This window comes from Eumetopias jubatus, unplaced genomic scaffold, assembly GCF_037043125.1.
Source record: "Eumetopias jubatus isolate StellerSeaLion01/CBP00866 unplaced genomic scaffold, mEumJub1_p1.0 scaffold_1, whole genome shotgun sequence".
Classification (NCBI taxonomy): Eukaryota; Metazoa; Chordata; class Mammalia; order Carnivora; family Otariidae; genus Eumetopias; species Eumetopias jubatus.
In genome coordinates this window covers 17,180,174-17,252,262 of record NW_028274807.1, presented here as the reverse complement: position 1 = coordinate 17,252,262, position 72,089 = coordinate 17,180,174, and the positions used below count along the sequence as shown (strand labels likewise).

Genomic DNA, 72,089 nt, shown 5'->3' with positions numbered 1-72,089 from the left:
GTAATCTATGTTGAGTTGTAAAAAGTTGTGCTGTTGTGTTTGAACCCACAAGTGCATTTGAAGTTTTAAAGAGAAATTGTTAATACAAATGTTAAACCAAAATACTCAAGGACTGATTAGGAATATTCCAAGCAGGAGGCACCTGGGTGGCTCAGTTGTTAAGCATCTGACTTTGATTCAGGTCATGATCCCAGGGTCCTGGGATCAAGCCCCATGTCAGGCTCCCTTGCCCCGCTGGGAGACTGCCTCTCCCTCTCCCACTCTCCCTGCTTGTGTTACCTCTCTCCTTGTCTCTCTCTCTCTCTGTGTCAAATAAATAAATAAAATCTTAAAAAAATAAAAGGAATATTCCAAGCAAAGGAATTTTCCCAAAATAATGAGGGGATAGCCTTCTATGCAGAGCACTGCATGGACAACAGCATAAGAGGGGGTCAAAAGTGGTAAAAGTGGGGAGCATTCTGGGACAACTGGACATAAACGTGAAGAGGCAAGGCAAATGAAAATTAGGCTTTGGAAGTGAGAGCCAAATCTTCAAAAATTTTGTACAAAATAAAATAATAATAATAATGGTTGGCATACATGAATTTTTATGCTTTTCAAATAACATAAACAAGGTGCTTTTTCCTAATGTATCAACTTTAGTTCAGGATTTGGGAGTGGGAGTGTAGTGTGAAAAGCATGATATTCATCTGAAAATAAGATGAATGTAGAAGAGAAATGAGTAGAATGAGAAATTCAAAAGCTAGGATGAGGCTTCAGGTATTTATAGCAGGCAGTCTGTTAAGCTTTTCACTCCTATTCTCTGGGAATAACCAACTCTTCTTTGTTTTTATATTGTGATGAAAAACTTGAAGAAACATTCATCCATGCCAAATTCCCTGAATATATTGATATTTGATCTAATTACTACAACAATTATTGAAAATAAGTGAATCATCATCCCTATTTGACAAATAAAAATTAAGGCTTACAAGGTCAAAATAATTTTCCCAGGATTATGCAACCGGCAAGTTACAGAGAAGGGACTGAACTAAACTTAAACATCGCTTTTCCCAAAATGCTTTACTATATTAAGTAAATAAATTTTTAGACAAAAGTGACAGGTCATTTGAACCTTCAAAATAGTGGAGGGCAGCAATCACACACACACACACACACACACCATGGCAGAGGGAGGAGGAACATTAGGGCATTTGAAATTGTCCTGATCAGGGTCTAGACTAGTGTAAAATTAGATCCCCTTACTAAAAAAGGCTATGTTAATCTTAGAAATTTTACTTTCTTTAATAATGAAGTGACTACCTCCATCATTATTAATTAATTGTTTTTAAAGTATACGTAATTAAGTCACATGGTTATTCTCAAAGATAAATCATGACAGTGAAAAGATGTAGGAGACAAATAAGCCAACATTTTTAAGCTTTAATATATTTTTAAATACACAGAGCTTCCAATTTATTTTGATATGATCAGTGGTGAAAGTAATGCCATCAAGCATTAGTGAAGGATTTTAACTAGAATCATGTGCTATGTAAAGCTGTTGGACACAGTTTAAAGGATCAGAATGTTGGAAGATATAAAAAAAGGCAAATGCTTAGTTGCTTTTGTAAGAGATTTTAAATTAAAGCAGCAAACTCTTTAAAGCATCACACAATGGGTAGAATGAAAATGAAAGCTAATTAACCTCATTTCTTTTTTAGTTGCACAGCTTTGTAATAATCTTCCATGGGTTCATGACCAGAGGATTACCAGACCTTGAGAAGTATTTGGAGAAGGGGTCGAGGTGGGAACCAAGGCAGCTATGTGAAACTCAACTGGCCTGCCTGGGCATGCCTGAGCCAGACCCCACTTCTGATCCAGATTTAGAAGTAGGTATAAAATAAGGTGCCTGACCTACGTATCTACTTTACAAAGATGTATTTGTAGGAATGCATGCATATATATGTGTGTGTATGTTTATAAGAATGTGAAATAATATGCATTAATCACAATAGGGGATAGTTTGAGATCACACTTCAGAAGACTTAAAGTATTCACACCTTTTCCCGAGTATTTCCAATCCTACCAATTTATATTAAAGACATTGTCAGAAAGAAATGTATTTATTTATTAATACTATTGATTACAGTATTATTTATGGTAACAAAATATTCCAATAATCTTATTTTCAATAGTAGAAAAAGGGTGAAATAAATAATGGAATATTCATAAAATAGAATATGTGCAGACATAAAAATTCATGTGGTAGAAGAATAATGACACAGGTGTGGAATAATGACAGTATTTACAAATAATCACATGTGCCAATTTATAATATGTAAGTATATTTATATAATTTATATGCATAATATATATGTATTTATGGAAAAACTAGTAAGAAATAAACTAAATCATCTAGGTCATATTATCTAAATGGAGTTATATGCACTTTTCTTGTTTATGCTATTAGAATTTTGCCATTTCTTATTAAATAACATCCTTTATCTATTATACTAAAAATATTGTTTTTAACTATCAACATTTGGGGGAAACAGAATCATGTTAGAAATGAGCTCAAAGAAGTATTATAAACATAATAAATACATTTTTAATACAGCCAAAACTAAGCTCTTAAAGTTCATTAACTGAAGGAAATTAGCAAGCTCATTACGTTACCTTAGGCTGCGAAGTAAATAAGTCTGAGTCTTTTCCTACTGTGTTTTTATTAAAATTTCTTCTTTGATGTTCTTATTTAATATATTAATTTCCCTTTAATAAAGTCATGTATCCACCAACACACTTTCATGCATGGGCACAGGAGATTTCTATCTCTAAAGCTGAAATGAGCACAAACACTGAGACCTGTGCAAGCAGGTAATTTGAGTTCCACATGGTGGCTCCAACTTCCCATTCCTAAGACCCTTTTGGAATCATTGCCATCCACAGCGTACGATTGTGCGCATTTCCCAGATCCTCTCCAACACCAGAAATTATCTTTGGCAATATTTTCTACATCATAAAATTATTGAAGTAATTTTGAAAGATGCAAATGCTTTTTTAAAAGATAAATATCTTACCATCAAGAGATGAATCCTGCTGTTATTTGATGGAAGAAAAACACAATAGAGAAAGAAACCCAAAGTGTTGACAACTTTGGATTAATGCAACAGGGTGGGAGGGAGAAAGGGGAAAGAGAGAAGTAGAGACAGAGACTGAGATACAAAGACAAGCTGAGAGAGATGGAAAGAAGGGAGGAAGGAAGAGAGAGAGAGAAGAAGCAGAGAGGAGAGGAGACAGAGACCTCTTTGACTGGTTGACAATTCACTGCCCAACCTATTCTGGGAGTCCAATATATATACTCAATGGGAGAGGTAACATAACAGACATTACAAAAATTCCAGTGGAACACAATATCCAACACAAACACACTCTGACCCCCTGTTTCTGTCTTGGTCTTATGAGTCCTTAGAGAGAGAAGACGAAGGGAAAGGCATCCCCTCTTCACGACTGCTTTCCAGCGATTTATGAGTGAAGGCAGGGGAGCAGGTGCTGAAGACAAACCGGGTCTTCGTTTTCTGTGCTCTGAGCATTCCTGTGAGAGTCAAATACACTGTAAGGATCAGGGACGTCTTTTAGTTTCAGCTTATTAATGCGAATACATATCAAAATATAAGGTGTTTACTCATGTAGTTAATGGTGTAGTGATGCCAAAATGACCATCAATATTTTATTGTACTAAATCAAGTTTAGGTCAGGACAAAAAATTGAGATAACCAACAAGACCTTATGCTATTAGGAAAAATAATTATAGGTATAGAATATACAAGTAAAGCAATATGTTTATCAATTATCTCAACAATATTGTTTATATTATAAATATAAACATTATAAATACATTATAAATACAGTATAAATACATATAAATACATATAAGCATTATAAATACATTTATGCATGTATCAGTACCTACTAATGATATTTGCATCATGACTATGTATATGAAGGAAAAGTCAAAGTGTTGTTTTAATTAGAATATATGAATTGAAAATTTGACTAAAGGCTAATGGACTTTGAAGTTTGAACCCACCGAACTAAAGCTTCACTAAGGCTTGGTTCAAGATCATATACTGGTCAAAAAACAAAGTTGACATAGTGTTCTGGTCATTTGAACTTGACTCTTAAAGGTAATGTTTTAAGAGATTAACACAAAAGCACAAGTTGAAATGTAAATGACTTTACCATTTTGAGAAAAGAAAATGAACATGCCAAACTTTTCTTGTACTTTATGGAAACCCAAAGTTTAAACTCCTTATTCATCTGTTTAGTTGGAAACATGTTGTCTCAGTAATAAAACAAAAAATTGCAATACTCAAATACTGATATAGTTTATATAAGATTTCTATTTTATTATTTACTTAAAATGAATGCAAAAATAATCTTTGATAAAGCATTGTATCTATTTAACAATTGAAGAAAATACATTTACGTTATTCATAGCATTGTTAAATAAAATGTAAAGTTTTATAGTGGTTGATATAAAATCAGAGGAAGATTATTATAGTTTTTCTGTATCTTTACCTTTTGCTTACTTAATCTACACCATCATCATAAATACTATATGTCTCCTCAACATCTTCTACCAGTTATGCCTCACACAGCAAGCAAATACCATAATGTGAAGTAGGCAAATATATAGATCAAATCAGACAATTTCCAAATGTTGCATTGACAGATGGTATGAATCTTCAGGAATTAAATGAAGATAGTAAAACTAATACTAAAATTTGATCTTTAAAGAAACCTGTGATTATATTAATTCATCTTTAGTGGTGTTTTTAAAAGACTGCTAGAGTGCCTTGTACAGATTTGCACTACTTAAAAAGAATATTCAGATACTTCGTATAGCCTCATTGTATTCCAAATTACTGCTTCAGTAAGGCTTCTAAATATACCATGTTCTGTAGATAAAGAATCTTCAAACAGAGATATGGGTGTGTCTATCCCACTGTCTAAGGGCCACACTGGGTGCATGATGTGAAAAAGTCCAATATCCAGATCTCTGACTTTCACAGGACTTCTTTCCAAAGGGACGCGTTCTGTAAGTGCATGTGCTCCTTTCCCAACTCCTTTTCACAATGATCAATCTCCTATTTATGACAGAAACGCATTCCTCCCACCTATTCTGTTTCTAACTACAGTCCTAGAGTGTACAAACTCCGGGTTGGCCAACTGAAGGGACATTACGCAAGCCTGGCAGAAATGTCGAGAAAGCAAATAGCTGAGATAATCAGGAAACTTCTTCTTTCTTTTTTCGTTCTTTCTTTCTTTCTTTCTTTCTTTCTTTCTTTCTTTCTTTCTTTCTTTCTTTCTTTTTGCCAAGCTCAAGTAGCTCTCAAATCTTTGTGAAAAAGATATCAAAAATATGTATTTTATAGATATATTTAAATAAAAATATTTTTAAAATATTTTAAAAATATGTATTTTATAGATAACTGTGGATTTTGGTAGGCAACTCTTTAAAAGATCAAATAATTATATGGCATTACTATAATATATCCCTTCTATTGCCATTAATTTATTTATATGAATAATATTGTTTACAACTCTAAAAATTAAAAAAAGGAATAGAATTGATGCTGATCCTATTTCTCAATCTAGCAATAAGTAATATTTATCCATGAATGAATAAACTTGAAAAGCATAGCACCATTAACCTTATTAAAAGATATTTTTTCACAATTCTTACCCTTGTATTAAGTTTGTTTATAATGGATTTTAATTTCCTAAGAGTAATAGATTTAGGCTTTTTGGATTTGCTACACCCCACTAAATATTCCAATGATAATGAAATCCAGAAGAAATTTGTTTTAGAGAATAAATAATTAACATTTACTTATATTCGTATATTTGTCGCAGAAGGTAATAAGGTATTTAATAAAATAATTCCAATCATTAGGATATGTTCCTTATGGAAGTGAAATGGAATTAGGTGCTCGAAGAGAAAAAAGGAAAAATAAAGGCTTTCTAGCTGCTAGGGAAAGAAATATTCATGAATATCTTTATATGAATGATGGTGAGGATCAAAGTGCCATGATATTTTTTATCCCTTACAATACCTACAATATCACTTTAAAACCAATATGATAATTGTATTTTAAAATGTCTATATTTACAATATGCCCAATGTTACACACCATTTATAACTATTATGATAAAAAGATTAGGTATCAAGCTAAAAATTTTATAAGTGAGTTCTTAGTTTTTCAAAATTCTTTTAAAGGCAATTAAGGAAAAAATGTACAGTACTGTCTTGGAACACTTGTATATCACTGTAACCACCAGCCAACAGGTTGGTGAGTCCATACAAAGGGCTTTTGCACAATCAGATTTGTAGCCCCATGTGTTGGCTGAGTGGTAAGAATGGTGTTATTACTTAATTCTTGAGTGTTGGATGAACATAATGTCAGACTTAAGTATTGAGAATGAGGATGAATTTGTCCTCAGATGCTTTAGACATCACAGCATCTACAGCAAGCTTTAGGTAGTCCTCTTTACTTCTTCGTGTCTTTGATCTTCATTTGTAAAATGGGATGCACCAGGAATGCCTACCTCAGAGTAGCTGGACGCTCGGCAGCAGCCCAAGAGTGTGGGGCCTAATGGACCATGTTAAGGATTTCGGGTTTTATTCTAAAGAATGTTTTAACCTAAATAGAACACAATCATATTTACAGTCTTTAAAGCATCAGCCTACATGATTGAAGTTTGAAGGGCTTGGCAGAAGAAGAAATATTGGTGGGGAGGCCAATTAAGAGTCTGTCACATCAGTACAGGTGAGGGAATTACTATTGCTCACACTAGGATGAGGGCAAAAGACAGAAAGAGATAAATAAATAGATTTAAGAGGATTGACAGGTAAAAATGTGATATATGGACACCCAGATTTCTGACCCCACAGTTGGATGGGTGGTTGTGCTATATAACAGGAGAGGGAATGCTCAGAGAGAGTCGAGCTTAACAGTGAAGATAATGATTGTTACTTTGGATATGTTGATTCAAACCAGGCTTTGGAACATGGAAATGTATATGAGATAGCAACTGGCTAAGTCCAGAGTTCAGACAAGATGTCCTGATGCTGTATATGCAAAGGGGAAAGTCATTTTTTTATAGGATACTCTGATGGTTTCCACTTTCTCTGAGGTAAGAATCAAAGCCATCTGCATGGTGGAGGGTGTAGGGAGAGAGGCCTGAGGTGGGGAGTCTGAGGAGAGTAGATAAGTTAAGAAATGGTTATTGTGTCATGCAGGCATTACTTAAGGTAACTGTGCTAAGAGTAATTGGCAACCTTCAACTTCCATTCAGAGGAAGGCTATAAACCAAAATATTTTTAATGGAGGTTGGCATCCATTCCTAGGGAATGTGGAGAGCTCAACATTAATAACTCGTGTGGCAGTTTTGAGATTTTAAGAAGCCTCCTTGTCTGAGCAGTTAGAGCAAAGAAAAATCTCCTCATTATTTAGTTGAAGCTTTCTCATACAAGATAGAGCTTTATACCTGAATATTCTCAATCTGGGTTTATACCTGAATTGTGTTCCCCTCAAAAAATATATATATAAGAAATTTTGTGTTTGTAAGTGAAAGTGAAGCTTGAATTCCTGGAATTAAAATGAACAAACAAAGAATATAATACCATCTGGGAAACCGAGACTATCATAAGCTGACATATATGTGTGGGCTGTGATAGGAGTCTGAAGTGGGAGAGCGGGTGTCAGCGCTCTGGATAAAGGAGTTTGCTTTCAATCATAGCTGTTGGAAGAAAGATGGGACAGGAGCTATTCCTGTCTCCTGATGTTGTCTTCAGAGGATGATCATCCTCCCACATTACGGAAATCTCAACAAGAGACCAGACTGCCAAATGTTGCTGAGGGAAATCAGGACAGCATAAGGACATTAATGCAAGGAGTTGACGATATTAAACCATAGTAGACTGTTGTCTTCCCTTTTGTGACCTTTCTTCTCTAGTCCCCCACTCTGTGCATCTTGAGGATAATGGGGAAAAAAAGCAAAGGAGACTTCCTTCTCTCTCAAGGCAGTCCCAAGAAACTGACTGAAGACTGAACTCTGGAAGTGGGGAGTACTCTTTGGAGCATTACCTAGAAAAGAGCAAGGGAATCAGAATTAGGTAGAGAAATAAAATGGACTGTACTGCAGCTGCTACAGCAATGTCAGCCAGTCCCACAGGGAATTCTCCAGCTGGGGTGGCCCTTCAGAGATACCTCTACTTGAGACCAGGGAGCCAGGCCTTTGAGCACCACACAGTCATCAGATGCTAATCACTGGGGACAGGGGAAGAGGGAGGGCAGCTCCCTTGGCATGAGAGCAGCTTCTGGAGAGGGATACAGGCAGCACTCTTAGTAGCTGGGATAATCAGCGCAGTGAAACTGAGGGGAACATGAGCAGCATCCCATAATAGCCACTACACTTCCTGCCAAGTCACTCTTTTCAAAGAAATTTGAAGTAAATATATTTGGTCAGACTAGCTGCCTGGTGATGAGGCAACAGAAGAGTTGTTCTCAGTGTGGGACTCTCCACTCTAGGACTACCTTTAGTTTTCTCTCTCTCTCTCTCTTTCTCGCTCCCCCCCTTTTTTTCCCTCCCTTTCTCTCTCTCTCAATTCATCCTTAGGGATATCAATTAGGGTTAGGCTTCCTATCTTCTCCAATACACGTTAACAGACCAAGTAGCTAATATCCCCAAGAGATATGAGCTAAAATGAACTAGACTGATGGTCAACAAATTCTTTCTGTAAAAGAGCAGATAGTGAATATTTTAGACCTTGCAGACCTAATAGTCTGTGTCCCAACCACTCAACTCTGCTGTGTTTATGAAATCAGCCACAGACAACACATAAAAAAATAGGAGTTGTGTTCCAATAAAGCTTTATCTATAAATATAGGTGGTAGCTTAGTTTTGGTCTGTGAACTATATTTTGCCAACTCCTTAATGAAAAACCTGAAACAGATAATTACTATAAAAGAAAGAAAAGAAAACCATACACAGCATGCCATCTAAATCAGAACTATTAGAGCAGATGCTCCAGAATTTTTCTATAAGATATAAATTATTCTCAAGAGGTAACGAAAAACATTGGCAAAATGAATTAAGAACAAGAATGTAGAAAACATGAAAGTTCACATACTAGATATGAGTTAAATATGAGTTTAAATAAAGACTCAATAGATGGAATAAGTAGGAGGATGAATACAACCTAAGAATAAATGAGTACATTGGAATATCAGTGAAAGTCTCCCCAAAGGATAGAGTATAAAGAGAAAGGAATTATGCAAAGAAAACATAACAGAAGTTGCACACAGTAGGTGTGCCAATAACTTGGTAACAGAATACTAGAAGGCTGGCGGTGGGGCTCAGGGATCACTGGAAAGAAGACAAAGTTTTTGGAAATAATACCACATTTCTTGGAATTAAAGGAAGAAAACTTCTGGTTGAAAGTCGTCATAGATTGACAAGGAGGCAGGTAGGAAAAGCCCATACTTAAACACATAAAAAAATTAAGAGCATAAATTAAAAGGGGGAAAATGTACAGCTTTCAAAAATAACAAAACACAAATAAAGTACAAGAATCAGGTAGACAATGGAATTCTTAAAAGAAACCAAAATGGATAAAGTCAATAATGTAATATTTTTCACATGTTGAAGGAAAAGAATGTCAAATATAAATTTTATGTGCAGCCAAATTGTCATTTAAATGTCAACGTAATTAAAATAATCTAAACCCTTAAAGAGAAAAAAAAAAAAAAAAGACTTAAAATCCAGCGAAGAAAGGCAAGAGTTTTTAAAAGCAGGAAGGAAAATCATGAGAAAGGATAGAAATTGTGAATGCAAAAACAACTGACAAAAGTGAGAAACCAAAATATTTTTTTAATTAATAAGATAGATTCTAGGAACATGACTAAGGGAGAATAGAAGCAAAGATGCAAATAAAAATACAGAATGAGGGGCCCCTAGGCGGCTCAGTCAGTTAAGCGCCCAACTCTTGATTTCGACTCAGGTCATGATCTCAGGATCGTGAGATGGAGCCCAGCGTTGGGCGTGAAGCCTGCTTAGGATTCTCTCTCAGAGAAAGAAAAACACCATATGATTTCACTCATATGTCGAATTTAAGAAACAAAACAGATGAACATAGGGGAAGGGAAAGAAAAAGAAAATATGGTAAAAACAGAGAGGGAAGGAAACCATAAGAGACTCTTTTTAACTATAGGGAACAAACTGAGGGTTGTTGGAGGGGAGATGGGTGGGGGGATGGGGTATTTAGGTGAAGGGCATTAAGAAGGTCATTTGATTTAATGAGCACTGGGTGTTATATGAAACTGATGAATCACTAAATTCTACCCCCAAAACTAATAATATACTATATGTTAACTAACTTGAATTTAAATAAAATCTTGAAAACCAAACAAAAGTTTCTCTCTCTCCCTCTCCCTCTGCCCCTCCTCTCTCTCTCTGCCCCTTCTCTCTCTCTGTATATATATATATTTGACGGTTTTACTCTTGAGTTCCACGAAAGTTCAAACAATAATGAACACTTATACAAATCATAAATTGCGTCTAGCTTTTTACTTTCACTGATGATAGTGTAACTGTTTCCACAACTGAAAAATGAAATATAAGATAAAATTCATTTAGAATGTTAAAAAAAAGTAAATGCAAAAATTCCAAATGGAACATTAATTAAATAATTGAATCTGATGGCCTATGTTTAAAAAAATCAAGCAAAAGTAGAATGTATCCCAATAATACCACAATTTATCAATACTATAAAATTCTACAAATGCAATATACCAATCTACAGCCAGCATTCTATATAATAGAAAAAAAATTAGGAATATGAAAAACAAACAATCATTCCCAAATCACTGGTTACTCTTTAACATAAAATGTAATAAGGTCAATGCAATAAAGAAAGCAAAGGGGGAAATAAAAGGAGTGTAAAGCTCATAAAAATTGTTGCTTTGGCAGAAGATATTTTCATCTACATACAGAGCCAACAGAATCTATAGACAGACCATTTAAAACAAACAAGAGATTTCAACAAAGTGGTTTAATTCAAGATAAATTCACAAAAATAAAAGTATCATTTTTACACTAAGAACATCTGCAAAATATCAAACATGAGTGAATTTTATTATTGTTGTTCATGTCAAGCATCTTGGAGAAGGTAATGTTTCCTGGGTTCCATGGTTTTCAAATTAACAAATTTTCTGATTAAAAGGTCAATGTGTTTTTGCCATTTACAAAGAATCCTATTACAGCTTATGGAAATGCATATTGTTTTAACATTTATCCAAACTGTCATTTTCAAACTTTTGAAATTACCAAGAAACATGCACCAGCTAAAAGTCAAAGGGATTACTCTTAGATTTATCTTCATTATTTTTACCTAAGTATACATGATGAAGTTGTTGCAAAACGAAGAAAAGGATAATGTCAACCAGGGCAAAGACAGAGCAAGCAGATATAGAACATGTTAAAACTCTCTTCAGTCTACTCTGTGCTTCTTTATTTATAATAAAACTACTCTGTGCTTCCATATTTATAATAAAAGTAGTTGCTTTTTCCTGATAGAGTCTCTCTCCAATTTAATCCTAACTGTACTATGTACCTCTTTTGTGTTTTTAGCCTTATCACTCAAACAGTGTAAACTAATAAGCCCAAAGCCTTATTTATAACAAGTTTACTGCCATCCTTCACGAGGAAATGTGAACGATCTTCTGGAGGATCTTGAATCCAGTAAGCACAAATCTGCATAATGGGGGCAGTTGGTGCATTTAAAATTATAAGTTGGCTCATTGATTTCCTTTGACAGAAAACTAAGAGAAAGGAAAATATGAGATTTTTAAAAAATTGAATTATATCAAAATTCATATTTGAAAGTTATGCTCCATTGCTGTTGTAGGGCAATACCAATACAAGGACTTGTCAGTAGTTGACTGACAACAGACACGAAGAAGAGAAGGGACTTATTCAGCTTCAAGTTTTTCTATTTTTTCTCTTTGGACAATCATATTGTACTCACCCCTCCCAAAGGATTTCCCATTTTAAGACCCAATATTCCATACAAGAAGTACACAGATGTAAGAGCATGTAAAGTTAAAAATAAGAAGTACAGAATCTGGTACAGCTGGGGATAATTAGTAAAAAAACAAGTTTTTGCCAAAAATAAAAGGAAGTTGGGTAGACAGATTTTTCTTTAGCCAGGCTTTGGGAGATCCATGGAAAGAGAACATATTTACAACCCCCACCCCTTCTCTTCCATCCTGTGGAATCTAGCAAAAGAAACTCCATCTTAAAAATCACCAAAGATACTTTTAATTCAACTGAGATTCTCCTCTTGAAACAGGTTGAATTCTAATAACATTAGAGAAATCAGTAATTTCCAAGGCTCTATTTATCTTTTCAAGCCAATTCTGAAGCTTAAACATGACATTTGAAATTCCAGAGCAGTCATTCCAAATGACTGTATCTTTTTAAAAATCTTTTATTTTCTGTACCTGAGTGCTAGTGTTGATAGTGTAAGATTACCATTCTTTAAGTACTAACTGCTTTGGTTAGTTTCCTATAGAAGCAAATATTCTCCTGAGTTAAGAATTCAGTGAGGGAGTGATGCTTTCATAAGACTGAAATTACTAAGATTTTATCTAATTCAATAGATAGTGATCAACATCTGTTCTGAATTAAGCAGATAGTTATCAAGGGATGTAGATCTTGCTTACAATGAATTTCTAGTCTCAAGGCCCTTGCAGTTTAGCTAACAAGACATAGACTGTACTTTTTCCTAATGATTAAAATGTTCCATGGGTTAGGAATGCTGTGCATTAGATGTCTGGGCTTTATATTTATCTTCCAATGGGATATTTTGCCATTTGGTGGATGGAAAATATTCCTAATTGTATATTTCCCTTCTGTTGCCATTGAAGCAGCATGCAAATCTTGAGCAAATTAATAATAATGAGGATAACTGGTTGAACATAATTATTTACATATAAATCAGAATATTTTTAAAGAATTGGGTAAATAAAAAGAAGTCACACCCAATCTTTTCATGAGCTAGAAGAAACTGAATTTGTTCTTATGAAGCCAACATAGATTTATACAGGCTTGAATGTATTTTTCATTTAATCCGTTTGCTACTCATTAAACTACGGTTGTATATTCACCCCAAAGTTTGAAATTACATTAATTTAGATATTTGGGTAAAAAGGTTGGTCCTTGCTTTTCCTTTAAAGCTGGAACTGTACACTAGATATTTAAACTTTAAAATTCACCAGAAGATATTCTCACAGGTTCACCAAAAGTTAATGAATAAGTCTGCACCTAAGTGTAAAGTAAGGAAGTGCAAGTTTTTTGTAATGTTTCCATTTTGAATTTTATACCCTTTCTTTCTTGACATCTTTCCCTTTCTGTCTACTTTATCTCTCTTACTTCTAAACACTTCCTCTTTCTTTTGGAAGCATTATTCCTGCTAAGTTTTAATGTTGACATTAAGCCTAGACATAAGGCTTATTTTTTGCTTGATCTTCAAGAATCTTCAAGAAAGATTTACATAATTTTGACTTAGTGAACTACTTAGATATGGCTTCAAGGTTGTTCAACTTTGTACCCATCTCAATAATTTAACAGAAAAGCTGAAACAATTCTCTAATTCTGTATCTACCATAGTCTTGAATATTTGAAGAAAGTGTTTTAATATCCAACATAATTTTTACAAATTTCTAAAGCACATTTTGTTTAGAACATCTTTGGTTAAATTTCAAGAAAAAAATTGTCAGAGGAAATATAATTATTTCTTACCCCAAAAGTAATATTGAACAGACTCCACTAATTCCATTTTCTTGAAAATATTAAAAAAAAATATATACACTTCAATACTCTCTTTGAGTAAAATTACAGAGGTCTTCAAAGTTATACAAAGATTAGAGCAATTGCAATTCTCTGCAACAAATATTTAGAAAGTGTCCACTTTGTGCAAGTAAACTTGGAAGTTTCCAAACCAAGGTGTAAAATCTACATATGCTTTTTTAAATTAAAATTATGATTTAAGACTATTTAATCCTTGGTATGTTCCAAATATATTCTATAATTAAAACTCTAGAACAAAAATCAAGTGTCTCTCATTCAAATTTCCAACAGGATCACAACTGACAATTGACATTTATTCTATTTAAAGGTTGCTCATAGAACATTCCAACATTGAATACTGCTTGCTATTGGAAAAATTCCTTCCCTTCTAATGCAGCAAGAGTTCGGCCCTGACACATGCATGGCAAAGACATCCAGGTTGCATAATGATCCAAACCCTTGCCAATTCCTTGGCACAGGACTCCTGAAACTTTACGTGCTCCCATGGAACTTGGCCTCTGCCATGCTGTTTAAAACCACATAGCCCTGACTAACTGCATTCCATCACTAAAGAACAACTCTGACTCCAGGTAATCACTCATCACTCAGGTCTTTCCCTTATCATCACCATTTTTCCAAAATAGAGACCCTCTGGCTTTTTGGTTCCTCATTCTGTCAGGGGCACGTTCCAGATTGACACTACTCTTTAGAGTCTTGGATCTTTAGTCTTTTTGCATGTTTCTCTTCCCATTCTGGATGCCTATCATTATTAGTCAGGTTAAAGTGACTAAGAAGATGTTTAAATTTCTTTCAGTGTAAATGACAGTTTGCCTATAGCAATTATTAATAGTTAAACATATTTCCTCATATGCTCTCATTTTTAAAGGGAAGGAGTTGGTCATTGTTTAAAAAGAAATCTGGGCTGTTCCCTTAGTAAAATCAACCCAGGTCAATTTCTGGCCCATCACTTATAACATATAAATGACATTATAGTTGTGTTATGATGGACCTTATTATCTTCTGAAGTTGGCAATAATAAGCAATTTAAGGGAAAGGTAAAAAATATAAACTTATCTTTTAATATTGTTTATAAAAATATAAACATAATGCCCTACCCTAGTGAAATGTTGACCAGAAATGTTTCTCTACCCTTTATCTTGAGAAGTGGAATCTAATTCCTTTCCCCTTGAATCTGGGGTGCCCTAATGACTTATTTGATCAACAGAATGCACCAGAAGCGACATTCTTAGATCTCTGAGGCTAGCTCAAAAGAAGCCTCAAAATGGAGTGTCTGGGTGGCTCAGGCAGTTAAGCAGCTGATTCCTGGTTTCAGCTCAGACCCTGATCTCAGGATCCAGGATTGAGCCCTAGATAGGGCTCTACACTCAGCATGGAGTCTTCTCAAAGATCCTCTCTCCCTTTGCCCCATCCCACCACTCACTCTCTCTCTCTCTCTCTCTTTCTCAAATAAACAAAAATCTTAAAAAAAAAAAAAAGTCTCAAAGCTTCCCCTAGACTTCTTAGAATAACAGTTCTTAGATTTTTGAGATGCCATGTAAGAAGCTGGACTATTCTAACATTTGCTGCTAAAGAAACCACATGGAGAATGTTAAAAATCACCTGAAGAGAGAAAGATCCAAACAGCTTCAGCTGTTCCAGCCCTTAGGGATTTGAGTCACCTGAGCTGAGGCTCCAAACATCGGGAATCAGATATGAGTCGTCTTTACTTAATCCTGCACAAACTGCAGATTTATAAGCAAAATCTGTAATTGTTGTTACTTTGAGCCATTAAAGTTTTATTTGTGAGGGACGGAATGTTATGCAGTAACAGATAACTGAAACATCTTCTGTTATCAACTATTGGTTATATGAGTTTGAAATTGTGACAGCTGGAAAGTTTCTGTATCTTCCTCATGTAATGATATAATTGGAGCCATTATGAAGCCAAATTGCAAAACAGGTAAAACTTGACTCTGTCAAGTCTTCTTTCTCAAATATATATGTCCTCCACCTATGACCTTTCCTACCTGCTCTTCAGTTTCATAGGGACCTAATGTTCTCCCATGGACCACTTCTTCCTGACTTTTCCAGATAGATCCTGCACTCAGAGAATGAAATCTTAAATTTATCCTTTTTTGTTCATTTGTAGTCATGACTGGTAACTCCTACTTGTTTATTTCTTGTAGTTCTTTGTCATTTTCTTTTCTTACCACATTTGTATCAGTCCTAAACTACATTAGTCATCCTCTACACTGCATCCAGGAGTCTTTCCGAAATGTAGATCCCATCACCAGCTTCCTTCCCAGTCCTCCATCTTTTATGTATCATACGCCCGCCACTGTGTAAGTACACACACACACACTCTTCTTCAAAAAATGACTTAAACTCTGTAAAATATTCTATGTAGTACTTAAAGAATGTGTCCCTAATTTCCTTTCCAAGTCTTACTCTCACCATTACCCTTAACTCAGCTGGTGTCCTAACTCTGTGAAATACTCATAGCTCCTCAAACTTAATGTATACACTCTCTTCTCTAGGTCTCTGCAAAAATTTCTTTCTCGAGTTCCCATACTCTATAGAACTCACTGCATCTCTTTGCCTTTCCTCACACTTTTTTACTTCTAATTTTCCCCCATCCCTCAGTAAAAACAACTATTGAAATAAAGGTGTGCTGGATTCCTCTCTCTTGATATTGATTATGTGATATTTGTATTTAGTTTCATAGAAACTGTAATCATCTCTACAAAAATGGCCAATATTACTATTTAATTGTTGGTATATCCTAAATATCAAAGTCCTGGTACAGAGATTTCTTCACCGTCCTTTGTAACTCCAGTGCCCTCTGGACAGAGTGGGCAACAAAAAGTCCGTTGGATAGATAAATTTGTGAGTGAATGATTATTTTTGTGCACCCATGTTGAACCATGTATCAACACAAAAGAAATACAGTTTAATACCAAAATAATATTTATCTTATTATATCAATAATATTATTACTATAGCTAGTTTTTACCTTAAATTTTACCTTAAAGATTTCAAAATGGATTTTTGTAGGATTGTATGAACTTGCAAATTCTGTCCTGCCACATAAAGCATGCAAAAATTTTCCAGTTTTATCACTGTTCACATTTTTTTTAATTCCATAATTTATTCCCTCTAGCTAGACTATGGTTATTCAGTGATATAGTAGCATTCTTTTAAAGAAAATATAAGAATCATATATAGCTGATAAGAAATTGATTTTTGGTGTTCCTAGCATTGACAGGGCCCTCAATGATATTTGCTGAGTTCCTTCCAATAGTAATACAAAAATATACCTCAGCAAACTGACTCTTGTCAATGGCAGTAAAAATTATGGTTGTTACCAAATTCTTCTCATTTCATTTAATTACTTTACCATCAGAAACAACTTGTTAAAACAAAGAAATACCTGCTGACACAACACTTTTTTATATAGATTCATAAGCTATATATGCTTGTGCATCTGTTTTTAGATTAATACAAAATAATTAATGTCTAATGGCAATAATGTTTATTGTTTTTAAAAACAATAGTATTTATTACTTCTAAAAAATAATGTTTATTATCTCTAAAATAATCTATTCAGCATATTTTATGCTTAAAATATTAGATTTCTGAAAAGATATTAAACTAAGTGGAAGCACTGATTAGCAGGAGATGGAGAATAAGCATGGAAAGGCAGGTAGATGTACTAAGGTAGATCAAAAAAGGCTGCAAATGACATGAGAATTGAAGGTGCTCCTCAGAAATCTTATAGGGCATTCAAAGGCCTGTGGGCGTAAAGGGAAAGCATTTAAAACCAAAAGTTTCTGGCATGCCTGTCAAAAAAGACTTGAGCAAGATAAGTCTATCCCAGAACAAGATGGCATTGACCTTCATGGCTGACCAAAACGAAGAACATGGGTATAGACATTAGCTTAGAAAATATGTGTCACAACAAAGCTAAAGTTCACCAAAGTTGATGTCTCCCTTTAAATTTGGCTCTTGACAAATGAAAGAGAATATTCAGTATATAAACAAATAAAATGGGTCTGAACTGATACAACTTTTCTCTAAGAGCTGGTCCATACCTACAGAGAAGACCAACGATCAGATCCATCAGAAATTGACATTTCTCTAAAGCCCAAAGAAGTGAAGCTAAAATCACTCTTGAACTATAAGCAAGAAAGACACGATCCCAGGCATCCAGCAGCCAAAATTAGAATGAGAGACATGAAAAAAGAGAGAGTGCTTGTAACTCCTCATCTCTCAATATAATTAAATTTTGATTAAACTATAATAAGGAAACTATACTGCATTAATTTGGATTCCCTTTCCTTTCTTTTATATCCTTAGTGGGAACTTATTTTGAAATGTTATTCATAACTTGCTCATAACTGTTAGAGAGTCGCTGTGGCCAAAAGTTACAGGGGTCAAAGCAATTCTCCTTTTTGATGCCAGAAAACTTGTAAGCTGAGCAAGGTAAGTACAAATGCAGTACATAAGAAACAAGCCTAGGAGTGGATGGTGGTCCTTTACTACTTGTTCTTCACCTATTATAGTATACATCAATTAAGGATAGGCTAGTACAAGTCATCCAAACCTATTATCCCTCAAGCTACAATGAATGGCACTCTGATTACATGTTTGATTGCTCTTCTAATTTTGTCTTTATATCATTTTCTACAAATGGAACTACAAAATCAGAGCATATGAACATTTGTATTGTCCTTGAGATACACCCTGCACCAGCCATGGTTTTGGTCACATAGTAATATTCAACAAAAATTTGTGGAATGAATAACTGCATAGTACAAATTAGTTGCAATTTTGTGCTGATTACACACCAACAGCTTACTCACTTTTATTAGTATAGGTAGCCTAATCATAGGCATTTCAAATTCCCCATGTCCAAAACTGAGTCGAGCTTTTTTTAATTATAATATTATCCTGCAGCCCATTCCATCTCAATCACTGACAACTTTATCCTTCCAATTCCTCTACCTTAAAAATACATATTTCTGGATCCAATCTTTTTTCACCACCTCTACACTTACAGCTGTGGTCCCAGGCTCCATCATCTCTCACTTAGATTATTGCCATGGCTTCTTGGTTAGCTTTTGTTTCCACCCTATGCCACCTACTCCTGGCATAGCCATCCAGAGAGATTGTCAAGAAAAGCAAGTCAGATCATGGCTTTCCTCCCTTCTAGGCATTCACTGGCTGCCTTACAGTGGCCTTCAATGCCTAAATGATTTACCCTTGAGCTAGCTGACTGAATGACATTATCAAATAGCTATCCAACTAAATTAAATGAGAGAAGTAAAAAGGGGTCGGATGCTAGGTAACTCAACTGCTCTCAAAATAATTAGATTTTGGTTAAAATACAAGAAAACTGTACTCTGTTAACTTGGATTTCCTTTCTTTTTCTGCCCTCTCTCCTGCTATTCCCACCTCTGCTCACTCCTCTAAAAACATGCTGACTGGTGCACCATGCCTTAACCATGCTATTTTATCACCAACCCAGGTCCTTGATCTTTCTGTTCCCCTTTACCCAGAAAGGGCCTCCTCATAATTGTCCACATGGCTCATTCCCTCATTTCTTTCAGGAATTGACTGAAGTGTTACTTTTTTTGAGAAAGCCTCTCCAACTTAACTATTTAAGTTTGTACCCTTTTCAGTATTTCTTATTCCCTTTTATTAACGCTTTATTTTTTTCTATCATATTTATCACCATCTATTGTATTATATATTTTAATGTGGTTTTTTTTTGCTTTAGGCAAATTTCATTTTTTTCATGTGTATTTTAAAATGTGTCTCATCCCAATAGAAAATAAACTATATAAGGTTAAGGATGTTTGTTGATTTTATTAACTACTATAGCCCCAGAACCTAGTATTAACTACTAATCCCAGAACCTAGTGCTAATTACTAGTCTCAGAACCTAGGGTTAACTGCTAGTCTCAGAACCCAGTGCTAACTACTAGCCCCACAACCTGACAAGTAAGAGGTGCTCAGTGAATATTTGTTAGACGAATGAATGAACATCAGGACAGTCTAATTCAGATCATTGCTACATATAAGGCAATAATAATTCCTTTGTTTGACTCAAAAACCTTCAGCAAGACTGACCCCTCTTCCCAAGGAAGCACTCTCAAGGGCTCCAGACTAACTAACAAAATCCTTTCCTTAGCGCCCCTTTCTGCCTCGTCACTCTTTCTCTCTTTCCACCCTCCTTCCTATCTTTGCTCCTAATGAAATGAACTGCTTAAATTCTATCCAGTACAAGGCCCACAAAAATAAGTCAAAGATTGTCCACGTAGTTAGAGTCTTCTTCTATTTTGGAACTTTACTTGTACTGCCACGCATTTCTTTCATACCAAATTTTAATGAAATATTTACCTGCATATCCAAAATCAGCTTCTGTATGAACATTTTCTGCTTTGAAGTGCATATGAATGGCTAGCCTCAATGGCTATTAAAAAAGTGCATATGAATGGCTAGCCTCCATGGCCATTAAAAAAGTGCATATGAATGGCTAGCCTCCATGGCTATTAAAAAAGTGCATATGAATGGCTAGCCTCCATGGCCATTAAAAAAGTGCATATGAATGGCTAGCCTCCATGGCCATTAAAAAAGAAAAATAAAAGAAGATAAAAGAAGAAACAAACACTTTGGACAATCAGAAAAGCTTATTTGTTCACTGAGTAATTTCTACTGCACAGTCTCCATACTTTGTTTTATTATTTTTTTTTTTTTTAAAGAGTAACATAGTAAAAGCCTATTTTGGTGTTTCATTATATCATGGATTTAGTTATACTACCTACCATCATATTCCTGCTGTACTATATATCTGAGTGTATAATACAATTCTTAATGGTAAAATTATATTCCCAATCTAGACTTATTATATGTTGGGTATGCCACTGAGACGTTCCCCATTGGTTCTTTTCAGCACTAGAGAGACAGTGACACTGAGGATTTATTAGTATTACTATAATTTTCTCTCATCATATACTCCCTAGAAAAGAGAGATGATAAGGGATGCTCTCAGCTCATATGTACCATAAGAGGAGGGTGGTATATGGGGGTGCATATACTCAAGAACTGTGAATTATCTAGAGAGAGTTCATTATATAGAAGGCAAATTTTAAGTTTTTTACAATTTCAACCATCATAAAAAAAGACCCCAAATAATAATAATGATAAATAATAGCAATAATAATGATAGCACATAGTGATAGATGCCATTCAATGAGCCCTGTTATGTGCCACTCATCTAAGTATTTTATTTGCAAAAACTGAATAGAGGAAATTCTCTGGAGAAGTTAAATTCTGAGGGGAAAGTATCAAATTAGAAAGTTTTTAAAGATCCATTATGGTCATTATAAGTAAGACAACATCCATGGTTTTTTTTCTTCACTTTTACCTATGAAATTTAGGGAAGGTAATAAATCAGGCTGAGAAAGGATTTATTGAATTGTTTTGCTGAGACATAAATTGAGGACTGAAAATATAAGTCAGGAAGAAAATGAGGAAGAGAAAGAATACATATCTCATGGATATGGATATCCAATGGAATAGCTAATGAGTCTTAAGTCACTTACTCCTATATATCAGGCACTGTATTAAGAACTTTATAGGCAGGGCGCCTGGCTGGCTGGTTGGGTGTCTGACTCTTGATCTCAGGGTCCAGGGTTGTGAGATTGAGTGCTGCATGAGATGGAGCCCCATATTGGGCTCCACACTCAGTGCAGAGTCTGCTTGTTCCTCTCCCTCTGCTCCTTCCCCGGTTCTCTCTCTTCTCTCTCACACAAATAAAATCTTAAAAACAAAAGGAATTTTATAGTCACGATTTCATTTAATCTATACAAAGCCATGTGAGGTGGTCACATGATTACCTTCTTTATAATAAAGAGAATGGGGAACCCTTAAATATCTTGATGACCATCACAAAGCTAGTTAATAAGAAGTAGAACTGTTAGCCTAACCTTGGCAATCTGGCTCTAGGATTCTGCTCTTAGAATACACACTATGAGTATTTTTAACTTTTTTCTTTGAAAAAAATGCAAAAAAAAAAACACTTTTTTTCTTTGAAAAATGTTTCTTTACGTTTCTCGCCATGGTGCTAAGCAGTACAATTTTACAATGCAAAGAGTCTACATGGTTTTCCCTAAGGGCCACCAAGAAGTAGGGAGTAGGGAGTAACTTCTTCCATATTCTGATTGTGGAGAGGGGCCACAGAGGAAAGACCAGTGAGCTGATGACTGTACAAAAGAGGAAAAGGTGAGTGACACTTAATTTTAAGGGAAAAGAGAGAAAAAAAGCAAGGAAAAAAAAAGAGAAAGTTTGCCTAGACCTAAAGATTTTCTGCACTACATAGTAATAATAATAGTCCTTTTTCTCCCTTTTTTTGGAATACCAAGATGTATTATATTTCCTGTATCAGTTCTTACTTGCAGTTGAAAATATTACTGAGTTTATCTGGTGGGGGGATTATAGCCAGAGCATGAATTCAATCTCTTACTTGTAGCCATGTGGGAACTTGTATGTTCCAATTTATTTTGTTGTCACCAACTTAAAATACTGATATACACATTCACATACTTCCTGAAATTTAATGAAGAGGAAAGAAAGATAAGAATGGACTGCAGTTCAAACATTTACAATTTTCTCATGACCTTAAATAATTTGTGAGCCCAAATTCTACCAGTTTGTGGTTACACTCCAGTAAATATTATTTGGAAAATAATGTATGTGAATATTTATTTATGAATATTTTGGAATAATCATATTAGACTGAGGATTATTGGGTATGTTGTAGACTCAATTATTTTCTATTAAACTACAGGTAAGATGTTTTGCCCTGGAGACCAGCTATTATATTGTGTTTGAATTCAAATGTTGGGACCTGTTCAATGTAAATTATCTTATAAGTGAGTCACTTAGCACCTGAGTAAATGACAACCTGTCTTATATTCTCCTTAGTGACAAACTGCTAAATTGAGGCTACCACATATAAATAAAAGCATGTGAGTCCATTTTTCCCAATGAAAACCAATGACAATCTATGTGGACATAATTGTGGTTTTCTATTTATGAATCACAACATGAAGGAATGAATTTTCAGACTTCCTATTACACCTTTGCCTTTTTTCCAATCCAGAATTATAGAGGAGTTGTAAGACAATTAAGAGTGCTATATGGAGCATTCAGGTATGGTGCTGGAATTTTAAAACAGTTTAAGGCATTTTTTGAATAGTAATGTACTGTAATACATCTTTTAAACTCCATATGGACTTTAAAATCTTTCACGGAAAATTCCCGGGTTACCACAATAAGGTAAAGCTTTGCTTTCTTTGGAGAATATTTTTGGGAAAAACAACTTAGTTTGATTTTCATGGAAATAAATATCTAATGGTAGTATTGCTGTTTAAACTTTGTCACATTTCTTTTTTGTAGGGGTTTTGAAGTAAATGAATGGGTTATATAAACATTATGATTTGACTTCTCCTAAATGTTAGAAAGAAGCAGTGTGTGAGCAGTGACGTACATGGGCTTTACGTAAAGAGATTTTTACAATTTTTCAAGCCAGATATAGCTTTTTATCAACAAATGGAACACAAATATCCTGTCTTAGCCTTGGAGAGAAAAATCCTGTCAATACTTAAATTAATTATTTGTATTTTACATTTGTTGATCAGAGGATTGTATGTATTTGATGCTGCCAAAGTATTAATTTTATTATGTATTAGAGTTAATTAAATAAGTACCAGTTATCTATAGTAATCGTGGAAGACAAAGTTGGGTACCATTAGGGAGCTGGTGAAGCAGATGTTTGTGACTGGGAGAGTGGAGGTATATATCTGAGGATGGCCATTCTGCTTTCCTGTGAAATAGTGCTTACGTTGCATGTGTACACTAAGTAAGCCAAGATCTAAGAATGATTTACATTTAGAACCATGAATACTATTATATCTAGACAGCAGCTAAATCACAAAAAATTTTTAATGGAGCTTCTTATGTTGAAGTTCGAAATCGCTTTCATCAAAGATGGGATTTAATTTTCCAGTAGGCTTCCACTCAAAGATACTAATCTCTTCTCAACTTTTGGTATAATTCTTTATTCTTTCAGTACCATATCTTGGTCTTGTTAGTGTTCCATTTCTATCTGTTCACTAAGACACCTTCAGTTACCTTCCAGGCATACCAGGAAATATACTCTTGATATACACACTCTTGAAATATTCTCCTAATGCTTTCACAGCTGTTTTTCTGGAGTTGATCATGTAAAGAGGGATCACTGTCAGTAGTCGAGCTCATTCCAAGGGTGAGCTTCTAATATGAGTCTGTTTGAGAGTCTCTTTTTGTGTGTCCATGCTCAATGAACAATGATGTCAGCATTACCCTAGAAACAAAAGGAGAAAAGAGCATTCAGGAAACCCAGGTAGGGTTTATTCCATGAGATATTGAGACATTCCTAAAGCAAGGTCATTTTGTTTGGAGAAGCCAACAGAGTAGAACTCCAAATTCCATCTCAAAGCATTCCAACTAGGGGGTCTTTGGGCCAGGCATTACTTACAATGAGATGAAATTCCCCAAATCCTGTAAAACAACCATGAAAAGAAAATCTACCTCACCAGAAAAGAAAAAAAGTTTTAATGGCTCTTTACAAGATAGACTGGATGTCTGGTTCTGCATGTCCTTCTCCCTTTTCTATCTCTAGGGTAATGCTGAAGTCATTGCTCAAAAGTTTTGAGTGTGAATGAGAATGACCATTTCACACCAAAGATTCCCAACCAGTCTGTCACCTGGCAAACAGCTGGGAATGCTTTCTTGACGTCTTGCTTTGCAGGACAGCAATAATCTCTCATCACCTGTCAGTCCCAAAATGTCTCGTCACCTGCCACTGGTGATTCTGGCAATCAACAGCCAGTACCTCTGTGGTATCACTTCTGCCTGCTTAGAGCGCAACACTTCAAGCTGTCCTGTTACTCAGATAGGGGACAGATTGACTAAAATGAAATTTTAGAGGTACTGTCCACACATTGTCAGGAGAGATAAGAATCCGAACTACACAGACCAAAAATAAAGGGGCGAAGAGGAATAATAGGGATCATCTTTATGTCCGGACTTACATACACGCTCCACTGGCGTATGTCCCTCTGCAAGAGAAGAAAACACTTAACTTGTAAAAAATATTAATGACATCATTGGGTTAGATAAAGAGCAGCAAAGAAAACTGAAAATTGTTCAAGTAATGCATTTTTAGCAAATGCATTTAGCAAAGTCTGTTTCATTACTAGAGAATAGTTAACCAAATACAGGTGACAAGTTATTATTCAACGGTGTTTTTCCTAGGAAGGAATGAGAATAAATAATTGAGTTTTGAATATAATGACACATCATTTAAAGAGAAAAAAATGTAAGTTTTGACGGCAGGCAGTAGTCTTGCCATACATTTTATTCCCTGGTGGTGCCTTTGAAGGTTCATTGGTACCCCCTTCTTCCCCCACCCATGCTGCCATCCTGCATCTCTGAGACAAGGACCACACTCAGAAGCCACTTCTTCCCATTCACCTTCTACTCTGTGGGTATGCTGCTGTGCGTACCTCACCTGAATTGCTTGGTTCTGCCCAGCAGCCTCCTTGACTTGGGGTTATTAGTAAAAACTCTCTCCTCACCACTTCTACACACTCCATAGCCTGTAATTTGCCTGAACTGAAAGTCTTATACAGATGGCACCTGAATAAGGCAGGTACTCATCTCTATTGCCTAGACCACCAGGGACCCATGGTTCAATCTCCAAGGCATCCTCTCACAATGGTTTTCAAAGCACTCTCATATCATCATCTTTTTTTTTTAGATTTTTATTTATTTATTTGAGAGAGAGAGAGAGGGCAGGGGGAGGGACAGAGAGAGAGAGAGAATCTGAAGCAGACTTCATGTTAAGCACAGAGCCTGACATGGGGCTCGATCTCACCACCTTGAGATCAGGACCTGAGTGGGAATCAAGAGTCTGACATTTATCCGACTGAGCCACCCAGGTGCCCCTCTTACATCATCTTCTTACCAGACTTAGATTAGAAAGTAAGAAGCTCCCCATCTCTTTGCCACTTTCTTTTAGGCAATTATCCTCAGAGAAAGCTGTACTTACTCTTGGTGAATCCAACATAGATTATTCTAGTATGTTTTTATAGAATATATGCACACTTAGCAGCAATATCAACAAAGTTTTGGTTGGCCTGAAAGTGGAGATAATGGGTGAAGTCCATTTTACTTGCCCATTAGATAGAAAGATAGATGGAACAGCAATTCACACACACACTCACGCATGTACCACATACACATTATGTTCAAACACTACATCGAACGAAAGACTTTTGTACTAATGACTTGATGCATATTGTACGTTCTTTATGTCATGTAACAAATTTTTATTTCAAAACCCAGGTATATTTAATTTTCTTTCCATTTTTATGTACCTCTTCATAAGAAAAAGAATAAATGGAAAATGGGCTGGAACTTTAAAATTGCAGTCTCGTTTTTTTTCCTTCTTGCCCTTACCAGCCCCAACTATACACATCAATAAAGAAAAGAGAAAGAGAGAAATGAATTAGAAATAATCAGCAAGTGGAAAAGAGACAGGTTCTTCCTGGCCAAACCTGAAGTCATTTTGAGTTAATTAAACACAGCTCTTATTGAAGCAAAGAGGACATGTGTAAAGTATCAATTCTGACTTTTTCTACCCCCCCCCCGTTACTTATTTCCCCATTAGTGGCTAAAATAGTTAGGCCCTATCAAGATATAGAGACACTTGGAAAAAGGACCCCGGGACAATTGCTCTTGAGAATCTTCCACCTTCCCTGGAAGTTTCCAGTGATCTGAGGATGAAGGACACACAGACCCACTGTATCATTTCTTCTGTTTGTCTTTCCATCCTCATTTTCCAGCCTGTTTCATACAGCAACTATTCAAACGTTTTTTGGATGCTTTCATTACCTATAGCTTCCAAAAGTTTGGTTAAAATAGTAAGAGAGGTGAGGAAGCAAGATGGGGCCCTTTTCATTTTACTGGGCACACCAGGCATTTGTGCCCCATCCCCCACTTGATCCTCTTAGCACCAGGATGGATCTTTCCCTGAATGGGGACGCAGTTGCCTGGCCAGAGGCATTTCATGCATGCCATATATCTGTGGTCTTGGAATCTGAAGCCTTGCCGACATTTCAGGGCATCAGAGGTATTTCTGCCCAAACTCCAGGAACTGTTTCTCTCCCTTCTGCTCTTTTTTTTCCTCCTTTTTTCTGTTTTCAATTCCTGAGAGCAATCTGAGCTACACATTTACCTGCCACTACTAGAAAATACCTCAACAAGAGCAGATTTGGAGGGTTTTAATTCATCTCCTAGCTCCACTACTGACTGACTATGATTTTGGAGAAGTCATTTAAATTCTCCCAGCTTCTATAACCTTATATACAAAATGGGCCATATTACTGACTGAGCAAGGAACACATAACTGGTGTGTGTATTAGAATTACAGTTGGGGGGGCGCCTGGGTGGCTCAGTCATTAAGCATCTGCCTTCGGCTCAGGTCATGATCTCAGGGTCCTGGGATCGAGCCTCGCATCGGGCTCCCTGCTCGGCGGGAAGCCTGCTTTTCCCTCTCCCACTCCCCCTGCTTGTGTTCCCTCTCTCGCTGTGTCTCTCTCTGTCAAATAAATAAAATCTTAAAAAAAAAAAAAAAAGAATTACAGTTGGGAAATGTAGTAATCCGAAGGGGTACCTGCACCCCAATGTTTATTGCAGCAATGTCCACAATAGCCAAACTATAAAAAGAGCCACGATGTCCATCAACAGATGAATGGATAAAGATGTGGTATATATATACAATGGAATATTATGCAGCCATCAGAAAAATGTATTGAATGGAGCACTGGGTGTTATATGCAAACAATGAATCATGGAACACTACATCAAAAACTAATGATGTAATGTATGATGTTTAACATAACATAATAAAATAAAATTTAAAAAAAAACAAAATCTTGCCATTTACAACGACATGGATGGAATAAAGGGTATTACACTAAGCGAAATAAGTCAATCAAAGACATGTATCCTATGATCTCACTGATATGAGGAGTTCTTAATCTCAGGAAACAAACTAAGCGTTGCTGGAGTGGTGGGGGGTAAGAGGAATGGGGTGGCTGGGTGATAGACTTTGGGGAGGGTATGTGTTATGAATTGTGTAAGACTGATGAATCACAGACCTGTACCTCTGAAACAAATAATACATTATATGTTAATAAAAAAAAAAAGAAGAAGATAGTAGGAAGGAAAAAATGAAGTAGGGAATCGGACAGGGAGACGAACCATGAAAGACTGTGAACTCAGAGAAACAAACTGAGGATTCTAGAGGGGAGGGAAGTAGGGGGACCGGCTAGCCTGGTGATGGGTGTTAAGGATGGCATGTATTGAATGGAGCACTGGGTGTTATGTGCAATGAATCATGGAACACTACATCAAAAAATAAATAAATTAAAAAAAAAGAATTATGGTTGGGTCAGGGGGCCCCTCATCTATGGCTACCCAACATGCAGAGACCATGAGCTGAAGGGATGCTTTTAAGCTACACTGTTCTCTCCTCTTCTTAAAGCATCAGTTGTTGTCATTATATGGGCTTTTTAAAGGATTTGAACAACAGTGACACCTTTTTAAGACTCCATGTCCATTAAAGCAACCACAATAAAATGATGATATCCATAATAGTGTTGAGTTAATATATAAATCTATAAATCAACATTTTAGAACTCCAGAACTCTTTACTCTCCAACAGCTAGAGATTATAGATGTGTATCCTTACAAGCTTAGAGTTTAGTAGCTTCCAATCTCTCCTCACAACCTGGAAAATGTTATCATATTTAAGGCCCACAAGGAAAGGTACTTTAGGTCATACCTGTGACAGTTTGTACACACAAGTCAGTCCCTTTTCAAATGTCATTCCCATTAGTATCTTATGTCAGAATTACAAGTGAAATGAACACACTGTAACCTAGTATTTTAAAAGGTTATGTTGAAGGAGTAGAGAAGCTTAAATTAATTTTCCCTGTTCTTATCCAGTAGATCTTTACCTCAATAGGATTTCCTATAATTCTATCTTAATCCTTGTCTCTGCGGAGGAACCAAACAGACCACAACATGAAAGAGCCTGCCAGCAGCACTTTCTACCCTTTAAGAGAGACTTCAGCTTAATGATTGTACAGCAATCCAAATCAATCAAGAAAGCAAAGAGCAGATGCATATTTTATTATGCTCTGCTAAGTTCTATTTGTTTAATCATGTGCAAACATTGCCCTAAAATGGTTGAAGGTTAGAACATTAATCATTTACTAGATCTATTCAATTCTTAAAATTAATGTTAAGAATAAATCATTTGAAGGAATTTTTCTATATAGGTAATATTAATTTGGGATATTTGGAAGAAATTGCACTGCTGATTTTGTGGCTTGAGACTTGGTATAGACAGAGAAGTAGAAAATTATTTAGCAGGTCTACTGGAATCTGTCATTATATTTTTGAGACTATGAATTAGCCAAAGACTGTAAAAGTATTTTCTAGCAATACCAGTTAAATGAAATATAAAAGTTAAATGAAGGCTAAAAACCCACACAATGCTGCCTTGCCCTAAGCATTGCTCTCAATTATTGGAAGCATAATATACAGGTTCAATAAGTATTTCCTAATGAACTGTTTCATTTGAATTATTCTTGTCATAATCCTCCCTTTCTCTACATTTTGGTTACTGTTAAGGGGCTGGAAAAGAACATATTATTTATTTGGGGGCCAATTTACGATCATACTGGGTGAAAAGTATTAGATGTTCATTAATTGAACATTTATCACAGTCAATATTATTCATAGTCAATCTCACTTCAGGAAGTTTGAACCTAACTCTCAACTTGATGGAATTCAACATTACTGAACTTAATTTTTTTTCACCAGAAAATGATTGTGACTATAAATATCATGGCTAAAAACACCCAGCTGAGACTGGATTTTTATCAACAAATGAACGAAAGGGTTTAAAAAAAAGTTGTCTTTTTTAGCAGTTCACACAGTTCTTAGAAAATGCAAAAATTTTATTTAAATGAAGATTGCTATCCATTCTAAGTCTCTACATAGACCTTTGTCAGGGTTTGAATGGATAAAACTAATGAAAAAGGTTTACTTCCACTTGTATTTTTATTTTTTTATTTTATTTTTTTTAAGATTTTATTTATTTATTCATGAAAGACAGATTGAGAGAGAGAAAGGCAGAGGGGGAAGCAGACTCCCAAGGAGCAGGGAGCCCGACACGGGATTCGATCCCAGGACCCTGGGATCATGACCTGAGCCGAAGGCAGACGCTTAGCCACCCAGGCGCCCTCTACTTGTATTTTCAACATTTTCAACACAGGACTTAGAAAATGCAAAAAAATTGGCTTAATAATGGAGATGTGAAAATTGAAAAAAAAGTTGTGAATTTACAATATTTCCAAAAATCGAAATGAAGGGATTACATGACAGAACAGATCTACAAAATGAAAGAGAATAAAAGATTAAGGGTGGCTTTAACTTATCCAGCCTGGGAAACTGGTTAAAGAATATCACAGTGGTAAATCTGAGAGACAAGAGAGCTAATGGGCTGGGGTATGTAAACCATATGCCATCACAGTAACTGGATTCAATGATGGATGGAGTGTGGACTGAAAAGAGGCAGAATGGAAAAGTCATATGAGGAGAAACAAAGGACCCACAGGAGAAGCTGGTAGAGCCATAAGTGGATGTCAACTACTTTTTAAGGAAAGCTGAGAAAGTAATGTTTTCAGAAGGAGTATGGAATCAATAATAAAGAAACCAGATTGAAAGAGTGATCAAAAATAGTGAACAGCTTAATATTAGCAAGATGGTGATCATTGCCAAGCTCATGAAGGGCTACTTCAGTTGAATGGTAACATTGTTGTCTCCTGTTAATAAAAAATAATGACATATCTTCCATTGTCCTCTTGTTACATATGACTTTTCACATAAAATAGTCTTCTCTAGAGGACCAATCAATAAAACAAAGTAGTCTTCTATATACAACTGGGTTATATATGACAATATGTAAAGCAAACTTATTTTATCTGATAAAATTCAATATATTTTAGTCCTCCATTCATGCTCTGAAAAAATTAATATATCAAGCAATCTGGGCCCTGCTTTTAATCTCATCTCTGAATTCTTTTTGACTTAGAGTATCATTACATGTAATAATCAGGTGTTCTATATAGCCACTAGGATTTAAAGAAACTCACTGGGAGGAAAAAAAGTATGTAGTAAACCAGGAAAATTCACTATCATTAGCTATCACTTTTGATAATTGACTTTTTTAAGAAAAATCTGACTGGGACTAGTCATATTCTCCCGCTGAATTCTACAACTGTGGAGCTGGACAGATTTTCACACATGGCAGAAACCACTGTCCTTTCAGGGCTGATCTGTATCAGTCAGGGCTGACTCTGCTGTGGGAACAATAACCCCATTTGAATTCCAGCCAATAGGAATGGGAATAAGAACATAAGGAAGGCACAAAACCCAATGATTCATACTACTCATTCAGGTTCATCTTTCTTTGGGCATTTTCTCTAGGCCATGTAGTGGACAAGACACTTTAGAGCTCAGTGAATCACAAAGACAAATCCCTTCATCAACTATATCAGAATCACCTAAAGACATTTTTTCAGGGATAGGTTTGGAGTTTCACACTTCAGGGATTTTAATTTAGTATATCTGGAGTAAAGTCCAAGAGACTACACTTTTAAAGATCTCTACAGTCTTTTTAAAGTCTACTGCACAGCCAAGTTCAGTAACTGATGAGTATTTTACATGCCAAATTTCCTTAAAATTTCAGGACCTTAATATTAGCATGAAACAAATAAGAAAACTGAAATTCTGAAAAAGTAACTAACGTGCCTAAGTTTACTGAATCAGAACCCATGTCTAGACCTTGGGATTGATAGTATTTTTCATTTTACTGCAATTACCTTCCATGGAAATAGTTCTCTGATTTTATCTTTATCACTTTCTCAATAGAAGTTGCCCTGGACTATGGATTACTACACAAAACTTATCCAACTTTCCCATGTTCTTCCAAAATTTTAGTCAAGATCTTACTTGCTTGTTGTTATTTTGTTTTGTTTTTGTTTTTGTTTTTGTTTGAGAGTTGCTGTTGCTATTGTTGTTTTGGTTAATTCCCCAGTAAGCCTCCCTTGAGCACAACAGGACATCTCTCTGGTGTCCTTTTCATCCTCAGTCTATTACCTGGGTACCACACTCACAAGAGGTACTCTTCCTCCTACTTTGTATATCCAAATTTTTCTAGCCATTCAGTGGTAATTGAACCAACCCTTCTGCTCTACTTTTCTTGAGCCAAGTGAAATGACAAACTGATTCACACCAAGTTGATAATGAGTACAAAGGAATTAGAACATCACTCTCCAATAAAAAAAAAAAATTGAGTGTACCTCTAAGAGACTGGGAGAAATTATACCCACTGAGTGGTGATAATTTTGGCTAGAAGAACCATTTAGAACCATTTACATTTATAAAACAACTAAAATGTTTGCCTGAGTTCTCCAGAAAAGCAGAACATATATATGAAAGAGAAAGAGAGAAATTTATTTTAAGGAATTGGCTCACACAATTGCAGAGGCTTGCAAGTCCAAAACCTGCAGGGCAGACTGGCAGGTGTGAGATCCAGGGAAGAGTTGATGCTTCAAAGTGAGTTTGAAAGCAACTTCAGCAGAATTTTCTCTCCTTTGGAGGAGGACAGTCTTTTTTTATTAAGGCTGTCAGCTGATTGGATGGGGTCTACTCACATTACAAACTGTAATCTGCTTTACTCAAAGTCTCCTGATTTAAATGTTAATCATATCTAAAAATACCATCAAGAAACATCTAGAATAAAGTTTGACCAAGTATCTGGGTACCACAGCCTAGTCAAGTTGATACCTAAAAATAACCATCACACCTGGTAATAGATAAGGGCAATCCATTTTGTAAATCAAAAGGATCCGAGATTATTATCAAGGCCCTATATCCTTGAGTGTCATTGTATCTTATGATCCAGTTCAACATGGAGAAGGACTCTAGTAAGACACAACTGAAGAGGACACCGTACATAGCACCTAGAATTATGCTTATTTTGGAAGGAGGGAGCATTGTTTCTATCATGATACAACTTCACAATCAAGAAGCCCAGGGCCCTGCTGGATGAGTAACTCAAGCACATAATGATGGGTTCTTTTCTTTTTCTTTTTTTCTTTTCTTCTTCTTCTTCTTCTTCTTTTGTGAGATTTGGAAGGCAACATTATAATTTATTCCTGGTGAATCATAAATCTGAATTTCAGAGGCAAATTTCTAGCATCATAGACTCAGGCATTTGAATGCATTGTAGGGAAGAGAGCAGAATTGGGAGAAGATGTCAATGCTACCTAGAGCAATCTACACATTCAATGCAATCCCCATCAAAATACCATCCACTTTTTTCAAAGAAATGGAACAAATAATCCTAAAATTTGTATGGAACCAGAAAAGACCCCGAATAGCCAGAGGAATATTGAAAAAGAAAAGCAAAGTTGGCGGCATCACAATTACGGACTTCCAGGTCTATTACAAAGCTGTCATCATCAAGACAGTATGGTACTGGCACAAAAACAGACACATAGATCAATGGAACAGAATAGAGAGCTCGGAAATGGACCCTCAACTCTATGGTCAACTTATCTTCGACAAAGCAGGAAAGAATGTCCAATGGAAAAAAGACAGTCTATTCAACAAATGGTGTTGGGACAATTGGACAGCCACATGCAGAAGAATGAAACTGGACCATTTCCTTACACCACACACAAAAATAGACTCCAAATGGTTGAAAGACCTAAATGTGAGACAGGAGTCCATCAAAATCCTAAAGGAGAACACAGGCAGCAACCTCTTCGACCTCAGCCGCAGCAACTTCTTCCTAGAAACATCGCCAAAGGCAAGGGAAGCAAGGGCAAAAATGAACTATTGGGATTTCATCAAGATAAAAAGCTTTTGCACAGCAAAAGCAACAGTCCACAAAACCAAAAGACAACTGAGAGAATGGGAGAAAATATTTGCAAATGACATATCAGATAAAGGGCTAGTATCCAAAATCTATAAAGAACTTATCAAACTCAACACCCAAAGAACAAATAATCCAATCCAGAAATGGGCAGAAGACATGAACAGACATTTTTCCAAAGAAGACATGCAAATGGCCAACAGACACATGAAAAAGTGCTCAACATCGCTTGGCATCAGGGAAATCCAAATCAAAACCTCGATGAGATACCACCTCCCACCAGTCAGAATGGCTAAAACTAACAAGTCAGGAAACAACAGATGTTGGCGGGGATGCGGAGAAAGGGGAAGCCTCCTACACTGTTGGTGGGAATGCAAGCTGGTGCAACACTTCTGGAAAACAGTATGGCAGTTCCTCAAACAGTTGAAAATAGAGCTACCATACGATCCAGCAATTGCACTACTGGGTATTTACCCCAAAGATACAAATGTAGGGATCCGAAGGGGTACGTGCACCCCGATGTTTATAGCAGCAATGTCCACAATAGCCAAACTGTGGAAAGAGCCAAGATGTCCGTCGACAGATGAATGGATAAAGAAGTGGTATATATACACAATGGAATTTTATGCAGCCATCAAAAGGAATGAGATTTTGCCATTTGCAATGACGTAGATGGAACTGGAGGGTGTTATGCTGAGTGAAATAAGTCAATCAGAGAAAGACATGTATCATATGACCTCACTGATATGAGGAATTCTTAATCTCAGGAAACAAACTGAGGGTTGCTGGAGTGGTGGGGGGTGGGAGGGATGGGGCGGCTGGGCGATAGACATTGGGGAGGGTATGTGCTATGGTGAGCGCTGTGAATTGTGCAAGACTGTTGAATCACAAATCTGTACTTCTGAAACAAATAATGCAACATATGTTAAGAAAAAAGAAAAAGAAGAAGATAGCAGGAGGGGAAGAATGAAGGGGAGTAAGTCAGAGGGGGAGACGAACCATGAGAGACGATGGACTCTGTAAAACAAACTGAGGTTTCTAGAGGGGAGGAGGGTAGGGGGATGGGTTAGCCTGGTGATAGGTATTAAAGAGGGCACGTTCTGCATGGAACACTGGGTGTTATGTACAAACAATGAATCATGGAACACTACATCAAAAACTAATGATGTAATGTATGGTGATTAACATAACAATAAAAAATTAAAATAAAAAAAGAGAGAGCAGAATAAAATGTGAGGAAAATTCCAAACAGTACCTGATCTCTAGTTCTTTGACTGATGCCATAATACCCAGATACTCTCTTGTCCCCATATATATGATACTTAAGCAAATATTAGAGTGTTTTTCCTTCAGTGAGCTCACAAAATGATTGGTCTCCCTCACACAACTTTGTTCTTATTCTGTTTATTTTTATTTTTTACAAAAGAAAAAGTGTTTCTGAAAACATTTTGTTACTGTATAGGGACCCTGATACCTTACTTAAGTAAAACCTCTGATAGACTTAATTGATATTGAGAAGATTGAAATCTGAGATAGGGTGTGAGGAGTTTCCAGATAACATTTTTGGCTTGATTTTTTAATTTATAAATCAATTAAAACTACCTAATTTCTCTTAAGAGTGATAGCATGGAATAGGGGCTCAGAAAATTCTCCAGAGAATATCTATCTTCTAACAAAGTTAACATTCATTCCCTTATAAGATCTGTAGGAAATCAGTCCTGGCAAGACTGGTCCCCTGGCTCCCTGGACATAATAGATGAAGCTCCTGATTATAGTGGCTTACTCCATTCTTCATATGTTCTCTTCCTTCATATTTTTTGGTAGGTTGAATAGGGGTAAGTGGAGCCTAGCAGTTAATGAGTTTGAAACATTAATATTTGAATCTTTGTCTTGGTAGTGATTTGGGAAAATGCCAGGTAGTATATATATATATATATATACACATACATACACAAGTATATTCTCTTGAAGCAACACAACAAAAAGCAAAAGTGGTACTGAATTTGGATTTGAGGCAGAATAGGGTTCTTTATTGCCATTATGCCCACATGACTCCAATACTGAGGAAAGAGAGCTGATCACCTTAAGTCAGCGGCTCCCAGAAATTAACAAGAGGCTTTCTTTCACTAACTGTAGTCTCTGCCCAAGCTAAGGCCTACCAAGACAGTGGTGGGCCAGGGGTCTCCATGGTACTCAAGCTGTGTGTTTGTTTATTGTCACATACTGATTCATCTCAGGGACATCTTAAGATTTGATGTTGGGTAGAAAAGTGGTAATCCCCTGCTGTACTTGGTAGGAATAAAGGTTGTTGGTTTACAATGCAATGCAGATAATAAAAGTCTCCAAGAGAACTAACATCCAAAAGTCCAGGGAGAATAAGTATGTTCCCAACAGCTATGCAGAAAATTAGAGGAATAGAGGTAATGGTACTGGTCACAAACCAAACAAGTAACAAAAATGGAGTCCTGAGTTCCAGGAGCAGAGTTCTAGCCAATACCACAGCTGGGGGATAGGAGCCTAGCCTCTGGTAGGGGAACTGATCAGAGGAAGATGAGTCAGAATACCAAGGCAGGAATGCAGGCACCAAGGAAACCAGGTGGAAGTGGAGATTCTTCTTGGAAATAAGCCGTAGAAGTAAAACTGGTTTCATGCAGGGCAGAAGTCAAATTTGTAAGATCGAGGCATAAGGCCAAATATATACTATTAGTAGGTTTGAATTAATGATCATTGTATGACTCCTGAAAAAAAGATATATCCCTGGAAGATGGTAGCTAAACCTGGAAATCTGAGTAATATGACTCAGCACCTGGGAGCTAGGAAACAATGTGGTAGGAAATGAAGAGGCCAAAACTTGAGTTAGATTTGGAGTATATAAGATTCAGTGAAGTAGGTCAGTGATTGCACAGGTCACTATGTAGAATATTCTGGCTTCAACATGTAATTTAAAATTCATTTGAAAAATGTTTTTAACTATAAAATAACACTATCCTAAGTTTCTTTTAAGGACAGAAATTGGTTATCTTCCCCAGATATATTTGCCTTTCATTTGTTTCTGGGTCTGTTAAAAGTTATAATCCTTTAAGAGATTTTGTTACCCTAGGCAAGAGTATCATCAGTGCAACATATTTTGTGGAAACCAGAAAATACTGACAGCTTCTTCATTCCTAAGAACGAAAAGATGAAACATAGAAAGCTTGATAGGAACTTCTGTATCTACCACATTGAAATCTACTCAATGACAGCATAATTTGACACTATGGATGCTCTATATTATATACAGTAATAAGCACACTCCCACACACATTGTTTTCTAGTTACATAGTTCTGCACTTGCTATCCCGTTACAAACAAACAAACCTTTTTAATATATACCCTTGCTGCCACAACTTTTACATCATTTCAAATTCTATTAAAGATTAAATATATCAGTGGCACCTGGGTGGCCCAGTGGGTTAAGAGTCTGACTCTAGATTTTGGCTCAGGTCATGATATCAGGGTTGGGAGATCAAGCCCCAGGTTGGGCTCTGTGCTCAGCAGGGGGTCTGTTTGAGATTCTCCCTCTCTGTCTCCTTCTGCCTCTCCCCCAGATTGCACTCTCTCTCTCTCTCTCTCTCTCTCAAATAAATATATAAATAAGTCTTTAAAAAAAGATTAAATATATCACAATGTATAAAATTACCCAGAATATCAAAACCTAGAATAGTAGGCTTTGGACATTTAGAAGAGATCTAGAGAACGTTATAAAATCTCAAATTCACAGAGCATATAATTTTCTCCATAAAACATGGACAAGACATAGAGTACCACAAAATCAAACCAAGACGTAGAAGCTTGGCAGTTCCTATGCATACATCTTGAACTAATTCCTCTAACTTCCTACAAGAATATCATGGTTTCTCATTCAAATTTGTGTTTTTGCAAAATTCAAATAAAACTCTAGGATCTTTGATCACTAATTGAATGGCAAACAAGGAATTATATAAACCAGCTCTACAGATATTTTTTAATAAGGTAGCTTTTTTTTAAGATTTTATTTTAGAGAGAGAGAGAGAGAGAGAGCATGAGTGGAGGGAGGGACAGGGGGAGAGAGAGAGAGAGAATCTCAAGTAGACTTCGTGCTGAGCACTGAGCCCAACACGGGGCTTGATCCCACAATACTGAGATCATGACCTGAGCCAAAATCAAGACACTTAACTGACTAAGCCACCCAGGTGCCCCCACTTTACAGATTTTTAATGGCAGCTTGAATTTCTTGGCAATTCATTCCTTATTGATGCTACCATTCTTTTAAAGCAACGCCTGTTATCTTCATTGAAAAAGTCCTTTTTCCAATATATAAAAATATATATTTGATGCCTAGTTTAATAATACTAGCACAAAATAAAGAGAACTTTTTTTGAACATTAGCATCACCATAAGTTTTATTGCTGATAAATTGACTTTTTACCATTTTTTGAAAGGACAATTCATATCAGAAGAAATTAAGATGATATAAAATCAAAGGAAGATAATAAATGATGTTAATTTTTATTAAAATTCCAAAAGAGCATAAAAATATCCTAGTAGTATGTGTTTTTCCATCATTAGGTTGGATTGTAGAAGTAAAAAATATCAGATACCATACCAATATGAGTTTAATATTTGTTCTTAGCTGTCAGTAGATATATTAGCTACTATCTCCTTTTCCTGTTTCATTATGTTCCAGATTGATCAAAAGCTCAAAAATTCCTTCATAACAAATGAGTTTTTAACAAACTAATCATTAAATTCCTCCTAATTGGTATAACTTAACCTGTTTGTATTTCTCAACTTTCTAAAAATTATTTAAGTAATATTCAATAAAATACTAGCAGTTTTCTACTTACATTGAAGTTGTAATATTAAATGCATGTAGTTTCCCGATTTCAAATTTCTCTCTAGGTTAGAGAGACCATCTTCATTTGATATATTGTACTTTTTCGAAGAAGATAGAAATAGAAATTAATGTCACCAGTATATAATTAAGGGTATATATGAGCAATTTGAAGGTGGTCTTAATTTGAAACTTAATTTGTGTCTTCAGAAGATCTGTCTGTGTGATTTATGTTTATGTTATTTAACTCCTGTGCAGAACCTGATTTTCTCATTTAAAAAGAAAGAGTAAATATTTTTGTATAAAAAAACATGCTATTTATCAATAAAAATATATGTTCTGTGATACATACCAAGAATAAGAGCACATTTATTTTGCATTGGATAAATTTACAACCTAAATACAAGAGGCAAAGAAAATTTCCAAAAGAATTACAATACCATTATATACATAACATGATGTAGATTGTACAGGTAAATTATTTGTTTACTTAAAATATCGAATTGGGTTAAATTAAAAACCCCATTATCATTATGATTCCAATTATAATAACAATCATTAAACAGGTATCAATAAGTATTCATAATAAAAATTCTAATGTACTAAGTTGCTTATATGATTCGTTATATTTTACTTTTAACAGTAACCATGTCAGATCACTAACCTACTTAGATTATTGAATATCAGTGACCTTAAAATATTGTTAGTATAAAAGTTGTCCTAATAAATCACTGACATTTGTTTTCTTTGCATAATCAGAATTATCATATATAACACTCACACAGAGGCTGCTAATAAGTCACCCAAATCCACATTTCTTCTTCTTGGGCACATGACTTAATCATATTTCTCAGGCTCTTACAGTTAGGTACATCTATGGGATTGACTTCTAGCTAATGGACTGTTATGCAAAAGTGGTATTAAACATTTCTGAACTTGACCCATAAAAAACATCCCACAAGTGTTCCTTAATGCTCTTTCTCCTTCTAGCTTGATGGATCCAAGATAACAAACAGAATGACCTAGGAAGCCACGTGTTAAAGATGGCAGAGTCTCAGTCAGACTGAAAAACTGTGTAAAAGAAGATTATCCAGCTACTCTGACATGATTTCTTTCCCCGTGCTATTATTACAGGAGCAAGAGATATCTTTCTCTTCATTAAGCCTCTCTCTCTCTCTTTCGTGTGTGTGTTTGTGAATATATCTATGTATGCTTATTGGAGATATTTAAATTAAATATTTAAATGTGAGTGAGGTACTTAGCATTTTTGAGGGGTTTTTTTCTTCAAAAATAAAATTGCAATATACAACTACACGGAATCACTGCTATAACTTAAGAAAAATGCTTAGCATAGTGTCCAGCACATAGTGAGCACTCTGCACATTCGGTCATTGCTACATAGAGGGGGGATATGTATTACTTTCATTTTAATTCCTTGGCTTAAAAAAAAACTCTTGGCATCTTACACACACACGCACACGCACGCACACACACACTCATACCTGGCCTTAGCTTTCTTTCCCACTCTCTCTCTTTTTTTAATATGGTAAGTCAATTTCTGTTTTTTTTAATTATGTTATGTTAGCATACAGTACATCATTAGTATTTACTATCTTTAGGACCTGCAAAAATTCGCAGATCAATCCAATAATCACTCCATATTCATATGACCAGGTAGAATTATGCACATAGGAGGGACCATTGGAGACCTTCAAGATTAACTTCTCACATAAAACATAAGGAAATAAAACCCCAAATGTGTTAGCTGCCGAATTACAATAAAGACCCAAGTCCCATGTCTTATAATTCAGTGCTCTTTCCAAGTCACTGTAAAATTTTTATATATTCCTGGCCTTAGAACCTAAGTATTTTTTGCTTATCTGTTCAACTGAGTTCAGTAATTAGCTAACCTGAATAAAGATCAAGAGACTATTGAAGACTATTGGATATGGCTAGGAAATAGGGAGAGCAAGGTGACCCACTTTAACTTAGAGATTCAACATTTAAACCTAACTCAGTTGCAATCAAGAACCTGATATTAAATATAAACATACCAAAAAAAAAGAGATCAACTACACAGGAAAAAAAAATGATCCCTACCTTAAAACAGTAAATATAGAGCAAATTTCACCATGGTTCTTATTGATTTATAACTTCAATATACATATACAAGTCAAGAAAAAAACACATGTATGAAAAGATGAGATCTCTATTTTATCCAAATCTTTCTGACAAGAAGTTCTTGCTTTGAATAATCACACTATCTGAAACCAAAGATGTAGACAGGAACTTCCTCTCTTTTTTGTTTCTTTACAGAACTATTCACTAATCTTTTAATTAAAAGTGAATGCTGGAGAGATGGCAAGTGAGCAGGAGAAACTGAAGAACACAGCCTCCTTATGTATTTGTACAACTCTAATCAGTCTTCATATCTCTCAGGGAGATCTGTATTAGTTACATGAAATCTAATCCACTCTACTAAAGCTTATGCCCTCAACCACCATGGTTGGCTCTAGTTCGTAATGCTTGTAGACACAGGTTGATAAAATACATAACCTAGGAAAGAAACGTTTAGAAAGGTTTTACATATTCTATATTCTAACATTTTAGAGGATCATTTTATGCCAATTTGGGTTTTAAATAATAAAAGAACTCTGATTTTCCTGGAAGCCTCTAAACTTAAGTCCCTGTATTTAATTAAATTTTTTCCTCTCAATCTAATAAGTTGTCTTTTATTTTAATCATAAAAGTACTATTTTGGCAATAATGTATAGGAATATCCAGGCATATATGGTGGCAACAAGTGTTTTTTTTAAAGCCAAGGAATTAAAATGAAAATAATACATATCCCCCCTCTATATAACAATGACAGAGAATATGCAGAGAGTGTTCACTATGTACTGGGCACTGTGCTAAGCATTTTTTCTTAATTTATTGCAGTGATTCCATGTAACTCTATATTGCAATTTTATTTTTGAGGGAAATAAAACCCTCAAAAATGTTAAGTAGCTCACCTACATCTAAATACTTAAGTATCCCTTAAGTCTCTGACACTTAGAATCCATTAATCTTACCATTATTCACTCCCTCTCTCTATCTTCTCCTATTCTCATATGCATCCAAGCCCAACTTGTATTTCAAGACATTAGATTTTGTTCATTTGTTCAACAAATATTTATCTCATGCTTATACATGCTTGGTCCTCTTCTAGGTGCCTGAGTCATGTCAGTGAGCAACATAAACAAGGGCTTTATCCTCATCAAGCCTACACACAGTTCCTTACATCTAAGCTCTATTCCCTCACCTTGCTCTCCTTTTATCACACAAATCACAGGGAAGAGAAAGCAACATGATTGTGGAGGAAGAGACTATAATAATGCAACACAAGCCAAGAAATTCCAGTTGCCACCAGAAGCTAGAAAAAGTAAGGAACAAATTCTCCTCTTGAACCTCCAAAGGGACCTCTAACTTCTGGAACTGTGAGAGAGTGAATTTCTGTTGTTCAAGCCACCAAAGTCAGGGAAATTTGTTATAGAAGCAATAGGAAACTAATACACAGAGGAAAGTAAATTAGTCATAATTCTAAGATTATGCTCAAAATGATTACACAAAAACTGCCTCTTTTTAATTTTAATTTCAGTATAGTTAACATACAATGTTATATTAGTTTTAGGTGCACAATATAGTGATTCAACAATTCCATACATCACCCAGTGCTTATCACAAGTGCACTCCTTAATCCCCATCACCTATTTTACCCATCTCTCCACCCACCTCCCCTCTGGTAATCATCAGTTTGTTCCCTATAGTTAAGAGTCTATTTCTTGGCTTGGCTCGTCTCTCTCTCTTTTTTTTTCCTTTGCTCATTTGTTTTGTTTCTTAAATTCCACATATGAGTAAAATCATATGGAATTTATCTTTCTCTGACTGACTTATTTCACTTAACATTATGATCTCTAGTTCCATCCACATCATTGCAAATGGCAAGATTTCATTCTCTTTTTTATGGCTGAATAATATGTCATTGTGTATATATGTGTATGTGTGTGTGCACACACATATATACACCATATCTTTATTCATTCATCTATTGATGGACACTTGGGCTACTTAAAAACTGCCTCTTGCATCAATATTAATTCTACATAAATGCTCCTCAAATTAGCAGTATAACTACACTCAGGGAAAGTATGCCAAAAAGTATGTTGGCATTCTTTCACTAACCATCAATTCTTAGCAAGCATCTTATATATTTTGGGAAACTATCTTTATCTTACCACTTCATAAATTACTTGCTAAAACAGTCTGTTGTGAGACATTAGATATGAGATCCAGGAATAAATGATATTTTTTAACATATTTTAGTAATTTCCTGAACTGCATTGTTTTGTGATCATAAATTACTGTCAAGTAAGCAAAATTATTTGCTCTTGAAAAATAAGAAATGTGAATCTCTTCAGAGTGAGGGCTGAGTATGTGGAAAAGCTTTCTTCTTTAATAAAAGCAAACTCAGAGGAGGAAATTCTCTCCTCTTTCAGAGGATGTGGTCATGATCATTTTTCAGCAATGCCGGGAATTGCTGAAGCTATGTTGGAAGTATGGATGATTTGTTGGGTGCGGCAGAATACAGAGAGAAAGCACCAAGCACATGGATCATACCACTGAGCTGCTGAACCAATTATGGCACCACCCTGCCGGCAAGTATACTTTGTGTTCTCTGATGTAATTAAGTTCCACTTTCAGTTGTATAGTATTCAATTATTTGAAGCTGAATATTTCCCAATTTAGATAGTGATCTTACAACAGGGCCATTTATGTTCATTGTTTCTGAGTAATTATTCATTCAATGACAAAATGATACAGTAGAACGCTTAGTCATATTGAACAATTAACCAGGACTTGATTAAGTGTATTTTAGTTTCCAAAGAAATAACATGGAAACTGAGATATTTAATTGTCCATTAGCAGTTTGAGGAATTTTCTTTGCGCATAAGGAATCAGTTGTGTTGCCATGATGATTTCAGTTGATGACCTTATTGAGTCCTGGTAGTGCTTGCTAGGTGGTACACTGAAATGGATAAATGGGCAGCGGATTCTTTGCAAGGGGCAAATGTATCCTGGGTTGACTTGGTCACTTTCATGCTGATAGAGGAATATACTGTATTTCCTTTTTTGTAAGACTGCTCTGCAAATGGAAGACATCTTAAAATTTTGGCATACATTAAGTGAAGTGGTGAACTCTATGACCCCGCCCAGACCTACTGCCACATTGGCTCCACATCTACCAATCCAACAAAGATCTTGTCTGGAAGTTTGCATAAGCTCATATCTAAATATAAGGACAGTTAATATTTCAATTCTTTAAATAAAACTAAAATTAAATCTTTTGCACAGTGTTCTTATAATACATGAATTCACAAAAGAAAACTGACGATTCAACAGAAGATGATTTATTAAGAAGTTGATGATCTATCTTAAAAAATATGGATTGTAATTGTTTTGTAACACGTAATAAAACCTTCAGAGAAACCAGCCATTGTTTCTTTTCTCTTATGTTGTTTCCAGAACTCCTTCTGTGAAGGAATCATTTAACCTTCTATTTGAGCACAATATGATGTATCACATTATGCAATGAAATGTTCTGAGATTTACAGTCAGAAATTCAAAATTTCGTCTCAACACAACTTATTAATTAGTCACTTAACCACCTCATTTCCACTTTTGCGTATGGTTGGAATAATCAGAATAATGATATCTTACCTGAAAGAGTTGTTTTGAGGATCCAGTGATGAAATAGGTGTAAAGTCTTTGTAATTGTTGAAGTTCTATAAACATTTTTTGAGTTTTTTTAGTTTTTATGACTGTTGCGATAATCATAACAATAAAATAAATGTTATGAGAGTTGATGTCTTATTTATAGTGAGAAATTGAGTGATCAAACTGTGTCTTATAATAACATAACAAATACCAACTGGGAAAATGAAATATTTATAAGTACCCTTAAGATATTTATAAAATAAACAGTTTTCTTTTTCTAGTAAGAGTGAAATAAATCAGGGGCACCTGGGGTGGTTCAGTTGGTTAAGTGTCCAACTCTTGACTTCAGCTCAGGTTATGATCTCAGGGTCATGAGATCAAGCCCTGTGAAGGGCTTCCCACTGAGTATGGAACCTGCTTAAGATTTTCTCTCTCCCTCTCTCTCTGTCCCTCCCCCCCTGCTCCAGCTCTCTCTCTCTCTAAAAAAAAAAAAAAAAAGGAATCAATAAATGTATATTATCAAGCTGAAGTTCCAAATTACTTGTTTCAAATCCTTGAGGAGAAAACATTATAACAGACAGAAAGATAAACATTAAGCTATAAGTGGCACAGAAGAAATAAGAAAATGACTATGAGAATATAGAGAAAGAAGGCCTCATCAGAGAGATGGAAGGTTCAGGTACAAGTTCGTGAATTTAGGTTTCCATAGATCTTCATGCCTTGTGCAAAATGAAAGTCTTACTCGCAAGTTTTATGTGTAGGCAGCTTGAATCTGGTGCCATGGTATAAATACATGTGCAAGGATTATTTTGTACAAAATTTTCCAAAAATAAGAGCAAGTCAAAATCTATACCTCCTTTTTTTTACTATCAGCATTTATATATTCTCACATAGCTTCTCAAAATTGTCCTTACTTCATTAGAATTATGTTTCTAAGTAATAATGCACAAATATCTTATTATATATATTATTAAAATACCTAATTAATTTATTCACTCAATACTTATTGAGCAAATACTATATACCAGTCATTGCCCAAAGAGATGAAGATAATGATGATAAACAAGATACATAATCTTTTCTCTCAAAGAGCTGTCATCTAGTAAAGTAGCACTTCTAAAATTTTAATGTTCACTCAATTTGTAGGGGGAAATTTTATAAAATGCAGATTTTAATTGAGTTGGTCAGACTGGGCTCTAAGAGTCAATTTTCTAATAAGTCCCCAGGAGATGCTGATACTACTGGTCCAGGAATCTCACTATGAGTAGGAAGGTATTTAAGCATACAAACAAGGAAACCAGTAATTATAGCCCAGTGCATGGTGGAGAAGTAGAGAGAAGATACAACACAAAGGCATCAATGAGATAGTTGGAAAGAAAGTATGTATTGGAAATAGATCTTCCCATGTAAAAATTTATGATAAATAATAAAGATAGTCCTTTCTGGCTTTCTCCCACTGTGCAAGGGCGCTGAGTGAACCAAGATGGTGGCTCCCATGGATCTGAAGTTGAAGGCCTTCACAAAACTTCAAGACAAAGTTATTGACACTCCACAGAAGGTGAAACTGAAAGACCTACAGATAGAACAGCTAAACAGAACAAAAAAGCATGCACATCTTACAGATGCAGAGATTATGACTTTGGTGGATGAGACTAACAAGTATGAAGGTGTAGGATGAATGTTTAGTCTTCAGTCCAAGGAGGTAATTCATAATCAGCTGTTAGAGAAACAGAAAATAGCAGAAGAAAAAAATTAAAGAATTGGAACAGAAAAAATTCTACCTGCAGTGGAGTGTGAAGGAAGCTGAGGACAACATCCATGAGATGGTAATGGTATGAAAGGCACAGTAGGAAACATTTAGTGGAAGCTTCCTGCCCCTTCCTATTCCTGGCAAGGGCAGAGGGGACTGTGTGGTGAAACGTCCTCTCTTTTGTCCTGATGGACACTTTATTTGGATGATCTTGAACCCTGTGTTTTCTATGTCAACCTGATACCTTTTGATTCCAACTCTATTTTTCTCTATGATTCCATTTCTATGTCACCCTGATACCTTTTGATTCCAACTCTATTTTTCTGTCCTGGCTCTGCTTGCCACCCCTGCATCCTGAGCAGAGCTAGGGGTGAGTCACGAACTCCCAGGAGAGGGAAGTTCGGGGTGTGTCACGAACTCCCAGGAGAGGGAAGATGCGATCCAGGACAGATAAGGGAGTTCTGCCGGAGCCTACTACTAGGTTTGCTGGTTAGACCAATAAAAGGCATCTTTTCCCCAACCCATTTTCCTCTCTCCAGCTGAAGGATAAGAACAGAGGGCCAGAGACGCAGAGGCTTTCAACCTCAGCTCCCCCCTGTCCTGTCCAGAGCTTTGGCTCTGTTCCTTTCGCACTGAAGCCTTTCTTGCTTCTTTTCTCCTTTGAGTCAGTCTTTCAACTTCTGAGCCTCCATGCAGATAAGGAAGAGAGAAGACCAGGAAGTGAACCTTGATGGCAGTCTGCCTAAAGACTCCTTCCCTGCTTCCTCCCAAACATTCCAAAAGAAAATGCAGTAATAAACCAGCAGCACCTCCAGGGCTATCTCCCTTTGGCCAGTGGCATAAGGTGGACACTACAATCCTAACGCTCCTACTGGCTTAGGGGCAATGCGTATGTTGGAGCTGGCTTATACTGGCTCAGCAGAGCCAATTATTAAAAAATTGATGGAATTTTATTTCAAGCCAGTTGTGAAACACAGCCATTATTAAAAATCAAGGTATGTAAGTATATAATTAAATTATATTTAAAACAAGGATAATATTCAGAACTTACCCCTTCCTAAAAAATAATAATAACGATAAAGTATATGTGGAAAAATAGGCATATTCACTAAGTATGTTACAAAAGCCATATAAATATATCCTTGTTTAAAAACACTTAGCAAAATTAAAAAATAAAATAAAATAAAAAATAAAAACATTTAATAAAATATATTCCTGATGGATTAGAGAACTAAGCACAATTAGATATTATCAGGAACATAGAAAATGTGTAAATGAATACTCAACTAACCTAGAGATGGAAAAGAACTTTTGAGTTATAAAAGGAATGGGAAAAATCTGAAAAGTATTCAATAATATGACAATAAAATTTAAACATTATTGTGCTTCATAAAGAAAATGAAAAGGTAAGTCTGTTTCTTTTTAGGAAACCCAGTGAATGGTGGAAAACAACTCTCTCTTCATGGACATAGTTATATCTGGACTCTGAATTAATTAATAAAGGCATTTATTTATGAACTTCACCCACAGCCAGTAGATCAATCTTCACAAAACCATTATCTTCCTTTGATCCTATACACACACTTAAAATCTGTAGTGACTATGCTCCAGTACTAAAAAAATCGAAACCACATATAGGCACTGAACACCCTTGACAATTGGACCCAATTCCACCTACTTTTCCACTCTTACATTCTACTGCTTCTTTCATGAACTCCTCACTGTAGCACTTTAACTAGCATACTTTTTTCTTCCATTGTGCCTTTACTATACCGTTTTCCAAATTTATAATACTTTCACCCTCACCTCTGCTTCTTCAAACCCGACAACACATCCAAGTACAACTCACATTCTACCTTTTTTGCTATTTGGCCAAAACACTACACCAAAAAGGTATTTAGACTTCATGGGAATTTCACAGTACATGATACCTGTGAGAACTTTAAGGAACTGAACAGAATGCCCTGGTTTGAAACCATATAGGTGAAAGTCCTGTAGTACAACGTGAATTTCATGTTTTGGAAAACAGAGAACGTCAAAAGGCTTAGCGTAGGACCTTGCATCTTTGTGCTCCAAATAAATAACCACCGAATTAATGCCTTGGCCTGTGGGTAAAATGCTAACCACACAGTTTTAAGTATTCTTTTTTTCTCATTAAACTTTTGTGTCTCAAAATTCTGTGACAGATTTTTGGTCAAGTTGTTTCCAGTAAAAAGTACTGATTTTAAAAATTAATAACTTAAAACTGCCACACACACACACACACACACACAACAAATGGTCCACAAAACATTCTCCTTTCCTTCTGAAGGTTTTACAATGCATTGTTATCTTTAACCAGTCTTTTACTATTAAACTTAAATGGCCAATTGACACAAACAGTTCTGAGACCGTAAGAGCTTTACTACTGTTTTTTTCTAAACCATCTAAGAACCTTAGAATCTTTATACCAGATTTTTCCTAAAACCCAAGTGTGCCAATGAATTCCACTGATGTTCTATATTTCATAAAATTAGGTACTTTCTATTGCTAAATTTTCCTTCCTTCAGATTATAAAGAATTACTGCATTTTTAACAAAAATTTTAAATTCCTAACAGAATTTTTTAACCCTGCTATGTTCCATAATATGCACTAGGGAAACTTAAAAACTGTATTAGGGAATATTACTCTAAAAATAACTTTTATTCTTTTTAATATATTACCATTTTATTGATGGATTGATTCATTTACCTTCTAAAAAAGATTTCTCTCTATTTTATGTATAAATAAATATACATTATTTATGTATAATGTATATACTTACTCTATTTTTTGTATACATGGATTCAAGATTCACAGTTCAGTTCTCTATAATAGTTTCTTCATTAGTCTCTTATGTAGTTTCATTCTAAGATGGGATCAGGGCTAATATATTCTCTGAGTTTTTTCATGATTAAGTATGCCAAAATTGCCATTTTGTACTTGCATAATAACTTGCCTGGTTATAATATTGTTAAGACATGCTTTTCGCTTAAAATTTTGTAAATATTGTTCTATTATCTTCTGGCACTACATTTTTCCATGGAGGTATTTGAGGCCAACCAAATTTATTCCCTTTGTAATTTCTTGAATACCTAATGAATTCTTTCTTTATCCTTGAAATTCAATCACTTTACCAGAATGCCATGAAACAGGTTCCTCTAATGAATTTCTTGAAAACAGTGTGCTTTTGATTTGTGGGTACTATTTTTAATTTCAGAAATATTTTTTACTATTATATAATTACGTTTTAGTTCCATTTGTTGGGTTTTCACTTCAGTGAAACATTTATCTTTATTTTGGATCAACATTTCCTATATGCCATGAACTTTAATGTCTTTGATTTCCTTGCGTCTACCCTGTCATTTCACTGAGACTACTTCATGGCTTTCTTCTATCACTAATTTTATTTTCCACACTATCTAAACTGTTCCTATGACTTCTATTTGGTCATCTCTGTAATGGTGTCACTTTGGTCCTCTGCTTACTTAATTCTACAATCTCTCCTTTCAGCTCATTCACACTTAATCATGTCATATTGAAGTGTTCCCTCATTAAAATTACATTGTCTTTAGCATGAAACATATGTGGGAAACTTTCTTCTGTTTTTCTCTTTGAGTTATATTTTCTTCTAGAACGAATTTTTCCATCCTTTCTGTTTTATGCCTGTCTTTATTTCTGCTCTAGTGTTTTTGCATACTTTCCATGTTTGTTTCATGTGTGTGGTTTTTTTTTTAAGGTATTTTACTTGTCCTGGCATAGGGTAGGCACATTTTTGTTGATACTTCTTCAAACTTACCTGAGGCCTGTTAGACTTGTCCTTAAGACTTCATTTGAGGAGTGACGGTGGGTATCCTAGCCACATGCTTGTAGCCTAAAAGCCTGTAACATAGGGGAAATTCTCAACTGAAGTATCAGTGTCTTGGTTTGAGAATTTGATCTCTGGACCATGGATAAGGTGAAGACAAATTCTGAATATCTAGACGTCAGTGTTATAACAACTCACATAGAAATAACTTTAATTATTAACTTCCTTATAAGAGTTTTTTTCCCCTGCTAAATTTTCTCTCTCCACTGCCCTCAGGAATATTTATCAAAATATATAATTAAAAATGCATTAAAAACTCTAAAACTCCTAACAGCATAGAGCTGCCTGATAAATGAAGTTAGGTCAAAAGTCTGCCAGAGAATTATTCATTGTGTACTAGAGAAAAATATAAACAACAAAAGTCCCCTTTTAAAGTTCATTTTTAAATTACTTAAGTCACTGCAGCCTATATACTAATTGTTTGCTACATTTATGCCCAATATATTCTATCAATGCCAGTTTGGTCTATATTCTGAGACATTTAATTTTTTTTCTCACTTCCACCATTATAACAATAAAAAAAAGCTAAAAAAAACAAAAATAAATGACTTTTCTGGGACTCATCAGAAAATTGAGGTCACAGGACAAGCTGTCACCCTGACATTTGAGGAGACAGACAAATGCAGGGAATCAACAGCAGGAATCTGCTTACTTGGAGCAGAAGTAACAAAAGACATAAACTAGTAGGAACATCTAAATAATCATTTTGATGAATGGCTGAAGTTTGGGCACTGGTTGAGTGAGAAACTACTGAAAGTCACAGTCTCAGGGAGATGGGTTTCATGGGTTTTACCTCCAGGAACCCCACTGTGTTCTCACACTGAAGAGTCAGGAAAGGTTCCTTCATAGCTCTAGCTGAAAGAAGGGTAAAAATGACCATTTTGAAAAATGCCGAGAGCATTTACCATAGAAAAAGCCTACTTTCCAGGGAAAAAGACTTTACCCAAAGAGTTATTCCATCTAGGAAAATGACATTTGTCCATCTCCAACCCCCATTTACCCATCCTGTCTCACCAAAGAGGGAGAAACAAGTATGAAGCTATAATAAAGGTCACAGCCCAGGAACACAAACTTGACTCACTGGAACAAATAAGATGCATCATAAGATTATGAAGAGCTTCCTCTCTCCTATAATTGACGTCCAGAAAAACAAGTTCCCAGTAAAACTACAGAGAATTACAGTTGAAAGAGCTGAAAGACACAGACTCTGTATGAATTTCTTAGTGGAAACTTCAAGCAACAAATAAGACATACATGATAAAGTCACTAGAGGAATTGGAAGCCTTTATACCTATAGATAGAGAAAGCATTAAACAAAGACTAAATCCTAATCAGATAAAACTTCACACTAACTGCCTTTTATTTCAGCTCCCATTATGCAATACATCATCCTGGCTTAAAAAAAATTACAAGGAATTGTAAAGGTAAGAAGAATTCCAGTCCAAGGAGACAAAACAAGAATCAGGAGCATAATCAAATATTATATAGATTTTGGAATTATTATACAGGAAATTTTAAATAACTATGATTAATATGTGAAGAGTTAATGGACAAAGTAAACAACATGCAGAAAAGATGGGTAATGTAAGCAGAATGTTGGAAACTATAAGAAAGGACTAAAGGAAAAGAAGAAAAATAAAAAACTATACACCAGAACTAAAGAGTACCATTAGCAAACTCTAGACTGAACACGGTGGAGAAAATAATCAGTAGATTTGAAGATACGTCAATAGAGACTTTAAAAACTGAAACTCAGAGAGAAAGTAATGAAAAAGAAAACAAAGCATATAAGAACTATGAGGTAGTTTTGAAAAAATGTAGCATACACATACATGGAATACCAGAGGGGGAAGAAAGAATGGAGCAGAAGAAATATTTAAAGTAATGGTAGCCAAGAATTTTCCAAAATTAGTGACAGACACCAAACCATAGAACCAAGAGGCACAGAGAACAAAAGAAAAATAAATATTTTTAAAAGTACATAGAAAAATCATATTCTGACATCAGAAAAGCAAAAGATAAAAAGAAAAACTTGAAAGAAAGAGAAAAAAAAAAAACCCTGAACTATAGAGAAACAAGAATAAGAATGATAGCAGACTTATCATCAGAAACCATGTAAGCAAGAAGAAAGTAGAGTAAAATACTTAAAGTATTGAAGAAAAAAACTCTCAACTTTAAATTGTATATCCAATGAAATTATTTTTCAAAAGTAAAGGGGAAATAAGACTTTTTCAGACAAATAAAAACTGAGGAAAGCCACCATCAGCAGACCTGTCCTGCAAGGTAAGTTAAAACAAACATACAAAAACAGTTCTTCAGGAGCGTCTGCGGGGCTCAGGCAGTTAAGTGACTGCCTTTGGCTCAGATCATGATCCCAGGGTCTTGGGATCAAGCCCCATGTCTGCCTCCCTGCTCAGTGGGGAGCCTGCTCTCCCTCTTCCACTCCCCCTGCTTGTGTTCCCTTTCTCTCTGTGTCTCTTTCTGTCAAATAAATAAATAAAATCTTTAAGAAAAAAAAGAAGTTCAGGGAGAAGGAAACTGAATAGGTTGGTGTGCCAAGCAAAACAATGGCCCTCTAAAAAGGTCCACATCCTAATCTCCCAAGTCAATAAATATGTCATCTTACATACAAAAGGGACTTTTCACATGTGATTAAAATAAGAATTTTGGGATGGAGATATTTTTTCCTAGATTATCTGGGTGGGCCTAATGTAATCACAAAGGCCAATATCAGAAAAAGAAGGAAATGGAGGAATTTGAGAAGAAGATGTAACAAAAGGGACAGAAGTCATAGTGATACGGCCATGAACCAAGGAATGAGGACAAGCTCCAAAAGCTGGGAGAAAGAGGGAATAAGTCCTCACCTAGAGATTTTGGAAGGAATACATCTCTGCGGGAACATTGATTTTGCCCCATAAGATACACTTGAAATTTCTATTATCCAAAGCAGTAAGAGAAATGAGACATGTAATATTACCTTACTATATATAGCTTTCCATTTTAAGTAAAAATAACAAAAAGGAAGACAATAAATACTTACTAGCCACTAAGTTTCTGATAATTTGTTACAGCAGCAATAGGAATCTAATACAGATTTTTGGTACCTGGAAAGGAGTGCTGCTATAATAAATACTTACACAGAAGAAACAATCTGAGGGTTGCTGGAGTGGTGGGGGGTGGGAGGGACGGGGCGGCTGGGTGATGGACATGGGGGAGGGTATGTGCTATGGTGAGCGCTGTGAATGGTGCAAGACTGTTGAATCACAGATCTGTACTTCTGAAACAATACATTATATGTTAAAAAAAAAAAGAAGATAGTAAGAAGGGAAAAATGAAGGGGGGGAAATCGGAGGGGGAGACAAACCATGAGAGACGATGGACTCTGAGAAACAAACTGAGGGTTCTAGAGGGGAGGGGGTTGGGGGGCTGGGTTAGCCTGGTGATGGGTATTAAAGAGGGCACGTTCTGCATGGAGCACTGGGTGTTATATACAAACAATGAATCATGGAACACTACACCAAAAACTAATGATGTAACATAACATAATAAAATTATATTAAAAAAAAGAAGTGGCTTGGAATTGAGCAATGGGAAAAGGCAAGAAGAATTTTAAGAAACATAATTTGAAAAGCCTAGAAGCTTTAGACAGACTGTTAGTATAAATATGAATGCTGATGACTCGGCTAGTGAACACTTAGTAGAAAATGAAAAGCATGGTAAAGAAAACCTGTATTTTCTAAGAGAATACTTACATCATCATAAACAAACTGTTGGTAGAAATATGGATATTATGAGCCACTGGTGAGGGCTCAGGAGGAAAGAAGAAACATTTTATTAGAAGCTGGAAGAGAGGGGATCTTTGTTATATAGTGGCAGAAAACTTGAATGAATTGTATCCTAAAGCTGTGTAGAAAGAAAAATTCGTAAGTGATAAAATTAGATATTTGGCTGAGGATACTTCCCAGAAAGTGTTAAGAGTCTGGTCTGATTTCTCCTTACAACTTATCAAGTTAAATGCCAAAAGACCCAAATTGGGGAAAGAATTGATAAACGAAAAGAGTAATTTGAGAAGTTATGAGCATACTAGACAGGAAAAGAAGTCAAAATTAAGAATATCCCTGTCAAGAAATCATGACCAAGAGAAAAAGCTGAAAATGTAGCTGGACAACATTTTTCTAACACCTCAAAAAGGTCAAAAGTTCAGAGCACCTGCCTGAAACACGAAGGTACTTTGAGAAGATTTAGCATGTAACCCATAGCTATAGTCAGCCATCTCAGCAGAACCTAACAGCCCCTTCTCCAGTAAATCCTCATTACATATAAAAGAGATTCACAAGGTTCTTGATAATTTTGTATCAACAGAAACACTAGCACCTTAACCTGAAAGACACAGAAAGAATATGAAGTGGGAGAAAGCTTTTGGATTCTCAAAATTCTACAGGCAGAAAACAGGTTGATAAAATGACTCAGTGGCAAACATGTTTTATTCTTCAGGAAAAAAAAGATAAACAAGAAAAACAAAACAAACAAACAAAACAAGGTTGATTTTGAGGGTGAAAATCTGAGCCCAGAGGGTAGGGCTTTGAGCAGAGAGGATGGAACCATGATCCCAGCAGATAGAGCCACGATCCTAGAGACGTTTATTCCCAGGCCTTGAAACCTAATGTTTTCCCACCTAGATTCTGAAATGTCTTAAGACCAGTGACTTCATTTTCCTTCCATTTTCTCCCTTTTTCAAAGGAGATGTCTGTAACAGGTATATTATGCCTACCCAATTACAGTATTTTGATAGTAGATAACACATCTTCTGTTTTTACAGATTTACAAATGGAGCAGATTTTGGCCTCAAGATGGATCATATCCATAGTCTAATTCATACATGACTTAAATCATTTAGATGACATGATATCAGACTTTGAGCTGACGAGACTTAGGTGAAATTTTGAGCCTTAAGTTAATGCTGTATTTTGTTGAAACTCTTGGGGATGTTTGAATGGAGTGAATGCATTTTGCATGTATAATGGATGTGAATCTATGGGGGCCAGGAGACAGTGATAGAAAGAACAACGGTTCTTCAAAGATGTCTAGTCTTAATCACTGATGAATATGTTTCCTTTCGTACAAAAGAGATTTTGCACATTGGATTAGGAATTTCTAAGTGAGATGATTATTCTGGACTAACTCTGTGGAATAAATCTAATCACATGGGCCCTTATAAGGAAAAAAGGGAGTCAAGAGTCAGAAAAGAAGATGTGATGAAGGAAGCAAGTTTGGAGGGATGTAGACATCAGGAAAGGAATGCAGACAGCTTATAGTAGCTGTGTTCTCACCTAGAACCTCTAAAAGAAATTCAGCTCTCCTTTACCTTAATTTTACCCTCGTAAGACAAATTTTGGACTTCTAACTTCCAGGAATATAGGATAATAAATTCACATTGTTTTAAGACATTAAGTTAATGTTAATTCATCCTAACAGCAATAGAAACCAAATATAGTCAGAAGCTCAAATCTGCATAAAAATGGAAGAGTCAGAGAATAAATAAAGGTAAAATAATTTTTTTTGTTTTGCTTATTCTTTTTTGTTTTGCTTTGTTTTTTGTTGGGAGGGGCTGTTTGGGATAATTTTGCTGATTCTTAATCAATTAAAAGATACCTATCTGCCTTTAAAGTAACAATAATATTATGTGGGGTGGTTTTGACATATGGATATGCAAAATGAATGATAGCAATTTCATAAGGGATAAGAGAGAAGAATTGGTAAAATTCTGTTGTAAGGTACTTACATTACATATGAAGCTATATTGTGTTATTTGAAGGTGGACATGGGTAGTTAAAAATCCATGTCCAAAACTCTAGAGCATTTTAACATTGTTAAAAAGAAATATAATTGATATGCCAAGGGAGGAGATCAAATGGAATCATACAAAACATTCAAGTAAAACCAAAGAAAGTAGTAAGGGGCATAAAAAGAAACAAAGAACACATGCATCAGAAAGAAAACAGTTACAAACATGGTAGATATAAATCCATTTGTATCAGTAATCATGTTAAATGCAAACTAAGACATAGTCATAGTGCATAAAGAGGACTGAACTATACACTGTCTATAAGAAACCCATTTTAAGCATATAGATTTGGGTTAAATGTAAAAATATGGAGAACGATATATCATGTCATCAATCCGAAGAAAGCTGGAGTGTCAAGACAGTGTGGTATTGACTAGCAAGTAGACACAGAGATCAATGGAGCAGAATGTAGAGCCCAGAAATAGGCCTACACAAATATAGTCAACCTAATTTGTCACAAAATAAAGATTTTATTTATTTATTTGAGAGAGAGAGAGCACAAGGGGGGGCCAGAGACAAACTGAGAGGGAGAAGCAGACGCCCCATTGAAGAGGGAGCCCCATGTGGGGCTAAATCCCAGGACCCTGGGATCATGACCTGAGCCGAAGGCAGATGCTTAACCAACTGAACCAGCCAGATGCCCCAATAAATAAAATCTTAAAAAAAAAAACTATATGGTATGATACTGTAATAGTGGATACATGACATTATGCATTTGTCAAAATTCATAGAACTTCGCAGAACAAAAAGTCAACTTCAATGCAGCAAATTTTTAAAAAATCATGTAGTAGTTTGAGGCTACCAGAATAGAATATGACTATGACAGAAAAAAAAAACCTAACTGCATTACAAATATGTCATATATTTGTATTATTACTGAAGGGGCTAGAGAGGAGGAAAATGTACTAACCTAAAGACCTTTGGAAACAGTGAATTCTGTTTGTTTCATAGGCACATATTCTAGTTGATACAATTGTTTCCCACGCAGGAGGAGTGGGTTAACAATTCTGCTGTGATATGTATGTATATTGGAACTGAACAATTAAGTAAATGGGTTGCAGATATTGGGAACTAGGTTTCTCACTATTGAGTGATACTTTAAAGATATGCAAGGGGAAAAGACTGGATTGATTCAAGTGGTAATGCATTGGGGTTGGAGACATCAGTATGATCTCATGAATAGCTTATTATAAATATAAATGTTAGATGAAGAAATATTTATAGATATGTGTATACAGATAGGTTAGTATACACACATACATTTCTTTGCTCTGCAACCTGAGAGGGCATAGAAGTAAGGACACTCGAGTCGTAATAAACACTCCAAAGAACTAGAATCTTGGTTTCTAATACCATTCTCCAATAAAAGAAACTGTAGTTTTGGCAGGAAATATACAAGTGAAGCTGGAACATTTTGTAGTGAGAGAAAGAAAGTACTAAAACAAAACAAAGCAAAACAAAAAATCCATATTGAAAGGGGTATGGCAAAGCTCACAGAAGCCAACAAGACAGCTCCCAGTGACCAAACTCCAACTTTGAACAACAAATAAAGTAGTATTGGATTAGAAAACAAAATTTCAAATAAATACCCATAAGACCATATTGATACAAATAAATAATTGCATAAATAATTTAGTGGAGAAAAGATATATCTCTCATTTCAAGACTTCCAAATGTTCCCTCAACATTTTATAATCTAACTCCCCACTCCTCAAGTGTGGGCTACACATAATGACTTCCTTCCCAACAGAGCAGTGTGGGAAGTGGTAATAGAATAACCTGTAGTGCAGAAACCTGAAAAACACGACCTCATCCAGGTGTTCAGGGTCAACATCTATAGTGAAAAGTCATGTTGATGGTCTTCCCCTTGATGTAATGCAATGAAAAATGACACTTTAACTCTTCAGTCTTCCTTCCAAAAATCCATAGCTAGTCAAATCATGAGAATAACATCAGATAAATTTCAATAGAAGAGGATCTTACAAAAATACCTAAGTGGTCTTCAGAACTGTCAAGGTCATCAAAAGCAAGGAAAGTCTGAGAAACCTCCATAGCCAAGGTGAACCCAAGGAAACATGACAAGTAAATGTAATGTCATATCCTGAATAGGATCTGTGAAAAAAAAAGGAAATTAGATGAAAAAAAATGAAGAAATTTCAAAAAATTATGGATTTTATTTAATTTAAGTTGTTAATAATAGAGGAAATTGGATGTGGTGTGAGTGCAAATTCTCTGTATTATCTTCACAATTTTTCTATAAATTTAAAACTATTCTAAAAATAAAATTTATTTAAAAATTATTCATTTTCCCTGAATTAAATATATATACAATAAAGGAATTACTGTATTTGCTTTGGGGGAGGCATCTATTACTTTTATACATTCAGCTTAAAGAAAACAATTATCTTCAGACTCTCAATATACCTTTATTCAGATATTGAAGCTGATCAAATGTTTGGTCACTTACATTAATACTGAATATTAAGTATGTGTGTTTTATTTCTTGAATAGATTATCAAACTTAAATCAACTATTTCTCCTATTCATGCAACTCTCAAGTGGACAAGAGAATTCATATCTTATTGTTTTTATATTTCATTAGAAGTTTAAAAATGTGATTTAAATGGACATAGTAGTTGAACTGAATTAAATTTTCAGTGGCAAATTATAATTATTATCAAATTCAGTCATGCTTACTTTGATCCACTTTTACCCATTAGTTACATATCTACAATTAAATATGTAAGAACAAACTTCTTCAGTGTCAGTGAGAATTTAGTATGTAAGAGCACTAGCTCTTCAATCAGATAGCTGGGATTCTAGAATTCTAGCTCTGCCAGTTGTAAGCGGTGTGGTGAGAAATTCATACAAACTATTTTTCTTCAGTTTCTTTATTTCTAAGATGGGCATAATGATACATCAAAGTATAAAATAGGCTACAGGGCAGTAAGAACTGTTCTGATATTGTTGGTATTAAAAACAACAACAGCAAAACCTCAACACCAACCCCCCTCCACGATCAAATTAAAAACTGGGCAAAGGACCTGAATAGACATTTTCCCAAAGAAGACAAACAAATAGCAACAGACACAGAAAGGATGCTCAACATCATGAATCATCAATGAAATGTAAATCAAAACCACAATGAGATATCACCTTATGCCTCTTAGAATGGCTAAAGTCAAAAAGGAAAGAAATCACAAGTGTTGACAAGATGTGGGAAAAAAGGAACCCTCATACTCTGTTGGTGGGAATGTAAATTTGTGCAGCCACTGTGGAAAACAGTATGGAGGTTCCTCAAGAAATTAAAAATAAAAATACATGGGGTGCCTGGGTGGCTCAGTCGTTGAGTGTCTGCCTTCAGCTCAGGTCATGATCCCAGGGTCCTGGGATCGAGACCCACGTCAGGCTCCCTGCTCTGAGGGAAGCCTGCTTCTCCCTCTCCCACTCCCCCTGCTTGTGTTCCCTCTCTCGCTGTCTCTCTGTCAAATAAATAAACAAAATCTTTAAAAATAAATAAATAAATAAAATAAAAATACCATGTGATCCAATAATTCCACTATTGGGTACTTACCCAAAGAAAATGAAAACACTAATTTGAAAAGATATATATATATATATATACCCTTATGTTTATTGCAGCATTTTTTACAATAGTCAAGATGTGAAAGCAACTTAAGTGTCCACTGATAGACTAATAGATAAGGAAGATATCCTATAGATATTTACAGTGGAACATTACACAGCCAAAAAAAGGATGAGATCATGCCATTTGAGACAACATGGATGAACCTAGAGGGAATTATGCTAAGCGAAGTAAGTCAGACTGAAAAAGACAAATGCCATATGATTTCACTCATCACCTTATAAATAAGACTTGAAAGAAAATACGATATACATTAAAACACAATCTTTTTTTTTTAAACACAATCTTATACTTATTGGAGGGAATGATACACCACCTCTGTACTTCATTGTTTGTTATTTTCCAACTGAGACCAGGAAGTTAGTAAAAACTATCATGATATCAAATAGCATAGAGTTCCATTGCCTTTAATTTAGTTGGAGAAAAGGCATGAAACAAACTTTATCTTTACTTTCTTGTAAGAAGCAGCCAGACTTAAGGCAAAGATTTAGAAAACAGATAGATGCTTCCTTGGTAGACATCGCACCAAGATGACTCAAAGAATGGTAGGGACTTGATTAGAAAACACAAAAAGAACAAGAAAGGGAAAAAAAGAAACAGTTATTAATAGTGTGAACAATTCTAATCAGTATATATATATATAACTCCATAAATATATATATTATATATACACACACACACAGTATACACACACACATATGTGTGTGTGATGGGTTCGCTCTCTTTTGAAAAAAAAAATTGGCAATTAACCATTTCCAAGTAAAACACTACATGGACAAGTCCGATCTTGTTCAGGAGTTTCTATTGTAATATCTGAATCCTGTGTCTATTTATCTTTTATCTATCTAGCCATCTATCTATTCATCTATCCATTCCCCTCTGAGGAGGGAAAAGTAAACTATCTTACAAAGAAGATCAGAGGAAGATAATATACACATTAAGACACAGTCTTGGAGCACCTGGGTAGTTCAGTTGGTTAAGCATCTGCCTTTGGCTCAGGTCATGATCTCAGAGTCCTGGGATCCAGCCGGCGTTTGGCTTTCTGCTTAGCGGGGAGTCTGCCTCTCCCTCTCCCTCTCCCTCTGCCCCCCCATCCCACTTGTGCACACATGCTCTCTCTCTCTCTCTCTCAAATAAATAAATAAAATCTTAAAAAAGAAAAAACAGAGTCTTCAACCGATTGGAGAGAATGATACACTACCTTTATATTCAATGTCTTGCTTTTTTGCATAACAGAATATTATGCAAAAACTACCATGATAGCAAATAGAACTGAGTTTCGTCAACTTTAATTCAGTTGGAGAAGAGACATGAAGACAAAATTGGGTTCTTACTTTCTTGCAAGCAGAAGCTATACCTAGAAGGCAGTTCATCTCCGTGCATGTGTCTGTGTGTGTTCAACGATTTATACTTACATACATTAAAATTCAGTTTATCTACAATGAGTAGAAAATAGGTGTTTTATGTGAATGAAACATTCTAATGAATTTAATGTTTTATGCATTCTGTGAGATGTTCAAAAGATCAGACCTGTAAAAGCGTCATAGGAATCCCATCCAGTTATTGGCATCAGCCCCCACTTTCCTCATCTCCCCTTTGCACTCACTGATACCAGACTGTACTTGGATGTGTTCACTAACTCTGGATATTATCCACACAGATGCATACTAAGATCTGATGTCTTATTGTATATCGATGGAGTATTTTTGTCCTGTCTCTGACTCCTTTTTATTTCAGTTTTCTTCTTTTGTCCTATTTAAGCTCTCCCCTGCAACTGGCACCATCCAGATGTCACCAACTTCAGTGTGTTCACCTCCCTCCCTGAGCCCACGATGAGATCTCCTCTTATAGGATGATGGCTGGAAGCAGACCACACTTACTATCATCATTTTCAAAGGCTTCATATGTTAACAATGCATGCTCAACCATAAAATTATAACAAACAAAAATAAGTCTGATTTAGATAATTCCTAGTCATAGACTATCTCAGAATCTTTGTAGTAAAAATAGTTTATTTAAAACTATTGGCTTAGAAATTAAGCTGAGTCATTATGGAATGATTTACACTTGAAGTGACTTTCTGCAATAAATCTCTGGAATAAGAATATTCACTTTTCATGTATCTTTTAGAGATAAAAGAATAAGAAAAAAAAGAAATTCTGTTTTTGAGCATTACCACTGCTTAAATTTTAGATAAATGGGAATCAGCCATGGTTGTTTGCCTCATGTGGACTAGATGCGGGCAAATTTGAACAACATTTTATTTTTGCAGCCGCAAATTAAATCTTTTATTTTGTCAGATGTGACTGGGGAACAATTTTTTAAAAAAAACTAAAAGAGTGACCCTTAAAAAAAAATTCTGTTCCTTTTCTAAACTTGGATCCCTAGGCACCAGTCAAGGAAAATATCTCTTTTCTTCAAGGAAAAAGAGTTCATATTTCTTTTGAAACATCTCTGTTGCCATAGTTACCAAATGCTCTCTCTCTCTCTCTCTCTCTCTCTTTTTTTCCTAATAATAACAACACCATCTAGATACACACAACTTACAAAGGTAAATGTTTTATTGTGGAAATTTATAAGGACATGGGCTCTGCTTCCAATGACTCAAAAATTTGAAATTGAAGGACTTTATTAATAAATGCACCTGAGTTGAACTTGAATGCTTTTCTGAGCAAGAGCGTAAGAGAAAAAGGGGCAATAGAGAATTTGAAAAGAGTCATACAATTTTAACATTACCAAGGTGAAAGTGCTCTAAATTAGAATTTGGACATAGCTCATCTTCCCCACCCCACTTTATATAAACACTCCCACATGGGTTGCCATGTCTCTAAGACCGATACCTTCATCTGGATAAGCCAAAGAAATTAAAACATACACACATATACACATGCACACCTTGGAATAAGAAAAATATAAACCAGCTTATTTTCATTATTGGCCTTGCCAAATATAAACTTTAGAGACAAAATTTTAAATAAAGCAGCAACTATGAAAATAAACAATGAGATCCTTGTGTACAGGATTACGTAGTTGGGGTGTGCATATTTGAAATCAGGCTCTGAGTAGAAATAAAATCAGTTTTCTCTGCCTTCCTTTCCTCTTTTTAAGAAGTGGTCACAAAAATCTTTATTAACAGGAATTTAATGTGCAAACATATACCTTTGGAAGCGTAAAAGATTGCTAAGAAATATGTGGTCAATATGGGCATTGTAAACAATCCTATCAAACAGTTCAGTTACTTCAATGAGTTATAAAAACCATCAAATGTGTTTATGATTTGGAAAGAGTCTAGAAAACTAAGAAAGTTTGAAGGCTTAAAAAGTAATTTGCTTACCCTAAAATTCCCCTTTACTGCTAAAATACTAATTTTCTTCATACTTTTCTCTTTCATTCTTAAATAATTCCTTAACCTACTCTACATGGTATGTCACAAATTGCAAAATCTTCATATTAAACGCATTAAAATATAAAGCATCTAAATGTTTCATGTTTTAAAGCACTAATCAGAAGAATGTGTTATTTCAATGTCATAGTTAACATTTAAATTTATTTCTCTACAGCAGTAATCTCAATATCATTTTTAAGTATAGAGAATTCAAAATTATTTTAATATAAAAAATTACTTTTAATATCTTTTCATAGAAAAAGTTAACCCAGTTTTTAAAAATAAGCTGTATTGTCAGAGTGTTATATTTAAGAAAAACCGGCCCCCTCTTATAACTTAACTGCAGGATTTATTGATGTAAGCAAAGACTGTATGAACAGGAGAAACTCTTTATTATTTTATTTTTCAAAAAAGTTATATATATATCATGTTATATATTTATATATGTATATATGTTTTACATATATACGTCTTATACATATTATGTGCTACAGAGAGGTTTTTATGTCTGGTATAGTCCTCAGTAATAAAGGCTATGATTTCTTTTTCAAATTTTCTCTTTTATAAAAATTCAAAACTGGTTTGGGGGGTGGTGCATGGGATTTTTTTCCTTCCACAAACTTTGTTAGCCTTCCTTACACTTATTTTGGTTTATTATTGTCCATATTTTTAATTATATGTTGGGAGAGACCCTTTATCTTGCCCATTAGCCCTGTCTGGGCCTGGATCTCCTCTCCTTTGACCTCCCTGAGAAATGTTATAGTCAATTTCCTTTTTTTTCCATCTTCCTTACTCTCCCTTCCCACTAATACAGGCTTATCCAATGCTAAATAATCAAAAAATGATCTTGAAATTATTTTTTTTGCTTATATACCCAGTTTTCTTTGAGACTCTTTCTCCTCTTTCATTTACTAATTTCTAAAATGTTCCTGTGCCTAAAGCCAGATGTTATTTTTAATCTAATGCTCTTTTTAAACAACCTAATCTCCTTTGGTGGCTTCAATCTCATTTGTGAGTTGCTAACTCCCAAATCAATAACTCTTCTCTGAGATCCAGATATCTAAGACAACAACCTAATGGATTAAGACGTCAGATCCTGTTCACCCTTAAACTGGTAGAGTCTCCTTTTTTTCCACCATCTGAGTTAATATTTCTCTCACTCCTCAAGGAAAAACATTGAATTCTGTATCAATTTTTTTCTTTGTTTCCTATAACCTTTGATCTGTGTGATTCTTTTGAATCTACTCCGTCTATTTATCACATTGACACTGTTTTATTTTAGACACTAACCCATTGTTATAACCAATTAAATTTAAACCCCTCCTTTATAATTTATACACTGACAATAGGGACATCTTTATTAAGCATGCATCTTATTCTGCAATTCATCTAACTTAAATTCTTAAAAACCACAGGAATACTAAAAAAAAAAAAAAGTCCAAATTCCTTAAAATGACTTGTATGAAACTTTATAATTTTCACTCTGTCTAATGAAAAAAACCTATTCTCATAATCACCCATATACTACTCACCCACCATCAACTCCCATTTCAGGCATAACAAACTCTCGCCATTTGTCAAAAGAACCATGCTTGCTTCTCTTTCTCAAGGAAAGCCTGTACCATTCCAATGGAATGGAATGTCTCTCTTCTCCGGAACTCCTACCAACCTCTAAGATTAAATTCACTGATGACTTTAATATGTGAACCATGCTTGCTTCTCCTCTCCTAAAGTGTAAGTTTCTTATATAGGCTCTATAATTCTATTATAATATTTTTACATCAGGTTTTCATTTTGAAGATGACACTAAATTAAACTAATGGTGAAATTTATTTATTACATTATGCCAATAACCCTTCCAAAAGATAGATAGATAGTATTTAATTGAATCCTCACAATCACTGCTTGTTTGGTATTATTTTCATTGTACAGACCAGAAAACAGATACTCACAGAAGATAAGTATTACACCAGATTTTCTCAATTAGCACAGAGCCAAACTAGTATTTAATCCAAAAGCTTTTTGAGTCCAAATCCTTTGATTTTCTTTTCCTATTATATGACTTTGTCTTTCCAGTTGTTTGAATTCCAGGTTTCCCCTATCAGTGTGAAGGACATGATTACTGCTCTAGAGAGACTGTAGAATCTTTCTCTTGAACCCTCTTGCATTATTTTTTCAGAGTCCTGAAATAAGGCTTTGTGATGGATTAGTTGGCACTTTTCATCCTATATGCTTTGGAAAGAAAGTATGTGTGTGCGTCCTGTGAAATAAAATTGTACTGACCTGCATCTCTTAATGCCTGGTGCCTAAAATTCTCCCAAACCACCTTAAATATTGAAGCTTACAAAATTGGTATTGACTGATGTGTAAAAGGGCCAAGATATTCTACTTTGTGGTCTCTGTCTGACATCTAGTGGTTGGAATTGGAAATTTTGAGGATATTATAATTAGTTCCCCGGGAAAAACACGTCTTGGTGGGGAGTCCTTACTCCTAACATCAAAGAAAGTAATACAGAGGTCCTTCACTTCCAAAGTTAAAAATAATTCCCTTCTTAATTATATCTGTTTCTTATTCTACATATCAAGGAAAGGAATCCATCTGTTCAGCAATCTGTGCTGGCTGGGGCTTAGGAAACCTTCCTATATGCCTGTAATCGATACCTACTTTTGATAGATAGACTTGCATAATCATTATCAGATGAAAATTAATAAACCCTTTCAATTTTCCTCAAACTCCGTGTGACAGTAATCACTGTATATATACAAGTATGAAAGGTGAAGTAATGATATTAAAAACCTATGACTCTTATTCAACGCCCTATTTTTAAAACCCTTTATATACACCTGTTTTGATCCTTCTAAACCCTATAAAACAAAGCAACTACTAAGAATTTAGTCATATGGATGTCATTAGGTTTAGACCCTTGATGACACAAGATTTGGGATTTGCTCACTACAAGCCCTTAGTGCACTTGGAGAACTGACAATATTAGAGGGACATGATATGTTTCTAATAAATGACACAATCTATATCTCGGGATGCAGCAAAGGATTTTGAGTTCAAGAGATCAGAGAAGAGATCATAGCTGAGGGTGAGTTTGTTGGCAGGTGAGTAGAATAAGTTACTGTTGAGAGAACAGGCAGCTGAGTGAGAATTTGGCTTTTCAGCTTTCCTGCAGGGGGAACCTTAGGCAATCTACCCATTCTATGTTCTAGTTTCTACATCTGTACAACAGTGTAAAACGTAGCATCTTTTTCATGTGGTGAAGATTAGTACAGTGCCCGTCACATGGTGAATTATCAGTCATTTATAATATGCGTAAATGAAGAAAGGAAAAAGTGTTTAATTCAAGTTTCCTGAGAATACACAAGGGGAAATGAACCAGGAGAAAACTAAGCAATAATATACAAATATTATACTCCTGACACCAAGACATCTCCAAGAGAATTTGAAAAGTGATTATATTTTATGGTGATCTATTTAGAATACACAGACTACAGATTCTTAAGATGTATGCCACGCTGACAGATCAGAAGTCCTTGAAACCCAGCAATCATTTATAAATACTACTTTTTCCTTTTCTATTGCTATAGGGTACTCTTTTAGACCCCATTTGAACTAAGTTAGATGGTTACATCTCCTGAAATATAGGTTTTTATGAAAACCAACACCTAGGCCAGAACTTGAATCACAATAACTGTATTTATTTTAAATGAGAGAAGGTCAGCCAATAAGCGTTTAGGTTCGCAGAGTCTGTTGTTCAAGATCACTGTATCAAGTGAACCCGGGAATTAACCTCCAGGATGAACAGTAAGAAGAAAAACAGTCCACATAGGCTCAAAGGAGACTTTTGTTGAAGAGCTGGGTTTTCCTGCAGTCTTTGAAGTGGGAGAGACCCAGCGCTGGTTAAATCCAGGGTTTCATGATGAGTGAACTGTAAGAGAGGCTGCTGATGGATCTGGACTCCCCCACAGCGGTTGTTTTGTCCCATGCTTTGAGAAGGTTGGTGAAAATTACACTCCTTTTCCAGCATGGTCTTTGTTTCTCACCCAAGTATCTTATTTAAGAAGACCCGAGTAATATAGGCACTTTTTGCCACCACTGAAACAGACTCCCGACTATCTTCCCCCGTGTTTATTTTCCCCCAATATTTGTGTGTATTATTAGTTGAAGAATTTTTTTTTTTTCCTGAGAAATGGTGCGTGCGTGCCTGCGTGCATGCAGCACGTAAGAGAGAAGAAAGAGAGCGAGAGGACCGATGGAGAGACAGACAGAGAGAGAGACGGAGAGGTGTTGTGTTGGTGTGTGTGGGTGTGTTTATGGATTTGTTTCCAGAGGACTCAGGCCTCAATTTCTCAAGACCATTTAGTTAAAAATGTCTTCTTTGCCTCTTTGCTATTTATGTGTACGAGATAGCTGACCGATTTAAGTGCTGACCTTATGCAAGGCTGGCATCCCCACTCTTGATATTTAACAGACCTGAACTAAACAAAGCATATTGTTTGAGTCATTTTAAATATTTGGTCACTTTTTAACCCATGTAAACTTTGTGGTTAAACCTTACTTCAAATAGTGAAAGAATTACAGCTTGAATATCGAGCCTGGCCTATGATATTTTCTCAGTAAATATTTTTGATTGATAACCCTAAAAGGGGAGAGTATGTTTGCTCTTAAGGGACCAACAGACTTAAAAAGAATATGGAATGTAAATTCAAATTTAAAAAAATAGTAATACTAAAATACTAAACTCTGTACTGTTTGCTTTTTATCTGCCTCATCTGTCCATTTCTGTTACCCTTTTTCTTCTCTTAAATAACAAGGACCAGATTTGGGAATATCCAGTACCTGCCACCTGCTAGAGGTGCAGTGCACGGTTGGAGCCTCTTGACTCTGAAAAAAAGCTATAACAAATTAATGAGGTTAAATATTTCAGGTATAGTCAGTACTTTTCTTTTTTAAAATATATTCATATCTTGATAATATGTAAAATGCCCTTTTATTGACAGTTTCTTTTTGTATCTGTTTCCCTTTCTCTATTGTATTCTCAACAAAATTTTAATTTTAAAATATATTGCATTTAAAAAAATTTAAATCCCTAACAGTTTCAGTGCCATCTACTTTTTGAACATACCAGAAGTTGGGTTTCATAGAAAAGCCCCACATTTTATTAAATATCCTTTTCTCTCGATGTATTTGACTTTTGGGATAATCTGGTTGCAACATACCTGGAATGAGCTAACACTCGTATTTGGCATAGATCAATTGATTTGAGACAGATTGCTAAGACCGTACAAATATGATTTTTTTTAACAATGTGATTTAAAAAGAAGGAAGTGGCTGCCCCTCCTCGTTTATAAGGCCAAAATACGTATATATTTTATACCATAGAAGGTGGGCTCATGTGAGTTTCTCTAAACACCTGGATGTAAAAGTATTGTTTCTATAAGACCAAAATAAAATATCCTGGATTCACTAGTACATAGAAGAAACCAATTTTATTATTTTTCTCTCTGTCCTACTAAATAAAATCTTCAGCAAAACATACCACTCCTAATACTTACATGGTCAGTAATTAATATCTATGATTTAGCATAAGAAAGGATCCAACCCAAGTTGAAACAACTTATCTGTTCAACATTTCTTTCCTTCTTAACTCAGGCCTATAGCCCAAGGAGCCTGTAGTGGAAGGAGAGAGTCCAATCACTTCTCTTCCCTGACCTTCCCTCCCCTTCCCCTCTCTGCTGCCTACACTTCAGGATAAGCCCTGGGTAAGGTGATATTAGAGTAGTGAACATAGGCTTATGCATAAGGTACAATGGCAATATGGCACTGATTCTCTCTGGACTTGGTGGATGTTGAAAGTGGACTTGTCCTCCAGTGGGATGTTACTGAAGGTTCCTTAGAGATCCTTTCTGGGGACTTTCAACTACTCTTCTTTGAAGCAGGCCATTAGATTGTCTCTCCTTCTTTTTGGAATAAGATATCCTCTCAAAGATCATCCTGGTCAAGATCCCTTGTAGAGTAACACAAGCCCAGTGTCTTCTTACATCTAGTGTTTGGGAAATCCATGCTTTTGCTTTGCCATTATACAAAATACAGCTCTATTTATTCTTGTGCAGTAAGCAGTAACATTCCCAGTGTCTCCAGAAGTCCAGGGGTCAAATCGAGTTCTTAGAGGTGAGTTTTTCCCCCTGAATTTCCCCTTGTCCCTTGACTTAAGCTAAAGAGGAAATGTCATCTTCCTTTCCTCCATGGGTGATGATGGATGTGTGGAATGTCAGTCACAATGATATTACCTCAAAATAAACCCACTCTCTTGCTCTCTTCCACATTTTGTCTTATATAGTGGGTAAAATACTAGTGTCAGCAGAATAAGTTCAGGGCCATCTCTTGGAAAATTTTTATTAAATTGTCTAGCAATTGCTTTTAGAATGGTGACGACGAGGGTGTGTGTCAGTTTGGAGGAAAGTTTTGCAACTATAGTTTTGTTCCTTACCGGGGCAGGGGGGAGTGTGGATATATATAAAATGATGTATCTGGAACATATTTTGGAAGCTTTAAAGTGATCTACATTCATTACTATTATCTATGGGCATAAATCCATACAGGTGCTCAGATCCTGCAACCTTCTTATGATAAACATACGTGGGCCCAGGGATTTTATGTGTTCTCCACACCTTCCTGGTTTCTGTAGATAATCATTCGTCATGCAAAGAGATGGAAATACCCATGATTTAAGATCTCTCCAAAGTGATCCCCAATAATGACGTTTGCATTCTTTTAGCTTAGGAAGATCAAAGCAACAAGGATACAGACCCATCTACAATCGCTGCTTATGTTGAAGGATGACATTCCACAGGCCAGTTACACATCTCTGCAGGTTGAATTACGTGGAAGAGTTGGGGAAGAAGGAATGAAACTGACTATAAGTTGAATACTGGAAAAATATAGTAAATTCCATAAAGCAGACAAATGCTAGAGGGCCTGAGTTTCCTATATGAAATAGCCCTGGAGCAACAGAAGGGAATATATTTATCTTATATGGAAAAAATATTCTCATGCTAGGTTTGAGGCCATAAGAAAATTTGGACACTTTTCAAAGCAAAATCTTACACATTTTCAAATGCTTTGTCCTTAATACCAAATACTGGAATTAATATCTAACTAGATATTAGAATTAATATCTGATTAGAATTTTAATAGAAGTGGAAAATAACAGTCAATTGAAATGTGAGTACAACATTTTCAAATTAAAATCCGCAATTCGTCCTCCTAACGGGTTTCTCTACAATGACTTTACTTTTTCCAAAATCTGTCTCACTCAGTGACTGACCTACATCTGAGAGACTATGATAAGGAAAAAAATAATTATTCTACACCTGATTTTCTTTAAAAGTTAGAATGACTCTCATCACAAGCTATTGTAAATTTGAATGATATCTTAAGGATTTTGAAGCATAAGTAATACTTTAATATGAACTACTTTTATATATCACTCATTGGTAGTTACTGAAACCTAGCATTTTCTTCTCTCAAATGAAATTAAGTCTTATAGATTAATTTGAATTACAACTAATATGTAATTTTCAAAAACAGTTTGTTATTGGGGTGCCTGGGTGACTCAGTCTGTTGAGCATCTGACTCTTGATTTCGTCTCAGGTCATGATCCCAGGGTCGTGAGATTGAGCCCTGCCTCAGGCTCCATGCTAGGTATGGAGCCTGCTTCAGATTCTCTCTCTGCCCCTCCCCCCCACTACTCCCCTCACAAGCACTCTCTCTCTCTCTCAAAATATAAATAAATAAATAAATAATAAAATACAATATAATTCAGAAGAAGACTGTAAGGGAAGGAAGTTAAGTGGAATGTGTAATAATAGAAGAAATGAGTAAAGACTGATGTAGCCCCCTAGGGCTAAGAATAGCAAGAAGCCATTAACAGCCATAGGCCTAAGGGGAAAAAATGGAGCTGATTACTGGAACACATAAAAAATAGCCATGGGTCAAACCTGCCTGACATGAGCTGTGACATTCAGAATATAGATACAGCCAATGAATGATAACCCAGCAGAGAGAGTCAAGGGAAGAAATGCTCCAAACTCACTGTCCTCCATTTCCATTGGGAAAAAAAGAAGTAAAATTTCTTCTGTTTTCAGAAGACATCTCTTATAAAAGAAAATACTAAATAATCCACAAAATATTTTAGAATTAAGAGATGAGTTCACCAAGATTGTCAGACAGAAGATTAAATGGATAAGTCAGTTGCACTTATATACACTTGAATGATTCAAAAGTGAAATTAAGAAAATAATTCCATTTATTATAGCCTCAAAAGTAAAATACTTAAAAATAAATTTAATAAAAGGAGTGCCAAATGGGTACTCTGAAAAAAAAAATGTGTACTCTGTAAACTACTAAATATTGTTGAAGGAAACTAGGGGAGCATTAAAGAGCTGGAAAGATAGCCCATGATCATGGATTAGGTGTTAATATTGTGAAGATGCTAATACTTTCCAAATTTGTTTACATATTCAAAATAAATCTTATCAAAATCCCAGATGGCCCATTTGTAGAAATTGACAAGTTGATCCTAAAATTTATATGGAAATTCAAGTGGTCCAGAAGAGCCAAAACAATCTTGGAAAAGAACAAAGTTGGAGGACTCACACTTCCTGATTTCAAAACTTGATACAAAACCACAGTGATAAAGACAGTGTAGTCTTGGTATAAATAAAACCTCACATTTATGGTCAATTGATTTTTGACAAGGATGCCAAAACAAATAAAGGAAGGAAGAAATAATCGTCTTTTCAGCAAATGGTTCTGGAACAACTGGAAATCTACTTACAAAAGAATAAAGTTGGACATCTACCTCACACCATACACAAAAATTAACGCAATGTGTGTCAAAGATCTAAGGTAATAGCAATACTATAAAATTTTTAAAAGAA

The 72,089-nt window shown here is 35.4% G+C and overlaps 1 pseudogene; it reads left to right on the top strand.

Annotated features, from left to right (window-relative positions):
- The first annotated feature begins 46,110 nt into the window (after positions 1 to 46,110).
- Positions 46,111 to 46,477, top strand: LOC114217129 (prefoldin subunit 1 pseudogene; annotated as a pseudogene).
- Positions 46,478 to 72,089: the final 25,612 nt, after the last annotated feature.